Source organism: Cygnus olor, chromosome Z, assembly GCF_009769625.2.
Source record: "Cygnus olor isolate bCygOlo1 chromosome Z, bCygOlo1.pri.v2, whole genome shotgun sequence".
Taxonomy (NCBI): Eukaryota; Metazoa; Chordata; class Aves; order Anseriformes; family Anatidae; genus Cygnus; species Cygnus olor.
Window position 1 is genome coordinate 18,483,714 of NC_049198.1, and position 68,269 is coordinate 18,551,982.

At 41.7% G+C, this 68,269-nt stretch overlaps 1 protein-coding gene across 4 annotated transcripts; it reads left to right on the top strand.

Annotated features, from left to right (window-relative positions):
- Positions 1–13,678: 13,678 nt before the first annotated feature.
- On the top strand, positions 13,679–50,361 carry IL31RA (interleukin 31 receptor A). Of its 4 annotated transcripts, XM_040542291.1 has the most exons (17): positions 13,679–13,765; positions 13,982–14,264; positions 22,876–22,960; positions 24,927–25,223; positions 26,569–26,689; positions 29,640–29,824; positions 31,802–31,953; positions 35,320–35,485; positions 37,146–37,228; positions 37,757–37,973; positions 39,393–39,575; positions 40,789–40,890; positions 41,997–42,143; positions 44,635–44,775; positions 46,055–46,148; positions 47,651–47,729; positions 48,522–50,361. In XM_040542291.1, exons 3-17 carry the CDS (start codon positions 22,906–22,908, stop codon positions 49,149–49,151), a joined length of 2,652 nt encoding a protein of 883 aa, XP_040398225.1. In that variant the 5' UTR covers positions 13,679–13,765; positions 13,982–14,264; positions 22,876–22,905; the 3' UTR covers positions 49,152–50,361. The 4 variants fall into 4 exon arrangements, with proteins under 4 accessions (XP_040398225.1, XP_040398226.1, XP_040398227.1 ...); XM_040542292.1 differs by lacking the exon at positions 13,679–13,765 and having other exon boundaries at positions 13,849–14,264; XM_040542293.1 differs by lacking the exon at positions 13,679–13,765 and having other exon boundaries at positions 13,859–14,264; positions 48,540–50,361.
- Positions 50,362–68,269: the final 17,908 nt, after the last annotated feature.

Genomic DNA, 68,269 nt, shown 5'->3' on the forward strand with positions numbered 1-68,269 from the left:
AAGGCTAATAAATCACACAAAGGAGTGAGTTGCATAAAGATCTCTTAATGATTAAAAATGCAAGGAAGGTGAAAAACACTTTCATAGGTTTCAGGCTTACAGTGATTGAAAACAAATGACCAAACAAAAAAGAGCGTGGTGGGAATTCTGGCTGATCACAGGATGACTGCCAACTGCTGATTTTAAGCAGCAAGGAAAGAAGTATCCCAGCTTGCAGCAGGACCGGGAGGAGGTGGGCTAGTACTTGCTCCTCAGATCAGTAGGTGACACCAACCTGGGGGGGACCAGCAGATGCACTCCAGAGCAAGGTTGCTAACCAGGGAGATTTGAGCAGGCTAGAGGAAGGGGACTTGTGCAGTTTGGCTTCACCAAATGCAGAGCTGCAATAAAACAGTGTTTCCAATGTTAGCTTAGAGTTTGAGCACCTTTCTTACTGGGATTGTAACAGACCAGCTTCTGGTGTACAGCACAATCCTTGGAAGTTTTTGAGACCAGGCAGGATAGAGCCCTGAGCCACATGGCCCACTCTGCACTGATGCTTTGAGCAAGACATTGAACTGGGATGTCCTGACATGCTTTACAATGTAAATGGAGAGAGGAGGACCCCAGATAACGCATTCTTCTGCTCTGTAGCCTAAATAAACTTGGCAAAGAAAATGAGAGGAACATTGCCTCTGAATCTACAGAGGTTAGTAACCTATCTTCTGCCTGCTTGGACTATGTACCTGTTCAGCCCCACTGTGGATTTTCCATGCAGGACCTCCCTGTCCCATCTCTGAAAGTTGTAGGCCCCAGATGGAGCATTTTGCACAGCAACCTTTGGCTCTGCTGGTTGGGAAGCATCAGGACACTTCAGAACCTTCTGGGGTTGGGGTCCAGGAGCTCTGGGGAATGTCTAGCAGCCCTCTGAGGAACCTGAGCATGCCTGTTAGTGAGCCTGTCCCAGTGCCCGACCACCCTCTGGGTGTAGAACCTTTCCCTAACACCCAGCCTGACCGTCCCCTGTCCCAGCTCCATGCCGTTCCCTCGGGTCCTGTCGCTGTCCCCAGAGAGCAGAGCTCAGCGCCTGCCCCTCCGCTCCCCTCGTGAGGGAGCTGCAGGCTGCCATGAGGCCTCCCCTCAGCCTGCTCTGCTCTGGGCTGAACAAACCAAGGGACCTCAGCTGCTCCTCAGTCATCTTGCCCTCCAGACCCTTCACCATCTTTGTAGCCCTCCTTTGGACACTCCAACAGCTTTGTCTTCTACTGTGGCACCCAAAACTGCACACAGTATTAGAGGTGAGGCCGCACCAGCACAGAGCAAGACAACCCCTTCCCTTGACGGACTAGCCATGCCAAGCCTGAGGCACCCCAGGGCTCAGTTGGCCCTCCTGGCTTCCAGGGCACACTGCTGGCTCATGTTCAGTTTGCTGTTGATTAAATCCCTCAGATACCTTTCTGCAGGACTGATCTCCAGCATCTTGTCCCCGCAGTCTGTATGGATAGTCAGGGTTGCCCCTTCCCAGGTGCAGAATCTGGCACTTGCTTTTGCTAAATTTCATGTGGTTGGTGGTTGCCCACCTCTCCGATCTGTCAAGAGGGATGTAGAACTGCCCCCCAGTACAACAGGGGCGTAGAACTTCAAGAGAGGTTCAGCACAGAGCCATGGAGATGATTAAGGGATAGGAGCATCTGTGTTAACGTGGAAAGACTGAGCTGGGCCTGTTTAGCCTGGAGGAGAGGGAATCTTACCAACCTCTACAAATCCTTACAGAGCCCAGGATGTTTCAGCTCCTCGTGCTGCCCTGCCAGTGAGGAGGCTGGGGGTGCCCCAGGAGCGGGGAGGGGACACAGCGAGGACAGCTGGCCCAGGCTGGCCGAAGGGGTGTCCCACACCGTGTGGTGCTTTGATCAGCAATATGAGCGAGAGCTGGCCAGGGGCAGATGTGAAGAGACCTGCTGGGTGTTGGACAGTGGTTGGTGAGCAATTGCGTTGTGTATGACTTGTTTTTTTCCTTATTAAACTGTCTTTATCTCAATCCACAAGTTTTTGTACTTTGTTATTATTGGTGTTCTCCCCCATCCCACTTGGAGAGAGAACAGTTGTGTGGTGCTGATGGGCAGCTGAACTGCACCACACTGCTCTCACTCCCCCTCCTCAAAGGGATGGGGAGAAAATAAAGTGGGGGTGGGAAAAAAAAAGGCTCACAAGTTGAGATAAGGTCAATTTAAATAAAGGAAAAAGTAAAAAACCTAGACTGTGAAAAAACAAAGGGAAAACAATTATTGTCTACCTCCCATCAATGAGTGATGTTTTGCCGTGTCCTGGGAAGCAGGGCCTCAGTACACGTGGCAGTTGTTCAGGAGGACAGATGTCTTCACGACAAGGTTGAAAAAGACCTCCAAGATCATCTGGTCCAACTGTCCCCTTACCACCAGTATCGCCCACTAAACCATGTCCCTAAGCACCAGGTCCAGCCTCTCCTGGAACACCCCCAGGGACGATGACTCCACCACCTCCCTGGGCAACCGGTTCCAATGCCTGACTGCTCTTCCTGAGAAGAAGTTTCTCCTTATTACCAACCTAAACCTCCCCTAACTTTTTGGAACTACAAGTTCAGTAGTACTTGAAATAAAAATATTGTTTTCCATGCTCTTTATCTTCAAAGTAACCCTATAGCCTTTAGCACCTCTGAATGTAGTGAGTTTGGCTTTTCATTAAGCAGAAGTGAAAATGTTACGATGAGGAAGTAGTATTTACAGGAAATACTTTGTTTTCAAGGGATTCAGTTCTCTGTTTGGACAGTTGACTGGACAAGTCATTTAGGAGCCAGACATCAATTAAGATGTCTGTCTTCCTCTTAAGCTAAGTAGTTTTAGAAGTCTGAATCATCTGTCAGAGCTTGATTTCCATACATAAAATGAAGAATAGTGTTTTCTTTGGAACTTGGCTCTAGATGGACCAGTTGCCTGCTGATGTTTAACGAAACAACAGAGAGCTACTGTAGTTAAACAATTTGAGTACTAGCTTGTCATCTTCCTCTACTCTTCTAAGTGAAGCATGGACATATTTACAGAAGATGGGATGATTACTTAAACTGTTTTTTTTCTTTTTTTTTCTTTTTTTTTTTTTTTCCGGAAAGGTGAATGAGGTTTGAACTGAAAAAGTTAACTTGATTTTGGCCTCGATTCGGTTCTCATTTACCACTAGCTGGTGGAGAGGTGGTTTACCAAATAGTTCTTTGTCTAGATAAATCTTAAACTCAGCAACAAGAAGTATCAGAAACAAACAGCTGTCCCCTCCAGTTCAAAATGATGTTTTTTGTCCCTTAAGGCTGTTGCCATATACAAGCTAAAACTGTATAGAGGCAGATACTATCCTTGCAGCTCTGTTCCTTGGGCTTCTCAGTCTAAACCTGCTTGTCATATAATAAGCTGAATTATGCTAAAGGAAGGACACAGTTTTAATTTAAGGAATTTTGCCTTTCAAGGTCCCATTGACCATGAAAAGGTCTAAGTTATTCTAAGTTATTTTTCCCTGGAGTTTTCTGAGCTTGTACTATAAGCTTTTTCTGTAGTGGTTGGTTTAATAGTCTGTTCAGAGATCACTTCTAGAACTGAAATATACTTTTTATTCACGTGTACTGTCATTTAGGCCGATGAATATGTAATAGATCCTAGCAGAACCTCTTTTCTTTGGGAATTTTTCCTGTGTACAAAGACTGCAAGTACAATATATACAACTTAAGAATGTGAAACGTTTATTGGAAAGTGTGTGCACTAGATAACAAGTAGCATGTTAGTCAATGCTAAATGTTGGTATGCCCCTAGTGAGACATCAGTCTGTGCTCATTAGGCAGTTGTCGAGTAGGTGAAGAAGTCTCTTTGCTCCTAGGAACAGGCTGATCTGTTTTGGAGAATTACCTCCTGCTGATTCTTATTTCTTAGCATTTCATAGGTTCTTGTCCTGACGATATTCTCCCTCAGTAATCCTTGAGCTACTAACTACTGCTTTCTCAGCAACTGCATTTCAGTCTCCTTCAAACTTCCTTATCTTGCGTAACTTTCACGTACATTTAACAAGATTTCTCAGTAATAGTAAGCTGTGCATCAATTCAACTCCAGGCAGAGAATTAAACACTTCTGAATGCAAATGCTGCCTAAAGTTAGCTAAAGCAGACAGCAAAACCCAAAATGAGCATTAGCGTGATCTAGTGCAAAAAGCACTATACAAGCAGATACAAGTGCTTGTGTTTGAAAGCTTAAGGTGAAGATTCTCTGCAGCACTTAACGGTTCGGTGCTGTCCTTTCAGGTGGGCTATATTATAGCTCTGAAAAAACAAAAAGAAAGCTGTCTGCAGTCTGGACAATTACCCACCCAGGCTGAGCCATACAGATGTGCTAGGTAGCCACAGCATGAAACATTTGAGACAATTTTGGGTATTCTTGGTAGGTTTTTATTTAGTCCCTGTCCTGATACTGATAAGGCTGCATGTAGTTGCTCATCTTCCTGAGAGTACCCAGTGCTCCTGCACCTGCAGGTATGCTTCTGCTGCTGCTCTTTTAGATGTGAGGATAGCATCTGAGAGACCTATTTGCTACAGTCTTACCTGTCATCTCAACAGGAATAACATTAAACTGAGTAACTAGTTTGCGTAATACTAGGGATACTGTATGGTACCGTAATTTTACGGAGCTTGCTGGTTTTGAGGAGCTTGTTGCAACTCATTAAAATGCTGCTCTGACAGACCATGAAGACCACCATGAGGAAGAATGGCAACAAAAATGCCTGGTCTCACCAGAAAGATTTTGTCCTGACTCTGAATATCAGTATTCATACAGGGAGACATGAGCTCAGGTTTTTCCAAGAATCCTTTGAGAACTACAGACATATAAAAATAGGTCATTTGTATCAGACACTTCTGAAACTGGACTGTTCCAGAAATGTGATGTTAGAGAGTGCCTGTACAGTCTCAGACAATTTAGGTTGGTCATACTTGTTTCTGTAATTCCACCTCTAAGCTAGGGATGTTTATTTTTATGAAGACCAGTCGTACTTCCATTTCCTGTTCGTTGGTCACCAGGATGTACCCCAGACTTGCAGGATCAGAGATTGATTATTTAAGTGTCTTTACTTCTTAATGTTTTCCACTCTGAAGAGTTTCACAAAGTGCTTTGGAAAAGTGCCAGCATACAGCAGCGAAGGTCAGAACAAAGGGTTTTCTCTTCCCTACTCCTTCCTTCTCCCACTTTTCCTCTGCTCCAGCGCAGGTCGCCCGCAGGCTGTAGAGACCTGCTCTTGTATGGGTTCTCAGTGGGCTGCTGGGAAAATCTCTGCCACAGAGGAGTTCCTCCTTTGGGCCCTGATGTTTCTTATGCTGCTTCTCACTCTTTTTGTTCCCTCTTCTGCCTGCCTGCCTGATGTTTTTGTCCTTTCTTAACTGTGCTTACCCAGAGGTGCCACCAGCTTGGCTGATGGGCTCAGCTGTGTCCTGTGGTGTGCCCCTAATGTCATCTCGCCCGTGCAGCCCCCCACTACCAAAATCTTGGTGTTGCAGAATACATCCTGGCCTGAAATAGAATACAGTGAAACCAGGAGTCACATAATTTTAGGGGAAGGAAACTGCTGTCTTTTAGAGCCAGCTGAGCAAAGAGCTTTGCTTCACAGAGATTCAAGAGTTTGCAAATCTGATAAGTATCAGAATTTGCCTTTTAAGAATCTATTTTAGCACTTGGAAATTGTTTCTGTCTTGTCTGTGTGATACTGTGCTTTCTACCATTTAATCTGGAAAAGTGAAGTGCAGTAGTTCATATCACCTTTGAAAGATGCTAGCTCTGGAAATAACATACAGATCTTTTCTGAAGCCAAGCATGGTGTGCAGAAAGAGGAATATCTGCATAGCAAGCTGTTCTCGGCTATGAACCTTTTTCATTTTTTGGCCTTTGAAATGTGTGTTTTTGAGAAACTTGCTTTTAATGCTGGTGGCTGTTACTTGTAGTTGGGCGTAATTTTTCTTCATTGTGGTCCTCAGGAATCTGTGCTTGTTGTGGTCTCGCTAGGGGAAAATCAGAGGAAATGGAGTCTTGTAATCCTGCCATTAAAGTCACATGAGATTCTCAGTAATTCCCTTACCCTGCTTGTACAAATGGGTATAATTATATTTCTCTGCCTTTGTAGTAAAAGGTTTGGGAAACCTGAACTACTGTAGGATGAAAACATTTAAAACATTTCTGTAGTAAGCCTCCAAAGGCAGGACTCTGGAAATAAAATGTCCCTTCTTTGCCAGCATTTTAACAGAATGCAATTACAGCTGATGTTACGGTGTTGCAATACTGTAAAGGAAGATGTGACGGGAAGGAAGTATTGCAAAGTTCCTTATTCTGAAATGGATAACGGCTTTATGGCCTTCTTTGGAAAACACCTGATTCTTTTCTTGAGGAATGAATCTTCTCTAGAACAGAGATTAAGAACATTTGCAAACAATTAAATTAATCTAGAATTTTAAAGTCTTTCAGCATGAGTTCAATATGGGCAGTTGATAGCTGTCATAGCAATTATCATTTCCCATCCATCCTATTAGGTTTGGACAGCTTATATATCTCCTGCTAAATGTAAATCAAATAAAAATGTTACAGGTATGCATTACTGTTGCTTAATCAAAATGAAATCCAGGAAGGACATAGGTAACTTTTCACTCCTTTGATGTAGCCTTACATCAGAAATCAACTGTCATCAGTACTGTGTGATGACAGTAGATTTCTGATGACAAATCAGATAGTTACTGAAAAACAGTTTGTAATGAACTTAAATACACCAAATCTCGCTATTTTCAGTGAGTTTTCATCCTCCACACAAGTTAAATCAGCAGGGAATAGATGGGCATTCATGGTTTTCATGCCACTGCAGAACCACACACAAGTAAGACAATGAAAGTCAGTACCCAACCCTTCCTCTTTACATTTAGGGGAATGAAGCATCAGCCAAGGAAAAAATCACCCTAATGAGCGATTTAGCAGAGAGTTGGCTTGTACAGGATCTAGTACTGACATCAAAGGCAAGTCAGGAATGTCGGTGAGGCAGAGAAGGAACTGGGACAGTGCCATCTTCTGTGGGCTTGCAGTGCTGTAGAGGTGGATAAGCTTTTATAAAATGATAGTATAAGCTGTATAAGCTTTTATAAAATAATAGTAATGCATCTTTATATGCAGCAGAAAGTTTTATCCTCCTACTGGCAGGAATAAAAGTCTTAAAATGATCTGTTCCATCATACAATATAGCCATGCATCTATGTGTATTTGGTGATCTCATTGTAAAGTATCACAGAACCACAGAATGGTTTGGGTTGGAAGGGACCTTAAAGACCACCCAGTTCCAACCCCCTGCCATGGGCAGGGACACCTCCCACCAGACCAGGTTGCCCAAAGCCCCATCCAGTCTGGCCTTGAGCACCTCCAGGGATGGGGCATCCACAGCTTCTCTGGGCAGCCTGTGCCAGTGCCTCACCACCTCTGAGTGAAAAATTTCCTCTTAACCTCTAATCTAAATCTTCCCTCTTTTAGTTTAAAGCCATTCCCCCTTGTCCTGTCATTGTCTGCATGAGAAAAAAAGTTGCTCTCTGTCTTTTTTATAAGCCCTCTTTAAGTACTGAGAAGTTGTGGTAAGGTCTCCCTGGAGCCTTCTCTTTTCCAGGCTGAACATCCCCAGCTCTCTCAGCCTTTCTTCACAGGAGAGGTGCTCCAGCCCTCTGATCATCTCTGTGGCCCTCCTCTGGACCTGCTCTAACAGCCCCACGTCCTTCTTGTGCTGGGGGCCGCAGACCAGGACGCAGCAGAGGGGCACAATCCCCTCCCTCCACCTGCTGCCCACCCCTCTGTTGGTGCAGCCCAGGACGCAGTTGGCCTTCTGGGCTGCAAGCACACACTGCTGGCTCATGTCGAGCTTTTGTCCAGCAGAGCCCCCAATTCTTTCTCTGCACGGCTGCTATCAACAGGTTCTCCCAGTCTGTGCTCATGTCTGGGATTGCCCCGACCCAGGTGCAGCACCTTGCACTTGGACTCGTTGAACTTCACTAGTTCCACATGGGCCCACTTCTCCAGCTTGTCCAGGTCCCTCTGGATGTCATCCCTCCCTTCTGTTGTATTGACTGCACCACTCAGCTTGGTTTCCTGTGCAAACTTGCTGAGGATGCACTCGATCCCACTGCCTGCGTCATTGATGAAGATACTGAATGCAGCAGTCCCAGGACAGGCCGCTGAGGGACACCACTTGTTACTGGTCTCTACCTGGACATAAAGTCATTGACCACCACTTAAAGGCCACAAAGTGTGGCCTTCAGGCCAATTCCTTATCCACTGAATCGTCCACCCTTCAAATTCATCTTATTCCAATTTGGAGACGAGGATGCCGTGTGGGACCATGTCAAAGGCCTTGCAGAAATCAAGGTATGTGATGTTTGTCGGTCTTCCCTTGTCAAATGATGCAGTCACTTCACCACAGAAGTCCACCAGATTGGTCAGGCTCGATTTGCCCTTGGTGTAGTATTGATGGCTGTCTCAGATCTCCTCCTTGTCTTGCATGTGCCTTGACATTGCTTCCAGGAGGATCTTTTCCATGATCTTTCCAGGCACAGAGGTGAGGCTCACTGGTCTGTAGTTCCCCAGGTCCTCCTTTCTACTGTTTTAAAAATGGGAGTGATGTTTCCTTTTTCCAGTCACCAGGGACTTCACCTGACTGCCAAGACTTTTCAGATATGATGGAGAGAGGCTTGGCAGCTACATCAGCCAGTTCCCTCAGGACCCTGGGATGTATGGCGTCAGCCCCACAGACTTGTACCTGTTCAGTTTCACCAGGTGGTCTCAAACCTGCTCTTTGCTTACAGTGGGAGGCACTTTGCTCCCCCAGCCCCTGCCCAGAGGTTCAGGGACTCGAGAGACGGGGGAAGCTTGACTGGCAGTGAAGGCTGAGGCACGGAAGTTGCTGAGTACCCCAGCCTTCTCCACGTCTGGTGTTACCTGTCCTCCCTTCCCATTTATCAGAGGGGACACACTCTCCTTGGCCTTTCTTTTCTGGCCGATGCACCTACAGAACCCCTTCTTGTTACTCTTTGCATCCCTTGCCAAGCCCATGGAAACATGGGATGGAAACATGGGGTTTCCAAGATGGAAACATCTGTGCCTCAGCTTCCCTGGTCCCATCCCTGCACACCCGGACATCATCCCTGTGCTCTCCCCAGGCCATGTGTCCCTGCTTCCGCTGTCTGTGCATTTCCTTCTAGTGCCTCTGTCTGACCAGCAGGTCACCCTGGTTTTCTGCCCTTCCTGCCCGCTTGCTTACCCAGGGGGATGGAGCGTTCTTGTGCTCTAAGGAAAGTGTCCTTAAAGAGATGTCAGCTCTGTCCAGCTCCTTTGTCCCTAAGGACAGCACTCCAGGGGAGCTCATCCCCTAGGTCTTCAAATAGCTTGGAGTCACTCTTCGGAAGTTCAGGGTCCTGACTTCACTTTTTGCAAGTACTCAGAATGTGGCTCAGTCTTTACTGTAACTTTAAAACCATGCTACCTGACTCCTATTACATTAATCTGCTATATCTGAAATTATATTCATTGTAACATTACTGTGCAATGAAGCTGTAGATTCCAAAGCAGATAGAATTTCTCAGTGTCAGTACAGGCTATTAATTCTACTTGGTGCTGTGAAAGCCTTTTTTCAAATAAGTGCACTGCTGTCCTTCCAGTAGTTAGAAACACGAGATAGGTAGCACTTAAGAACTGTGCTTCTGTAGTAAATAAATAAAGCAAACAGTAAAATACAAAGTTAGACTGCTTTTATGTTTATTCATTATTTTTTTTCCAGCTACAAAACCTGTCCACAAAGAATGTGGCATTACTTCTATAAAAACAAATTCAAGTCTTGGTTAACTAGGTTTTATTAACATGCTGTAATTAAAGTTGGCTTAATGTAAACAAAGATTCCTTTATTAACCAAAGATGTTGTGTTTTTCTGCATCCTTCTGCAATGAAATTATAATTACATAATTACAATTTCATAGGGAAATAAAGTTATGACTTTGGTATTTGAATTAGCCAATACTTTGCCCCAAGTGTTGGGAAAGTGTGATTTTCAAGAGAATGGCTCATCGAGATTTTATGGATGCCTTCATAGCAGTATAAGAAGAAAGTATTGCTGGAAGGACTGGGCAGAGTGGGAGTATATGGAAAGGGCAGAATTAAGAGGAGAGTTAGGATTGATTTTGGTTTTGGTGGAGATTTGTGAGGCAGAGTAGCAACTTAGTGCTGTCTTCTCAAAATATTTTGCTGCCATGTGCACTTTGACTTTTCCCTTGCTAACAGCAGTGGGCAATGGCTTTTTCTCTGGATATTGGTGAAGAAGCTAACATGGCCATGACCATTCTGCTTTTCCTGGTCATTATTATCTGTTTTGCCCATTGATATAGTTCTTTCTGAAATTTTGAAATGTTTTGGTTCTCTTCTTAAGCAGCTCAGCACTGAGGTGTCTTTGATTTTACAAGTTTTGCATCCCAATTGGATGGATCAAACAAAGGTGTGCATGCAGCTAGGTGTGAGGTAGGTTGAGTGCTTCTCAGAATTACACTTCTGAATGCTTGAGGGTTTCCTGTATATTTGGGTTATTTTCAGAAAATGTTATGTTTCTGTTGTCACCCTGTCTCACACACTTCTCTTGAGATATCACCGAGTCTTCAACCATTTCACAGTTAAAAAAAAAAAAAAAAAAAAACAACTTTGCCAAAATTCTGTTTCTCATCAAGACTGCACAATTAAATTCTGCAAGGTCAAATTACAGACTGACCAGTGATAATGCATCTCATTTTCCACTTCATTACACAATTCTCTGTTCTCCTGCCAAAGTGTTAATTTATACCGATTCACTGTAATTGTACAGTGATTAGTAACTTTATAATGTGTGGTCATAGGTAATACAGAAGATAAATTATTCTCAGAAGAATTATCTTCTCAGATTTTAGCAATAGTTCTTCAGTGTCCTGCCTCATCCTACCCACAGGGAGAGCACAAGTTCCTTCCTTCAAGGAGTAGCACGTGAGATCCTTCAGGTCCCTGAGGCAGCCATCCATGAATCACCACCCACAAGATCATAGGTACAGAAGACAGGGCAATGAAAAGGGTCTTCCTTTTGAGGGTATTTTCTTCCCTGAAGTTCCAAGAACTGCTTCGCTCTTTGCCACTCGAAGTAGAAGTTTTGTCCTTTTAGAGCATTCTAGTGCAAAGTGGATATAAGCACCCATAAGTGTGGATGTGACGACGTATTTTTGGCATGATTTCTATTACACCCTAAGGGTTTCCAGTCTTGTATGGTAACTCATTTTTGGTAAATCACATAACCATTTATTGTAAGATGGTTTTTCCTTTCCTACTAATCACTACAGATGGTGGTAAGTGGAACAGTTATTTCTGCTTTCCTTAAGTGTCCTCTGCATCCTGGAGTGGTTTAAGTGCAACAAGCCTAGTCCACCAAAGCATGTACAACTATGGGAGCTTTAATTAGAGCTTGTACCTAGTCCTGAGGCAGTTAGAGGGATGACTCGAGATTTTAAAAAGTTAAGAAAGTGCTTAAGTTATATCAGACCTAACAAAAATAGTTTTCATCGCCTTGAAAGTTTGAGACATCTTTCATCAAGTTGATTAAAACAATGTTCTGTATTAATCTGTTGTTACAGGTAGCAATAGATCAAGTCCAGGATACAGCTGCCAACAACAACAAAGTCCTGACCATTTCTGTAATGTTTAAGAAGAAAGTCTAGTGTATCAAGGAAAGCTTAGTTTACAGTTTGGGTCCGTTCGTTTAATCACGTTTCTGTTTTGTGTTATCTAATAATAAAATAAATGGAAGTTATCTAATAATAAATGGAAGTTTTCAAAATACTGCTATACATACTAACATAATAAAATACCTCTAAATAGCAGAGAGAATTTAGAAACATCAGTGCAATGCAGCCTTATACTGACAGCATAGATCATGGGGAGGTTGCAACATTGTTTGAAAAATAAAAAGGGGATCAGCAGGCTACCTGGCTGAATTAGTTGGGGAAGGGAGGGGGGTTAGCTAAAGAGATGAGGACTCAAGAGTACTCTGAAAGTTGGAGTGAATGCTGAGGTGGTGGGTGTAAAGGGCTGCTCTGTGGGAAAGAGCCAAGCAGGCAGGAGCTGGACAAGTACAGACAGGAGAAACTAGTCAATGAAGTGGGTGTCTGAATTGATGGCTCCAAGTGCGAAGTGTACAAGTGCAGCGCCAGCTTGGCCTGAGGGGTAGGGTTTGTGCTTGGGGCATTCTGGTCTGTCAGCCAGCCTGCTCATTTACAAACTGGGATCAGCAGGGAGCAGTGGGATTGGGTAGTTGTAGGCAGAAAGCAGTTCAAATTGTGAGTGCTGTCAGGTAGCAAATTGTGGGTGCATGTGTAGGGTAAATGTCTGAAACTACTCTTTGGAACTCTTGAGCACGGGCCTGCTGCTTGTTCACGACAGCTGTTTGGGCTGGTTGTGGCTTCTCGAAACACAAACTAAACAAAAAGGGCATTTCTTGAATCCTCCCATAAGTGAACAGGTATGAGCCAATCAGTAGGCTGTTCCCACTTTGCACTTCTGCATGTAGGCGATTGGATTGGGAAAAACAGAGCTTGAGGAATGCAAAGAAGGTGAGCACTGTCATTGAAGACAGATTCTGGAGATGGGACAGATGCGATGGAGACACGCCGGAGGAGCCTGGGGACCTTGGCTGGTGACAGTGGGCAGTTGTGGAGCAGAGAGGCAGCATGACCTTCCCCACCAGCACCCATCTCTCCCCAGTGGAAGAGGTGATGGGCCTGAGTGAGAGGTGAGATAATTGATTGGGGGTGACAGCTCTAATCTCACTGGTTTTACCAGAGGTTTTTCACATTTATTACAGCTTGTTGTTGGTTATTCTTCCCTGTGATGATAGCATAGCATAAACACACTGAACCAGTGTGGATTTCCTGCTGGATCAGGGACAAGACACCTGGATGATGTCTGTATTAAGACACTGAAGTGCGTTATCTGTTCTCAGAGATTGTCTGCTTAGAAAGGTCTTGTTGGTGCTTAAGAGGCACATTGCTGGGGACTTTGGGTTTCCGTTTGCTGACTTCACAGTATCCCTCTTAATTGCAATATTCCTCCTAATACTTTTTCCTTTTATTCCGTTCTTTGTTGCTGATGGCTGTCATTAGTTGGAACACATGCGCTAGCTTTAAAAGGGATCATAACTTCAGCTGTTCGTAATGGTGCTGATGACCTGAATAATGAATGAAGCGTGTTGCTCTGAGCGTTCATCAGTGATGGCTATTAACGTAATCCACTTGTTCCATTGCAGAGGTCTGTGCCACTTAAAGGCACTGTTGAGTCACCTCAGCTGTACCAAAACGCTGTGGTACGCATCGTTATGGAGGGGATGGACCCAAACCCCTCGGGAAGCAGTGGGAGATGGGTGCCGGTATTCAGGACTCGTAGAACAACACCAGATAAGCCTCTGCGTGCCCCCAGCGGGCGAGGCCCCTCTCCCAAGCCGCTCTTTGGGCCCGGGGGCCGCAGCCATGCCCCTTCTGACTGACCCGCACCCCGCTACGCCCGCCCTGCTCAGGCCGCGGCCTGGCCCAGAAGATGGCCGGCGGGCGGCGTGGCGGGTGGCGGGCGGCGGGCCACGCTCCCCGGGCGGACCGTGACGGGCCGGGACGCGGACCCCCGCCACGGCTCCCCCCGTCCCAGCCCTGCCGGTCCCGCAGGTGGGGCGGCCGGGCCGGGCGGCGGAGAGGCGGCCCCGGGGCCGGAGCGGGGGCACGGGGCGGGCGGCGGGGCCGGGCCTCCGCGCTCGGGGCGTGCCGGGGCGGGCGGGCGCCGGGTACCGGGCGGGCTCCTCGCACCGGCCGGGGCTCGACGCCGCTCCCCGGCAGCCCTGCGGCCGGCGCCGGGACGCGGCTTTTTTCTTTCTTTTTTTACAGGAAAAAACAGCGTTGCTCGCGCCGCGCCCGGCGACTTCCTATTTTGCCGCATCGCTGCGGCCGTGCCCCTCTTCCTCGCGGGGCGGCTCGGGCCGGGGCAGCCCCGGCACTGACTGCGGCCGCGGTGGAACCGCTCACGACGAGGGCTTCGACGCGATCCTGGTTTCTCTGGAGCCCACGCGACAGCAAGGATTGAAATTTCCCGGCTTGGCAGCTCGCGCTGGTGTCTTTTGGGAAGAGTTCGCGTGCTTGGCGGTGGTTTTGTTTCTGCGAGTTGTCAAAGGTAGCGTAAGCTCTTTGCCAGCTGTTGGCTGCTTAAACTGTGTGTTTGCACTCAGTTGTTCTCCAGAGAGGCGTATCGGATTAAATACTGCGGCCCCATGCCTCTTCTGTACGTGCACAGCTTCTGCCTCGTGGGAAGTGAAGTGATAGTTGTGCGTTACGCATCTGTCACAGGTATCGCCAACACGCGCTTGTGCTTAAGCTGGGGAGGCTGCATGAGGCTTCGCGTCTTTACTGGGCTGTGTGAGCGCTGTCTTTTGAGGATGGGTGTCTAAAACAGTTGAAACCAAACTTTTGATCCCTGAGAACTGAGACGCCGGGCAAAAGGATGGTTTTGTGCTCGAAGAAAGCTTCGTGTGTCAGGCGAAAGAATGGAGTGGTTAGTTTAGGTCCCTCTGTCAGAGACTAACCAGTAACAACAGACTTCAAAAGGGGGAGGGGGGAAAGAGGAGGTTTGTATCATAATGTACTGAACATCACAGTGTTGATTTATGTACAGTGATGATGTGGATCTGGTATTTATTTATTTATTTGCATGATTTGGGACTTGTAGGGAACATTTTTAATTAAAAAATGTCATGCTGGCAGGTCTCAAAATCTGTTTTTTTAAGTAGGTCCCATTGCAATTAGTTTCACACCACAGTTCTGTTTCAGCCAGCAGTTTTGACTGATATATAAAAATATTACTAGTATGAGTTTACGCTATGGGCAGTAAATGGAAGACTGGACATGCATCCTCTATGAGATGATCAGTATTAACAGGGTGAAACGGTCACCATTCAGTTGTCTCATGCAGGCTTATAATGAGATAAATACATTTGGAATCAAAGAATACAGACCATGCTTAACAGGACAAAAAACTGTCTTGGATAGACTGCCTCCTCTGTCGGGGAAAAAGGGCTAATGCTGTGCTTAGACGTACAGTAGCAGGAATTAGCAGGTAGGAGTCCTGGTAGTGATCTTAAGTTCCTTTATCAACCTAAGTGAGGAAGGCATCTGTCTGGCATCTCGCAGTGAAAAATGAAGGAATTGGTGAAGGTGGGCTGTGTAGAGGCTTCCCTGTAATGTTACACATTAACTGCATTAATGCAATGGAGCGGTAGCCCACTCCTGTAAATCCAGTGCTAACTATTCGGATATTGTGTCCACACATTAGGAAGGGTATGAAGCAATGGCGAACCTTCAAAAGAGGGTATAGAAAAATAATCAAAGGAAATGGAAAACAAACCTGTTGAAGAGGACTTAGAGTATAATACTTCCGTTTGCATAAACTTGAGATGAGTACATCTAGGTGTTTGCATGTTTGCACGAGGATATTCAGGCCAGGCAGAGTAACCTTCTTAATTGCTGAGAAAGATACGAGACAAAATAATGCATAATAATTGCCAGTATTACCAATTAATGACTAAAACCAAGAATAGGTATTACAGTGGTTGTGTAAGTGCAAAACTCATTACCAACTGTGTCTGTAAGATGGCTTTTTAATGTGTTCTAGAATATACGATTAAGTCTCTTTTTCAGAATGGCTGTTGTATGTGGGCATGTAAACATGCATGGTCACAGCCATCTTTTCTGACTGATAGTGATATTTTGTGTTCATTTTGTTTTCTCTGATTCTTGTGTTTGGGAGACCAGGATTACTTGCATTGTTACCCCTATTCTTTTAACACCAGCAGCACTGTGGTAGGATCTGCAACTTGCGGCTGTAGCTGATCCTCTGCACATTCCAGGAAAATTTTGTCTTTTTTGTAAAATAGTTGCTAACATTACTTAAGTGGACGTGGGTTTTACTCTGGAGCATCTAGAACTGATCTTAGTTTATAAGGCGAAGCTGGACAGGTGAACAAGTGCTCTGAAGAAGTACAGGAAATCTTCCCTCTTATTTTCTGACCGGCGCATATTCCTTATGAACTTGAGGTTAAAACAATTGCCAGATTTGGGAGGTAAGGAAGGGTTTTGGTTCTGGAATAGGTGGGGAAAAAAAACACTATCTTCTCTTAAGGAGAGTTATACCTTCCTTTAAAGCACAGTGCATGCATCCTTCTGCAGGGACCATCCAGATTTCTTGTCTGGTTGCTTACTATGGCACAGGCATCTCAGTCTGTCTTGTTCTCTGTTTTTCTTTGGGTCATCCTTCTTTTCTCAAGGAACGGGCACAGAGGTAACCACCCTACCTAATAACGTCTTACCAAGGTGTGACACAAAATCATGTTTCAAAGTATACTCTAACATTTGTGGCTCCCAAAAAACTCATGCTAAGGAGAAAAGTCCAGGGTCAGACCCGTGTATGAATCCTATTTAAGCCCTTGCTCGACTGTTTCTTCCTTCTCACAGGTAAAACAAAAACAAGGGATGACTGTGCAGCTACTAGATCTGCAGTTGTCTCTAGTAGTGGCCAACATTCAGTTCTGGTAGCATTGATGTCTCGGCCTTTCTTTTAGTACGCATTATCAAATCAGATATGATTATGTACTTAAAATGAAAAAAAAAAGTGCCCTTATATGTAAAATACAGAAATTAAATCTTGTTTTGTGTTTGTAGCTTTAAGCTTTTCCACTAAAATTGAAGTCTTTATTATGAGGTTTCATATATTAATATATTGACAAACAGATATTTGTTCTGCATCTGTTTTATTTAGCTCGGCATCTGTACCTAAAGATATATTTAAAGGCCTATCTGTTATATTTGTATTTGTTTAGAGAACAGTGAATTGTGTTCTACTTACTAGACACATAAGTTTTTTTTATTAGTATCAAGCTGTATTTAGGCGAATTTTGGAATTTAAAGATAACGTATAGCATTGTATATCAGAATGTGTTAATATTTAATACGCTGCTAAATAATGTTCCATACAAAAGGAAAGGGTTTATCAAGACAAGTTTTGCATCTGTAACTTCAATGTGTAGTAAACAAAATATATGTTATCAGTAGTTTTTAGCTGAACTGACCTTTCCTTGTCACTATGTCCTTCAGGGTTTTAGAACAAAAGTATCTTATCCTGTTGTGCTTTTTTGTTCTTTATTATCATTATTTAGAGGCTGAAAGAGGAAAACGTCTTTCCTGCTTTTTCAGTTTCTAGTTAACTTGCAGTTTGTAAATTAAGAAGTCATTGAACTTAATGATTACAGCCTTTGTTTCTATTCTTTTTTTTTCCACTATGACATATGTAGAACAAGTTTCTGCAGTCAGAAGTTGGCGCTGAGCTTCAAGAGGCTCTTCTCCATGTTGCTTCTTCTCTGGAAACTTACTGGTTTCTATTTTGTCAATAAATCTGTGTTATTTGAATAATACTCTGCATTTATTTTAGTAATAAGTAGTAATTTTAATGGTGATGATAGCTTTGGGTTTTAAGGCAAGTTGCCATTATTTCAAATTTAAATATGTTTGTTTTTCATCAGAAAATGTGCTTAATTACTGTTCAAGTGAAAATTTATTTAAATGTCAAAGCTGTAAGTTTTATTTTTCCTGGACTAAGGTTCAACTAACTATTTTTAGCTCAGCTGAGTACTGCAGGTTACAAAACCAGTGTGCTCAGGATCATTTACTACAGTGTTTGACATTTTCCCCATGAACGGGCTTGCCAAGGTATGATTTGTAGGGATTAGAGAGTTCAGAGAGGAAATTAACTGTCCCTCAATTCTGTTGCTTCCTCCAGTATGCTTGCATGTCATTCTCTCCTCTGACCTGTGTAGAGAAATCTATGCTTTTCCTCTTCTGATACCCACTGGTACTCACCCTTGGAACTGGTCCTGGAAGCTGATGCTTCTGCAGCCTGTTTTCTAGGAACAAGGCTGAAGTTCACATTGGGTTTATTTGCCTCAAAATGCCCTCCTTCCCTCCAGGATTTTTTAAAAACTAATAGATTTGAATAGTAGTGTTCAGGACACTGATGCTTACACCTTTTCCAAATGAATCTATTTCTTTTTTCTGTATTAATTCCAAATGAATTCACTGGGGTAGCTCATGCTAGGGCTTGGGGCAATCAGTGTTGGCTGATAGAGCAAATTCTGTCTCTTTGCATGGTAGAGCTCCTGCAATTGCTGCTAAAGACTGAATAAAAGACTACACTCACTATTCAGTTTTTGTTGTCAGTTGCTAAGAGTGCTGTATATATACCTAGTGGGAAAGGACACTCTGTTAGGTTCCAACAAAAACATTAGAAATTCTTGAAGACTACTGGGCTTATGTTTTATGCAGGCTAAAGAAATACTGCTGGTTCCACTTACAAATGTACCATGTTCTTTATGCATGGCACAGCAGCTACATTGCATACAGAAGTATGTGTTTGTGTAGTTAAAAATAATCTCAGAATTAGGTTTGAGTGGAAGAAACTTTCCCATCCTGAAAAATGGGAAAGAGGAGGAGGAGAGGAAAGATGGTGAAGGGCCTAGAGGGGAAGACGTACGAGGAGCGGCTGAGGTCACTGGGCCTGTTCAGCCTGGAGAAGAGGAGGCTGAGGGGGGACCTCATCGCAGTCTACAACTTCCTCGCGAGGGGGAGTGGAAAGGCAGGTGACCTATTCTCCGTTATCACCAGTGACAGGACCCGTGGGAACGGCGTTAAGCTGAGGCAGGGGAAGTTTAGGCTGGACATCAGGAAGAGGTTCTTCACCGAGAGGGTGGTCGCACACTGGAACAGGCTCCCCAGGGAAGTAGTCACTGCACCAAGCCTGTCTGAATTTAAGAAGAGATTGGACTGTGCACTGAGTCACATGGTCTAAACTTTTGGGCAGACCTGTGCAGTGCCAGGAGTTGGACTCGATGATCCTTATGGGTCCCTTCCTACTCGGGATATTCTATGATTCTATGAAAGTTGATCGAGAAACAGCTCTACATAGAAAATGTAATGAGAAGTTGGTTAGGGTCATTTTTTCTTCTGACTTATTTATATTTTTAAACCATAATAATTCCAAATAACTTAAATTTCAAAATGAAAAATGGAAGAACAGTTGTTTTGGTGTTGAGGCAGCCTTTTTTCATCAATAATATTACCTTTTAAAAAAATACCTTCATTGTGATTTCCTCTTCCTGCAAGAAATCTTGATTTGATTAATAGAGTTTTTAAATAGCTCTTGTTGAAGAAAATGGTTCTGCTCATGCAGTTTGTTTACTCATCTGATTTTAGCTTCTCTAGGTATCTTTCACAGACTTACAGAATGGCTGAGGCTGGCAGGGATCTCTGGGCCCGTCTGGCCCAACCCCTGTCCAAGCAGAGACACCCAGAGCAGGCTCTTCCAGGGCCAAGTCCAAGTGGCTTTTGGAGATCTCCAAGGAGGAGACCCCACAGCCTGTCTGGGCAGCCTGTGCCAGGGCTCCTTCAACCGCACAGCGTGGGAGGAGGTGCTGCCTGATGTTTGGAAGGAACCTCTTGCATTGAAGTTTGTGCCCCTTGCCACTTGTCCTGGCACTGGGCACCACTGAAAAGAGCCTGGACCTGTTCTCTTTGCACCCTCTCTTCAAGTGTTTATGTATATTGATGAGATCCCTCTGAGCCTCCTCTTCTCCAAGCGAAGCAGTTCTAGCTGTAAAAGAGGTGCTCAGTCCCTTCATCGTCTTCATGGCCTTTTGTTACACCCCTTCCAGTATTTCTGTTTCCCTTGCACTGGGGAGCCCAGAACTGGACACAGTACTCCTCTGGGGTGGCTGCCCAGTGCTGAATGTAGTGGAGGGATCACCTCCCTTGACCTGCTGGCAATACTTTGCCTAGTGTGAGCCAAGTTACCGTCAGCCTTCTTTGTGGCACCTTGCTGGCTTACGTTCAGCTTGGTGTCCACCAGGACCCCCAGGTCCTTTCCTACAGAGCTGCTTCCCAGCTGGGAGGCCCCCAGCCCATGTGGGTGCCTGGGGATGCTACTCCCCAGGTGCAGGACTCTGCACTCCTCCTTGTTGAACTTCATGAGGTTTTTGTCAGCCTACCTGACCACCTGTCCAGCCTGTCAGGGTCTGTCTGGATGATGCGTGACTCTGCTCTATCAGCCCCTCCTCCCAGTTTTGTGTCACGTGCTTTCAGCACTTCTGAATTTATGGTGTGACTTCTCCATCACCAGACCATTCTTAGTACACTTTTACGTGTGCAATTTCTTAAACAAATAAACAGCTAAAGACCTATTTAGTCATGTATGATTGCCACATAAGATGGGAAGGGATGTAACCTGCTGAGTCACTTTCTGGTTTCTGGCATGCAGTAGTTAGCGACTTGCACGTCAAATAACTGGCTGCCAATGGTACTCGTAGAAGGTGGAAGGGTAGCATCAGGACTGAACCAAATTAACAGAAGAAGAAATGGGAAGAAATGCCTTGGAGATCTCTCTCCCTAGGCCCCGTGCAGTTCTCTATTTAGGCAAATCAGATGATCTTCAGGTCATATAGTAAGTCACATTTGCTACCTTAGCAAAAACATATGTGTATATATACATATATATATATTTTTTTTTCTCTTTTACCAAGCGGAAATGACTGCGTAGAAACCACTAGGAAAAAAGAGAAAAACTGGTGAGGGTAGAGGACAAGGAGATCACTGAGAATGGATGGGATATTTGATCTTTGTTTAAGCTTTTGGGTAGGCACATGGAACCAGAGTTTTTTGAAGGCTTGTAACTAGGCTTGTGGCTGGATTTGCCATGCCTGGGCTTCTTAGTGCTGCCCTCCATTGTAGTGGAGTATTTGGTGGTATGGGATGTTTTTGGAACAAGCATAACTCAGAAATGGTTTTGACTTTTCTATGCTTTTGCGTTCTGATTCCTTGCTAAAAAAGTATGGGATTGCTGGAGCAAGTCAAAAGACTGGTCAAAAAGTGTTTTCCCTATTATTGGAAATAGCTGAATTATTCTGGCTGAAAGGCCGCCTCTTCTATCTCGTCCCTTCAAAAATAGAGAACCAGCATGTAAGATTTCAGCAGAAACTGTTAGGTTTTTGTGAAATTTTAAGGAAAGAAAATAGGTTTTTAGAGTGGGAAGTGTGTGACAGACTTATGAAGCTTTTTCTTTTTTCCCCATTTTTTTTTAATATGTCAGATTGTTTGGCATCTCCTTGCAAGAGTTTTTGAACCCTTTGAATTGTTTTATGTTTTTACCAAGTTGGTCCTTTTGCTCATACTGTCTTTTCATTTTTATCACAAAACGTCTGGACATGGTCCAGTAATTTCCAGAAGAAGAGTCAGTTGGTGCTCCCAGATAAAGTCAAGTGTCCATGTCAACTTACCATTGCTTTTTTTGCACCATCTTCTGTTGAAATGGACTGTTAATTTTATTAAAAACTTCTTGTAAATTGTTCCTTTCCTAAATTGGAAGGGATTGTGTTCTGTAATGCTTTACTAATTGTTTTGTTTACTTGTTTATGTAAGTTAAACAATTAAAAATTACAACTAAACAATTAAAAATGTTTAATTTACTAATGCTAATTGTTTGCATGCCCCTTTTGGGGAGAACCAAGATATTGTTTTGGTCTTGGCATTAGCTGAAATATATTTTGAGTAGGCCACAGATAAGAAAACCTATGACCATTTCTTACATAGAGCAGTGAATTCACGTTCAGTCTAGACAGTTGCTTTGTGGTGACAATTGTATCCTCTCTTTTTTCTTGATTCTTTCATAGGAAAAAAATGTTTTGAACTGTTGGTTTTATTTCATGAAGTCTTTGCAACATAGAATACGTGTTGAGCTTTTGTTGCAGGTTGCTAGTAGTTAAGACTGCAAAAAAGAATAATAGAGCTTTATTATGTTAAATGCCATAAGCTCTTTCCTGTGAACAGTTATACATGCTTATCTTCGCATGCCACACACAGGATTTGGTGTTCTCATGAATGAGCATTTCCTCCAAGATTAAAGCCATATTCATGGAGCTGCTACAAAACATTTTATTTAACTACCTAATAAGATGATGTACTTCTTGAAGCAGAAAAAAGTACTTACGCCAGTGCAGCATCTGTAACCCATTATTGCGTGAAGTTGATTTCTCTTGGGCTTACCCTTCCTACTCTGCCATAGCTTTGATTAGGCACATCTTGTACGGCTCTTGATTATTTTGCTCAGTTTTGTTGATATCACTAATCATTTTTGAAGTGTTAGTTTCTCTGCAACCACTGGTCTAGCTCATAAAGTACCGACTGCATCACTGTTTACCACAAAGGTATGGTAGTCTTTGGTTCATGTTCCTATGAATTTGGTAAAGCCTTTTTTGCAGTCATCTGACCATTATGATTTTCCTTTATTTTTGAACGGAATGTAGTTTTCTTGTAGACGTTTTAAAAGAATTAGCCTTGCTAAATGTCTCTCCGCAGAAGATAGCTAGGCAGGCTGAATTTCAAACAGACACAAAGGCACTTCTCAACCATTCTTTACACTGCCATTGGAAGGCAGACTGGATCACCCCCAGAAGGATTTCAGGTGTGCTTACCTGTCTCTTCTTCATGGAAAAACTCAAGCACTTACCTTAGGAAAACTGCATCAAATTTCTCTCATTGTGCAGGAAACTAACACTTAGATAAAGCAAACTTGAATCCAAGTGAGTCGTCATTAACTCTGACACAAATGTTTGCAAAGTATTAAAGTTACAGGGACACCTTTACTTGAAGTATATTATTTTTATGTGTGTATTCCTTATTTTTTATGACAGTGTTTCCTGCCCGTAGTTTATGAAAAGGAAATGTTCAGCTGTTGGATTTGGATGTTCATCTTGCTCTGCGGAAGTTCTATAGCAGGTGTGTTTCTTTATTATTAGCACTTGTCTTGCCATAAGAAAATTTTCTGAAAGGTGTCTTTCACCAAGTAAAATTTCCAAGCATTATTAAAATGAAAAAAAAAAATAGAACCATACTGTACACATTAAGTAGCATACAATATAGTGTGAAAAATTAATTTATAGCATTCTTGATCTCTTTGTGGAATGTAAATTATGATTGTTGCAGCCTGGATTTGTTTTCTTTTGTGTTTTTAAAAAAGAATATTTTAAAGCTAACCCGGGTAACTGTTTCTCTGCTGCACAGGATATAGGAGGAGACTGCATTAGAAAGTCATACCATACATAGTTCAATTCTTGTTGGGTTGTCAAGACTGTTAACTTTGGAGATCTGTAAATGGAACAAATTAATATTTATGTAACACGTGAGCACTAAAAGAGCAGTGAATGTGTGCTGCTTCGGTACACGTTTAGGTCACGTATTATTTTTTCATAAAATTCATGCAACGACTACTAACATTCTTATATTATCCCTAATTTTACAAGTTACTTAACAGTATGTGAATGTCATTTTTAAAATAAATTTGGCAGCTCCACAGTCAGTTTAAGCTTGCATAACTGCTGAAGCTGGGGGAAACGCAGTAGTCCTGCTCACCTTCTACCTCTGGATCTACATCTCCTTCCATTGCAGTGCTTGTTTGTATGGCTGGTTTTGAAGTGGTTACAAAACTGATCTGCATGGAAAACTACATACGTTTTTGCCAAGCTCTTATTTTTCATTTGTTTCAGTTTCCCTATAGTTCTCTTACACAGTTATGCTTTCTGACGTGGGAAGGGAGTAACACCAGAGTGAATAGATGACATGGGGATTAAAAATGCTGCTTGTGACAACAGTGGCACTTTATACTGACTAAGTTGAATAGTATAGGTTAGAAAAGGAAATCACAGGGCCAGACTGAAATAACGACTGTTTGACGGTAATTGACAATTCAATGCAATTTGTCACATACAATTTAACACACAACAGTAGTGTATTACATAATGGCATCTCAAATTGTTTGGGGATTACATGGAAGAGGGGATTCATATGTTTGTAGAAGCTTGAACTATATGAAGCAGGGCAGCTGAATGCTTACATGTGATACACAGGAAACTGTGTAGCAGTATGCAAAATAAACAATATTATGTTTTACTTAATTTGAAATTAAAATAAATTACTTTGAAACAAAAAGACAGCAAAAAGACAGAAATCAAGTCACATAAGGGTTAAAATACACCAGGAGAGAATTAACAGAAAACAAGGAAGAAAGTTTAATATTTGGTTCCCTTTAATTTCTTAATTCCAGAAAAAAACAAAACAAAACAAACTATCTCTGAAAGATTTTTTTTATCTCTGAAAGATGTTTTTTTTTTGTTTTTATATAACAGATTTATTTATGAAATTTGGCTCCAAGAAATAAGTAGCAACAGTAAAATATATAAAATAGCTCCTTGCAGGATTCCTTTGGGTGATTCTTACATTCTTTGAGTTCTCTTTGAGAACTTTGAGTTCATTCATTCACCCTCCTTCTGTGTTTTCCTATTATGTATATTTTGCGTACAATTCCTGCACTGTGTTTGAGATTTTAAATTCTGTGAAGGGTAAAGTCCTAATGAAACATTGAAATATACTGCAGCCTGCTTATAGATTTTAAACTTAACAGTTTGATGTACTTTCTGACATACTCATTAGTAATGATATGAAATTGCAGGTGTACTTTTTATATATAGGAATGTTTTTAAAAAACATTTAAATGGCAACAGCCTCTTTTCTTCATTTACTTCTATTAAAGGACATATGAGTTGAAATTTCTCCACTCTATCTGGGAAGTTATGGAAATCTAATTAAATGATGTGTAGACATATGTTGATGGCAAAATAAGGTAGCATTTTTCCACAGGTATTTTGAAAGAGTCTAGGTAATGTGATGTCTTTAATTTTGCTTTTAGATGAAAACTCTATCAGAGATGCTGACATTTTTCCTTCATCTCCTGAAATTGAAAGAGGATCCACCCTGAAACTATTCTGTGTTCTTGGAAAACACTATACGCCTCAAAGAAATGCAAGCCACATAATCTGGAAATTGAATCGTGAATTGATTGCTCAGGAAAACTATAACATTGTGAATGAGACTGTATCTAGTGTAATCATCCATAATTTCACTTACAACAAAGCACATGTGAAATGTTTCATCAAGTACTTAGGCAAAGAACAACTTTTGGTTCACACTGAAGTTAAATCTGGCTGTAAGTAGAAATATGGGACAAAAATTTTTAATATTTTTGAGTAACTTACTGTCGGATCTTTTTTTTAGAACTAGTTTTGTTTGTTTGCTTGTTTTTTAGCTTGGGGCATTACAAGACCTGTATCCAAGTACCTTTTTTTTTTTCTTTTTTTCTTTTTTTTCTAAACTAAAGCATGAGATTTCTGGCAATCCTTATTGATGCTAGTCCATAACCTCTCTGAGCCTGACTTGACCAGCTAAAGCAGTGGGCGTTTTCTGTTGAATTCAGAGACTACTAGATCCTTCTCTTTGGTTACTTCTCATGTCTAGCCTAGCCAACTTAAGCTTTCTCAAGGGATGATTTCCTTTCTAATCCTGTGTTCCAGAAAAATTATAATCATAGTCTCATCTGGAGAAAGTTGCAGGATAAATATAAGTACTACTTTTCTATTTTATTGAGCAGGTTAAGTCCATGTTATACTAATGCCTGCATGGGGATCCCATTCTAGTAAGGAAGCAGTAAATGCAGAGAAATAAACCCCCAGAATAAAGAACAGCAGAAAATATTACCTGTTTACAAAGTGAAGTGTGCTGTAAGCTTGTCAGCAAAAGGAAGATCTTTTTAAGAAATGTGCTAGGTAGAACAGAAAAGTATTATTTTACAGAAATGGCTTCTTCAATCCGTTTATTTCAGTGGGAGTTCTCTTCCTTTCAACTCCCATTTCTTCTAGTGATTGAAGAAGTCTGTGTTTAAGGCAGGTATCTTTGAGGGTGTTACATTTTTATGGATTGTTTCCTTTGTGCCATCTTGCTTGTAAGTGAAATTAGTGGTTGCTTCAGTGTCACATAGATACATTTCCCAGGAAGTTGTCTTCTGCAGTCTGAGGCCATGCAGGCTTCTCAGTTTAGCAGTTTTAATAAGGTATGTGGCTAGGTATTCTAGGAAGGAACCAAGGGGATCTTTATCTTTCAGACAATGCTGGTACATTTTTGCTGTTTCTTTGTTTTCCTGCTACTGGCTGGGCTGGTGCTTAGCTACAGACACTTTACAGGGAGTGTGCTTAGATGTTCAGGACAAAACAAATTTTGGTTTGATATAAGATGTTTAATGAGTTACTATAAACTATACTATGAGTTACCAGGCCCATTCAGTTAAGTACTTCTGAGAATTAGTTGGAGCCAGTCTCCCTGCCTCCCTGGGGAAAGAAGGAATGGTTTTGGTTTTGTGAAGAGTTTTGAGGGCAATAAGAAAAAAAAATGGAGTTCTGTGGAAGCCACATAGTGAAGATTGGCCTTCTGACTAATATAGGAAGTTTTATATATTAAAGTTGTTTATATTTATAATTTTTTCTCCTTGGTCATTGTAGTTCCACCAGACACACCAGGAAATATTTCCTGCATTTATTACTTTAATGTTGAACTTACCTGCAACTGGACTTCAGGAAGAGAAACAAATCTTACAACAATCTATACTCTTTACAGAAAAATGTAAGTATTGGATGTATCAGGAACTGGGATGCTGGGGTAAGACTGCTAGCTCCCTCCCCATCATATCCTCACTTCTGTTTAAAGTAAACCTGGAAGCATCATCTAGTTCAGTGTCGTGGCATTCCTCAGTAAGCACAATTAATTTTGTAGTGATAATGGTTAAAAAAGTTACAACCTGATACTGTTCTAGTGCTCTGTATAAACATAATGAACATTTTTAACTCAATACTCAGTACAAAAATATTTGTTGGAATTGACGTTCCCTTGTTTCCTTGAAGTACCATTATTAATTAGGTCAAACTGGGTAAGCCTAGGTACAAATATAATCTTTTAGGATATTCTACTGCTGAGTCAGAATGGAGGCACATAGTTGGACTGTAACCGAGAAACTTATTAACAGTCCTTGCTTTGAATGGGGAAAGATGCCTTCTTCCCCTACTTTAAACAATTCCCACTTAAAACCATTAAAGCCCCTGTTGTTCTGTCTAGTAATAACATATACAACAGTTTGTACTAAGGTGTTGCACGTAGGGATATTTTAGAATTTATTTATTTTAGATTAAATAAGTTTTCAAGGTGCTTTTCTAATTTGAAGCATTTTGTGTGGTATAGTACTCTAAAATATAGTGATTGACAACCATACTTCTCATCTGAAGGCCATTTTAGGGTAGGGAAAAAAATCAGAACTGTGCAAGTATAATGACAAGCAACAGCAATAGTGTTTGATGGCATTAGGCTTTAACCTAGTAGTCTTTGGAGTCATACCGTCTCAGTGAAAGAATCAAGAGTTGTCCTTTTTGGTTTGCTCATATCTGGGGATTTGCATTTACAAATACAAGTTATGCAGTCTTGTGCTTTTTAGTATCTTCACAACCCCACTATGGGAGGAGTTATTTGATTCTTTCAATTTTTGTGAAATTTTAGATTTTGCTTAGTAGCTTACTTTTTCATAAGTTACTGTGAAAATAGTGAAATCACTGTTGTTTCAAGGCAAATCTCAGATACAGTTTTGAAGGTGACAGCACAGATTTTATCAAATATACTTGTCAATGTGTTTTTCATAATACTGCTGCTTGAGGCTGTAGATAATATGTTTGCATGAATAGTTTTCTAAAATGCTTAAGATGTCCTTGAGAAATGGAAGGAATGTAGGCTCCAAAGGAAATACTTTCTTATTGTAAGTTATTTTAGCATATTACATTATTTTTATGCAAATGGAAGGACAGGAAAATATCTTTAGTTTTGTCTCTACTTCAGGCTCGACATTTTAGTCCACCTTCGTTAGGTAGAACTTCCTACTGCTTCTCGTGTTTCTATGTTTTGTAACAGTTGAACGTGTGAAACCATAAACTGTGCCAGCTGTTAAAAAGAAGTATTGATACTGTTCCTTCCTGTACCGGCACAATTTTTTCTTCAACCGCACAGTGAATTGCAGGTCTATTTCCAGTAAAATCTAACCATTAATTTTAATCTAGATCTATTTCCCTGTTTGTTTTACTATATGACTACTGTGGTGGTTTTACCCAGCTGGGCAGCTAAACTCCACCACAACCACTCTCTCACTCCCCCTCCTCAAATGGAAAGGGGGTGAAAATATGATGACAAGTGGATCAAGGGTTGAGATAAGGACGGGGAGATCACTCAACAGTTATCATCGTGGGCAAAACAGACTCGGCACAGGGAGACTGACTTACTACCTATTACTAACAAGCAAGAGAAAGCAGTGAGAAACTAAAAGCAAACCATAAATGCCTTTCCCTATCCACCCTTTTCCACTTTCTCCCCCCAAGCAGTGCAGGGAACAGGGAATGGGGGCTGCGGTCAGTCCCTGAGGCTTCATCTCCGCCATTCCTTCTTGGTCCCTATGTGCCCCTGCTCCATGTGGGGTCCCTCCCACGGGATGCCGTCCTTCCCGAACTGAGCCTGCGGGGGCTGCCCACAGGCAGCAGCTCTTCAAGACCTGCTCCCACATGGCTCCGTACCACGGGGTCCGTCCCCCAGGAGCAAACTGCTCCAGCACCAGTCCAGCAGCTCCCCCCAGGCCCCCTGCTCCTGCGTGGGCTCCTCTCCACGGGCTGCAGCTCCGGCCCGGGGCCTGCTCCTGCGGGGGCTCTCCATGGGCCGCAGCCTCCTCCAGGCCACATCCACCTGCTCCAGCGGGGGCTCCTCCACGGGCTGCAGCGTGGAGATCTGCTCCGTGTGGGACCCATGGGCTGCAGGGGGACAGCCTGCTCCACCAGGGGCCTCTCCACAGGCCGCAGGGGAACTGCTGCTGCATGCCTGGAGCACCTCCTGCCCTCCTGCTGCACTCACCTGCGGGTCTGCAGGGCTGCTTCTCTGGTTCTCTCACATTTCTCATCCCTCTCTCCCAGATGCTGTTGCACAGCAGTTTTTGGTTTTGTTGATCACCCCCCCCCGCCCCGCTTTCTTCAGTCTTCCCTCCCAGAGGCCCAAGCAGTGTCACTCATGGCTCATCTCTGGCCAGCAGCAGGTCTGCATGCTGTCTCATAGCTGTATCATGAGGCATGTGTTCCTAGCTGTGTCTACATACATATTGTTAAAGGAGGTCTTGTGTGGAGTGACTTGATTATTTCACTGCTCTTTGATTTTAATCTAAAATAATAATAACCTATGAATCCCCCATTAAGTCATTTTTACTTTTCATTACTGCTTGCTGGAATTTGTCTTACTAATGACAATTAAAGCTGAGTCCTTGTGGGCTATACATATGCATTATTTATTGAGTTTAATTTTTATAGAGTGAATGCAAGAGCTGTGCAGTTAGGAAAGAGCATTTGTTTGCACACATGTATTACCTAGGGAGGTTTTTAGTATTAAAGTCCTGCAGCCTCAAAAACATATAATAATTAATTCCTAACCTAAAAATCAGATTTATTCTGAGAAAATCTTCTAACGGCTAACTCCTGCTATTTTTCTCTCTTAATTTTAGTAAGAATAAGCAAGGTCTGATTATGCCGGACTCAGAGCTCTCCAGCTGCCGAAGCAAAACCGAGTCATGCTCATTTCGTCACCCAAATACTCCGTTTAGTAATTCTTTTTGTTTTCAAGTGAAAGCTCAAAATGTTTTGGGTGAAGCTTCATCAGACTGTGTTCCTATAGCTATGGAAAACATAGGTAATTAAAAAAACGTTAAGTAAAGATAACAACACAGATTATGTTGAAATGGTGGCACCTTCACAATTCTTTTTCCGTTTCTGTAAAATATGGCCTAAAGGTCTCTGGGACAAATTCTGTATGTTAAGTTAGTTTTTGTAGAATGAAAATATGAAAATATATTTTTTTCAATTTAAGTTTTGAAACAATTATTCAGGTTTCATTTGTTTTTAAATCGGTTTGCTTTTAAAGTACCATCTCATTTTAATTGCTAGTTAAAATTCATAGAATCATAGAATATCTGAGGTTGGAAGAGACACACATGAATAATCAAGTCCAACTCCTGGCTCCACCCAGGACTACCTAAAAAATTAAACTATAAAATTACAAAGTTTCTGAAATTAAGTGCATTATTAAGTACATAAAATGTTTTATTCCTCCCAGTTTTTATTTTGTTAAAATCTGGGTGCTTCCAATTTAGTGAAGCAGATCTCCCATTATATTTTAACTGTTTGCATTTAATATGTAAGATTCTTTGAACTGCTTGGAACAGGCAGCAATTTTCAGCAGTTTCTTGGACTTACCAAGAGGTGATCAAAATGATACAGTTGTAGTCATAGCATGGAGTAGGTACCTCAACAATGTTTTAGCTAATGTCTGCAGTAGCCATTGTAAATTACAAAGTTTTTAAATTATTAACAAGTGAAGGCTTTATACTAAAATTCTGTGTCAAATAAGTGGTATTTGGACTGTGTGTATTTTTGAGTGGTACTAGATGTCAGCGCAGTATTTGGCTGTAAATGAATCATATCCTATTTGCAGATCTGTCCATCATTTATTCTGCTGTTCTACTTTCTGGTTAGGAAAAATAAATAAATCACCTATGATTCTATTCTGTAATTCCTGGAAGCAACGGTACTATTTTGTCTGTCTCTTCTCCCTCTGTGCTTTGCTGCATTTTCTTCTATTCATTTTGGTAGAGTTGATTGAGATTTTGATATCAGATGGGTAAGGTCAGCATCGTCACTCTTCCCTGCAACAATGCACATCCCTCTAAAGTCTTTCTTTTCCTGATGCATGTAGCAGGTTGTGGAGTTGCATTTGATTTGCTGGCTCATGTGAGACATTGGTATCGAGGGTGAAGCTAGACTGACTCCCAGCTAGAAGGCTTTTTCTGAGCTGTACTGTGTATAATATAAGCACAGTAACAATACTATGCTTCTGCTTGGACCCTGTATGTTACATTCAGCTCCTCAGTGCTTTACAGGTGTCCATGAAACAGCTGTGTGTACTGCACAAGAAGTTGAATGAGGCGCAAGTTTTAACTATATTAAAGTGTAAAGAACAGCCAGTTATCCTAGAATCAGTGCAAAGAGCTCAAAAGGCTTAATAGTGCGCTTTCAGAGGAAGCCAGTAAAACGCTTTTAATTGAGTGTTTTTGGTGCAGCACTCTGTCAGCTCTCCAGCCCTGTTCAAGCCTGCTGTGGCTTCTTGTCACTTTTCATATCCTCTGTACCAGCCATCTCTTTTCTCAGTGCTAATCCTTTTCCCATTGTCTCCTTCACATTACTGCACCTTCAAATCCTTTTCAGCTGAACTCTTCCCTCATCTGTAATTAGGGCATGACCTTAGCATTCCAGCCCCACTTCTTTTCTTCTCCCTGCTGTTGTCTTTGAGAAGAGACTCTGGTAGTGTTCTTCAGCACTGATACAGACAGAAGAAATCTGCGCATCTATTTGAGAGTGCGTTTGTCAGCATGAAATTAGTTGTGTGCAATCTCGCTTATAGATAACTTCCCATATGCAGAGTTAAGTCTGTAGAATCATATGTGAATATGTGAAATCAATATGTGAATATCATATGTGAATATCGTGTGAATTCTCTGCTGGAATGTACATTACTGGAAAAGTAGTTAAACTTCTTGGAATGCATGTAGACCAATTCTGAACTTGTATATAACCCTTTTCACCTGTTAATACTTTTCTTTCTTAATTCTAGAGAAATTTGAACCTCCTGAAATACTTTCCATAAAAAAAGTTGCTGGTATAAAGCAGTTGCTTACAGTAACCTGGAAAATACCTGAGGATATTATACCTGCACAATATTTAAATTGCCAGGTTCGATATAGAAACTTGTATTCAAACTCTTCGGTAAGCTGCTTACATTTTCTTCTGAATGTGGACTTTGTATTTGTCCACAAATAGCTTTGTGGACAAAGCTGTTTGTAAAAGAGGGAAGAAGTAATTGGATATAATGATAAAAGCTTGTCACTTCAATGGAGCATAATTAGATATACAAGATCTTAGGTTTATTGTTTTGTTATCTATTGTTTTGTTATCTATTGTTTATTGTTTTGTTATCTAGGATTAATTTTCTCTCCTTTTGGTCAACGTCTGTTTTGGTACATACCATACTTCTGAATATTTCTGTGAAAGGCTAAGGTGTGACCTGTTAAACACAATTGGTGAAATTATTTTATTTTCCTGTTTCATCCTGATGATGAAAACAGCGTTTACTCCCAGCTGTAATAGTTGAATCAGAGTAAGAGGGACTAATTATATATTAATTTTCAAGTAAATTCAAGTATAAGTTTTGCAAGATAGAAAATGAGGGAAGTTATTTTTCTGAATCTACCTTTCTGACACTTAAATGAAGGAGTGTTGTAAGAAAACATAATCTTATTTAGACTATGGCTTCTTTCAGATGGATTATTCCAATCCTTCTCAGCATGGAAGTGAATCCATTTGCAGTCATACTATTTCCTATTTCAAATTTAAGAATAAGTCAGGTTCTTTGACTTTTTTTTTAAGCTCGTTAAACTGAGGTGCCTTTCTTGGCCTTGTTTATTAATTTATTTTTAACATATTATACATTTAATTCTGGGAGAGGAGAAGAAATCACCACGGTAACTAATCGTAGTTGTCAGACCTAAAGTTCCTGATGCTAAAATGCTTTTTAATTAGCATCCTCCCCATGTTCTTATGGCAAACATTTTTACTGTAGATATGACACATTAGTTGCTGGACTGAGAATATAATGTCCTGAATGATCTGATGGGCAGAATGCCTTAGGTTTACAGTGGATGTTAGAAACTAAATTAAAATTTATTTAAAAGATCTATTCAAGACGTTCATCCCTTTAAAGCCAAGACACTCCTGTCCTTGTGATGCTTACATTCACGTGGGATTCTTCACACATGTTGAAAACGTTCATGTTTTTTGCTAAGTTACGTGCTTATTGTATGTTGTGTCTATTTGTCACCACTTCCATAAGAAATAACCTGTCTACTTTTCATTATCAAATACAGTCTACATATATTTTCTTCTTCAAAACTTGCATCTGCTTTTTTCCTTAGGTGAGTTAGAGAAAAAAAGATAGTAGCCATAATCACTAAAGCCAAAAATTTCAATGAATTTACTTTTGTAGATCTTAGGCAAGCACAATTCATAGTTTTGTCTGTAGTCAATCCAATGGCAATGGCCAATGAAGACAGCATCAAACAATCAGTTGGATATAGAAGCCATTTTTCCATCTGTTGGAACAAGTACGGAAAAGAAAGACTGAGCAAATGACAGCTGTTTTCTTAATCTTTTAAGCCTTCCTACCAAAAAAAAAAATACTTTGCTGTGGACTGTAATTATTGAGTGAAAAAATGATCACCAGTTTTTCTACTTGCATGCACTAAGTTTATAATGAAATATTGTTCACAGCCATTTGGCAAGTAACAAAAAGCTAGACTGGGATATTTGCAGTTTTACTTCAAGTTGTGCAGGAGATTAATAATAATTTTGAAGTTCTTTTTGCTATAGGTTGGCTAAGGAGTCTACCAGAGGGTTGTAGGTCCATGAATTCATTCTCACAGAAGTAGTTTTCCATTTCTGACAATGAGTTTCTTGTGATCAGGTTGGACTAAAAATTTCAGATGTTAGAGGTTGTTTTATTAAGCAGCGTGCTTCGTATTCTGGTGTTTAAAGGAGCGGTGCTTACATTTTGTTATAGTATGATTCACTTTTCATTCAACTGGTAGAAGGCAATATTTTTTTCACAAATTTTTGGCAGTATTGTACACTTACATGACATTACTGTTTAAAATTGGCTCCCAAGAAGTAATCTCCCTTATTCCAAAGCTTACTTACCTTTGCTGACATTGTAGAATTTAAGCCAGCTTGAAAATTAATTGTAGCATGTTTCTGTTTCAGTTTGAAATTGGAGAGCTTATTGATTATTTTTTTTGCAATTTGGAGGAGAAAACACTAATGTTACTGTAGTGATTCTATCCCTTGTTCTGTACACTTAAATCTTTCTGTAGTGCCTATTGTTTGCTTCTACTTTGTGTTCTCAGTCCAGATGGGTTGATACATCAGATCTAGTGTTTCCTTTTCATGTCTCCTTTCACTTTTTGTTTTGGAACAATGATCTAGTTTCCAACTGCCATTAGTTAGATTTTCTTCAGTGGGACCTTTTTAAGACGAGGAAGTTACTCACCTTATTCTTACTTTTCCAAGAAGACATTACATCAATTACTTCTCATGCTTTTGTCTTCCTTCACCATTTAAAGGCTCCATTTTCCATGCGGTTTTTTTTTTTTTTTTCTTGGTACCAGAATTTTCTGTTTTCTAATTCTTCTTTTTGTTTTAATCTCATGCTGATGGTGTTTGGGGTGTCCTACAGCCACATTGTTACAGGGCTAAGAGCTAGAAGACCCTGTAACTTGAAAGACAGAAGAAATAAATACCCCGCTGGCTCACAAGCTCAGGTGATCACTGCCTCCCCAGGGATGTATCTGCTGCAAGGTGCAAATTACCTGTGGTGATCATTGGCTTTAGCAGTACTCAGTTACTTCCCAGTTCATAGAATCACAGAACATCCCGAGTTGGAAGGGACCAATAAGGATCATCGAGTCCAACTCCTGGCTCCACACAGGTCTACCCAAAAATTCAGACCATGTGACTAAGTGCACAGTCCAATCGCTTTTTAAACTCCGACAGGCTTGGTGCAGTGACTACATCCCTGTTCCAGTGCGTGACAGCCCTCTCAGAGAAGAACCTTTTCCTGATGTCCAGCCTGAACCTTCCCTGTTGCAGCTTGACACCATTCCCTTGGGTCCTATCACTGGTCACTAAAGGGAATAGATCGGCGCCTGCCCCTCCACTGCCCCTCGTGAGGAAGCTGTAGGCCTGCTGCTGAGAACTACAGTTCCCTGTTGCTGGGAACTACAGTTAGCCAGGACCTCCTGTACCAGCACAGCTGCTCTGCTGTTGCTTGTGAGCTGCACATAGTTCAAGCCACAAGGTCAGTCAGCCCAGACCTTTGGCTGAAATTTCTTATTCTGAAGTTTTACAAGAAGAATGAAGATGTTATGAAGAAAAATGAAATAAGTAAATAAAAAAAGCGATTTTGAGTTTTACGGGAGTGAGATGCAAAATGTGAAAACTGCGGCCTTTTTTTTTAAACCAGATCACGTGTCTGTTTTCAATTTTGTAGCAAATCATTTTTGTTCATGCATCTGCTTTCAGGAAATTGACACTGTTGCAGTGACTTCTGAAGAGAAAGTAGTATCGCTTAATCTCACGGGTCTGTGGGACTCCACAGAGTATTCAGTTGCCGTTCGGTGTATTGGTGTTGAATCAAAATTCTGGAGCGAATGGTGTAGAGAGAAAACAGCAAGCACAGAGGAGAAAGGTAGGGTAACTATATAGTGTGCTTTTCTTTGGGTATTCTTTGAGGAATTAGGATTTAATAATAGCAAACTGTATTTTCACCATATTCAATCTATTGAATTTATAATTCTGTTTAAGAAAAACAAGTGTGTATTTTATTTAAATACAGAAGAAGGAAAACTGCAAGACAGATAGGGAGAGGAAGAGGTCTGAAAGGTAATTTAAATGCAAACAATACAGGGCTAAAGAAGAAAATGAGTAAATAGAAAGAGAGGAAGAATTAGGGTGTACATGGAGAACGAACATGTGCAAAGTAGGATAGTAGCAGAAAAGCAGTGTAGCAAGTATGTCCAGTAACACGAATCAGAGAAATTAAATTACCAGTTGTAAAACAAGATAATGTGTTTTAACCCTGGTAGGCAGCTAAGCACCACACAGCTGCTTGCTCACTTACCCTTCAGTGGGATGCAGGGGAGAATCAGGAAGGTAAAAGCAGGAAAGCTTGTGGCATGAGACAAAGGCTAGGTAAAGCAAAAGCTCTGCATGCAGGCAGGCAAAACAAGGAAGTCATTCATGACTTTCCATCGACAGGCAGGTGTTCATCAGCTTCCAGAACTGCAGGGCTCATAACATGTAACAGCTTTTTGGGAAGCCATCACTCCAAATGTTCCCCCTTTCCTTCTTTTCTCCCTAGCCTTTATTGCTGAGCACAATGTCATATGGCATGGAATATTTCTTTGATCCATTTGGGTCAGCTCTCCTGGCTGTGTTCCCTCCCAGCTTCTTGTGCACCCCCAGTCTGCTCGCTGGCAGGGCAGCATGAGAGAAGTAAAAAAAGTCCCTGGCTCTGTGTAAGCACTACACAGCAACAGCTAAAATGTTGGTGTGTTAGCAACATTATTTTAATCATAAATGCGAAATACAGCATCATCTGAGCCTTTGTGAAGAAAATTAACTCTATTCCAGTCAAAACCAGGACATAAGACTAGAAAATCGTCTCTAGAACTTAACAAAACAAACCAGAAGGAAACATATGGAAAGAACAAGAAAAAATTCTGAGAGATTGTACATAGGTTTAGAGAAAACTTTTTAATGTCAAAAATCTTAAGAAAAAAATAGAGAACTAAGCGACTAGACCATTGATAAATTTGAAATTATTTTATAAATCAAGTATTTATACACCCACAAGGAACCTTTCTCGGCTCCTCTTTCTAGCACTGTTTACTTCAAAGTGAACTGAGCTATTAGAGTCTATCATGTATTCTAAGAACAACAAAAAAATTTAATTGCTATTTTATATAATGTTGTCAGTGTATGTACCATAGTCATCTAAGAAGATAGTACTTGCTCTTTTTTTTTCCTTAATCTCAGTAAAATGTCTTTGGTAAAATACAGCAATTAACAACAACAACAAAAAGATGAAATAAATATTCTTTGAGTGTTAAGTGGTGTCAGAAATCTGAAAAAAATAGATGTATTTTGAAGAGGGAAGTTGCTAGCTGCATAAAAAGAGAAAAGCTGTACTAGTTAGAGAAAAAAGGCACAACATTAGAAATAGGAGAAATTCTTTTCAGTAAGTTGCTCCCAGACTATTTTTGAAATTCTTTGTTTGTTTTTTACCACATTATGCTATCTTTGTAATAATAACAACAAATTTCAAGATTTCGTTTGTTTTTGAATAGCTCCCTCAGAAAAAGTGGATTTGTGGAGGATAATTGAATCTTCACACCCAGCTGGAAATAGATCTGTACATCTTATATGGAAGGTATATATAGTTTTTATGAATTGATAATTATACTAGTATCCTGCAGCTGGTGGTTAACTGGAGTATCTTAGTGTTGTAGGCCATATAACCACCAGGGGGGTTTGTTGTCAGGAAAAAAACACCTCACTGAACTAAATCAGAACTGAAAAGCCTTTTAAGAGTTACTCTCTTCTATGATCTCATAACATATCTTCTTAGAATAAAATATAGCATTGTGAAATGTTTTTAAAAATAACATTAATAACAATCTGGAAATAAAACATGCTATCTAATTGTTTCCCAGACTGCTATTCTGAAGTAGTGAGATGTTCTGAGGAATCCGTATTGAGAAACAAAATAATGGACTTTCTTGTAGGCTAGAATATGTCTTCATTCAAACAACTCAGACATTCCCCTTGTCCCTCCCACCATATCTTTGTAGCATATGTATTTTTAATTTATAGAGATTCAGTGGTCTTTAATACAATATATAGTTTTGATAATACAAATAATGCTGTGAAACTCTTACTAATACATTTTTTTTAATAGCTACTAAGCAAGATTCCACCCCCTGGGAGAATTCTAGGCTACAAAATACAGTATTTTCCAGAAAACAATGCTGTACTTCAAATGACAAACATCACCACCAATCAGAAAATTGTATTACCTTTAAATGAAGAGGCATATATAATATCTGTTACTGCCTATAATTCTGCTGGAAATTCTCCTGCAGCTATTTTGAGGATTCCATCCATTGACGAAAAACGTAAGATTTCTAAGTATCGTGATAGATTTTTCTCTTTATAAAGAAATTATCTTCTTGATGTCTGCTTAAGTTCTTTTATAGTGGAAGCAAAATGGTTTTAAGGACTTTTGTCTTAGAACCATATAGAGAGTCATATGATGTATAAAGATGTGTATAGTCCATTACTCTTTACTAGAACAATATTATCTCACTGGTTGTCATATTTTGCTATCAGATATTGTTTCCTTATAGAAGATTATTGTTGTGGCTTTTGTTTTAACTTATCACTGTTAAAATACCAGCATTTGCTGATGTGTTATTAAAATTTCTGTTACATTACTTTCTGTTTTGTTGGTATGTTTTAATCCTGAACCTCCCACTCAACAAACTATACCTCACCTGTCTACACCACCATAAAATTGGTTACTGCACTACCTCTAATAATGTCATTTAAACAAAGATGTGTTTGACAGAAGTCCATAAGATGCCTTAACAGAAGCAGAGAGAAACATTGTAATTTGTACATATTCCCAAAGCAACCCATTCTGCCCACTGACATGGAAAGAAAGCTGCACTGCTCTAGCACAGCAGCTTTGTTCTTTGGCTTTTATGCTTAATTCTGTTATCTTCTGTTAGCCTTGTGTTGCCACATCCTGCTGCCTACCCATGATCTGTGAGAAAAGTTGCATTTGACACACTGTTGAATCGTTTCTACATCAGTTGCTTGTGAAAAAAAGTACAAGTTCCCCTCTGGAGTTGCTCAATTAAATTCCAGTCTAATCAGAAAATTGGATATGTAGATGTGATGTCATCTTGTCCTGGAGGTTGCTGACTACCTCTCTATCCACTTTTGTATTCCTTAATAAATGTATCTTTTTTTTTTTTCCCCATGCTGTGACGTTTTTTTTTTTTTAACTACATAATTTTTTTTTTTTACCTTGATGTTGCTAGGTCTTTTTTCTCTCTGCTTTGCTAGAATTGCAGTCAGGTTTCTGTTACCTCTGTTTTACAGGCTGATAGTTCACTTTTGCTTCACTGTCACTCATGATGCTGCTTGCTTGTTTTTATTGTTTTCCTCTTCCCTTTTGATGCCCCAATCAAAGCTTGCTTATCTGCACTAGCTGCAGCCAACAAACTGAAATTTGCATCCAAAAAGAGGGACTTGTCATTGATTCTGTATGTGTAAATCTCTATAGGTATCATCACCTCAATTTTTTTTGTCCCCCTCACCCTCTTTTAATTGTTAAAATTCTTACATGCTTCATTTTAAGGCATTTTGAGTACATTTATGTGAATGTATCTATAAAGTCACTTTTTGTTTAACCTTAGCTAAACATCATACTTTCTAAAGAAGCAACCTCAGCTTGCTTTAACTGAATTGTTTTCTTGCTGCAGTTTTTACAAAGATAGAATTACTGACATTTTCTGTTAAATTTTTAGCTCCCGAGATTATTGAAACAGTGAGGACCTATACAACAAATGAAGAAATGATTGTGGAATGGATAGCCTCTGAACCAGAAGTAACTGAATATGTAGTTGAGTGGTATGAGGAGCTGGAGACAGATCCTTTTATTAGATCATGGCAGTATATATCAAATTCTACAAAGTGGAAAGCTAACAAAAGTATGTTCATTTACAAGTTATGGTTGTAACAACGTACAGATACATAGGTATTTATGTATATTTATTTATAAGTAGACCAGAAAGAACAAAGGAGGATGAACTTGCAAGCAACTGTTTAAAAAATAACATTTGCATTATTGTTCTGCTTTATGTCAAATAGATCACTTTCATACCTGATTTAACATATGTGCTTAAAGGAGCAAAAGGAACAAGATACCTAACGTTAACAGGAATTGAGCATCTGCATTCATATCACCCACCTCTGAAAGTCTCCCCCTTGATCCTGATCTGGAACACCATACTGTAAATTGTATCACATTATGCACAAAATGTAAAATTATTGATATTTGAAAGATTGTATGCAATTTAATATTAAAGGATTTGAACTCATGCAGCTTTCCTCAGACCATTAAAAAAATAACAGCCTTATTTCATGCTTTATTGAAATTCCACGAGTAATTTAATAGCATTTTTAACTCTCAGATTTTCACAAAACATGTAAGATGGTGTTTGTTTCCATATAAGATTAGGCTACAGATTTCATATTTAAGCAATTTGGTAGCTTGGTGGTCTTGCATGAAATTTGCAGTATCTGTTCTAATAGAAAAATCTAGATCCAAAAAACTGAATTCAAGGGAGAAGATTGTATCTTCACATGTTTTAGAGAACAAGAATCCTACAAGAGGATTTCAGAGAGAATTTTTCATTAAAATAAGTAAATGGAGTGATTTACCAACTTGGCATGTTATATATAATCATATAATCTTTCCTGTCCCTGGAGATGTTCAAGGCCAGACTGGATGGGGCTTTGAGCAACCTGATCTAGTGGGAGATGTCGCTGCCTGTGGCAGGGGGAGTTGGAACTGAGTGATCTTTAAGGTCCCCTCCAAACCAAGCCATTCTATAATTCTGTGATATATAATTACATTTGTGTTATAACCTAAAGCATTGCTCAGAGGTTTCGGTGGCCTTATAATGCACTGATAAATAGGTGAGGAACTGCTCACCATTTTCTAGTAGGGACTGACTTTTTTTTTTTTAATTGATAAACTCTAAATGGTAATGATTTGGCTGTGTGTATGTAGTTTCCGTGAAAAATCAGTGTGCAGAGTCCACGTGATATGTACAAAGGCAAAACTGTAAGCCATATTCTATCTATATGTTTTATGTGGAGAGCAGTGAAATTATTTTTATTTTATTTTTATTTTTTCAGAAATCTTTAAACCATTTGTATGCTATAACATGTCAGTGTATCCTCTTTATGGCAATAAAGTAGCAGCTCCATATTCCATACAAACTTATGTTCAAGAAAAAGGTATGTATTTCATGATGTTGTGAAAGGTGTGCTGTAGTCTGTCTCTTAGATTGTATTTTCTTTGAGAAATTAGGTACTGGCATTACTGAAGGACAGACGCAGATGCTGAAGGAGGTTCAGGTACAGCTCTGCTTGAAAGTCATCCGTTGGTTTTAATGCTTACGTACGGTATACAACGCACTTGGAAAGAGTATAGCTACAAAGACTTTTTTTCAACTGGCTTCTCTTAAATGTTGCAGCTGCATTTAGATATATAATTACACTTGATTTCAATGATGCAGTTGATTGAGCTAGTTGTGCTCCTAATAAAAGAGAGATTCTACTCACAGAATAAAATTAATAGTTTGAAATGCTTGCTTTTTGTCACATTGTATAATATTAGAGAATATGTGCTGTCCTGCATATGAAAAATGGTAAGGAGCCATGAAGTTTATGGTTGAACAGAAACTGTAGATGAAATAGTGTTTCAGAGGCAGGGAGGGAATATTTCTTTGTAGAAGTTTAATGTGGATGCAGTGATTTGTACAGGCAGCTGCAATAATCTAATTTACTGACAATTTTAAGATTTTAGGTGAAAATTTTAATGTCTGTGCCTTTAGATCTGTGTAAATGTGCACATGCATATCACAATATATTATAAAGTGTTAGTTACTTGAAAGAGGTAATGGACTGTTGTTTGATAGAGTAATACTAGCACAACTTGGTTTTGAATGCTTTCCTGGTCATAGTGAGCTGTGACAGTATTAAAAGTTGACAGAGAATGGGAAAGAGGATGCTTGTTTCAAAACTGAAGCACAGCAAGCTTCTGCTTCAGAGTTATGAGTTACCTCTCTATGATGTTGTGAGGATTGAGACATTTAATAATCTTGAGATACGTGGATTCTCGTAACACCGAACTATGCAAATACCAAAATAGATGAGGGGAAGTATTATCAGAAGAAATCACACATTAGAGAGGATGATAAAAGTTTGGGTTTATGTCAGAGCACTAATAAGACATTTACTTGTACATTTGCTTTCTTAATGTTGCTGGTATGTGTGAAGTAACATATGGATAGTGTTGCAACATGTAGACAGTTTTTCTAATTTATGATGCTTCTGTGCAGAGCCATCAGAAGGTCCTGTGGCTGATACAGATGTTCCAGGCAAAAATGAAGTTGTAATAAAATGGGAGGAGATTTCAAAAGATAAAAGAAATGGCTTTATCACTAACTATACAATATTTTATAAACCTGAAGGTGGAAAAGAATTGAGTAAGTATACATTAAACATCAAAGATTACAACAGGGCTATGACAATCTGCTGTCTGATTATAATTATTATTTTTGTAGCTATTAGCATACTTTGTTATTGTATACCATAAATACGTCTGAAAATACTGAAATGTGGCTTACATAAAGATTAAGGACCTTTTTTAGATTTATCTGAGATGTTGGAGAATTCTAGTGAACAGTCCTTGCTTTAATGTTGCATGTTTATTCTTGCTCGGTTTCTTTATCTGTTTTGAATTTATTTTGTACAGCACAGCTTTCTGTTAGTGAATCTTAATAGTGAATCACTTCTGCTTCTTTGATGGGATCCAGATCTGTTGGATCTCCAAGTGTTAAACTTAGTGTGTGACAGCATTACCATTCCTCTTCTTTTTCCTAGACTAGGATGGCAGCTCATATATGAGAGAATTTTTACAACCTGTTCTCCATAATGTTAAAAAATAAAATAAAATTGCAAGTGTATGCCGAATTAGAAAGTATTATTTGTCAGATATTTGTAGTTTTCCACTTTTACATAAGTATTAGTCTCTCTCCATCTTCAGATCTCTCTGTCAAGACACACATTTGAAGCCAGTTGAAAAAAATCATAGTAGAGACAGAGGAGTTAAATTGTGCCTAGAATAAATTGGTGAAGCATAGATTTTATACCAATTCAAGAATTTGAAGCACTTGAGGGTTCAGTAAGTTTATAAGTTCTGTGTTTGTCCTTGGAAGGATGCCTGTCCCAAGTCCTGAACTTATAGAACAGTATGGTAGAAATTTACTGGTAGAACTATTTTTACAGTCAATTAATAATAAAAACAAAGTAGCAAACAATAGCCAAGAAGCAAAAACAGCCTGCCAGGAAATAATTTCTGTGGACATAGTTTTTTAGATTAATTTCTTCAGATGAGCTTAATGTTTTGTTTGATATTGCTTTCCTGCTCTGTAGGCTGGTAGCATACCTTTTTGAGTATATTAATAATCCCCTATATCAAAAATAGTATCCATGCAAAGTGTCCATAGTCAGTATAATCCTATCTATTCAGAACATCTAGCATAAATCTCAGCAGAATCTTTTATGAGAAGTGCTTCAGTGATCTAAATTTCTTCTTCCTGAATCAAGAGTACTGTTGGATCATTCAATGCCTTATAAACTGTTCCTTTTCCTTCTTTGTTTTGGACATCACTGTTAGCAGAAACCTAACATCTTTCTTTAAACAATCTCAAATTTACGAATCTTGATGTCTTCAGTTGCTTCTGGATAGTCAGTTCAGAGCCAGGGCAAGAATATTTTTGGTAATTTGTAAGTTAGAAAGATGAAGCTATGACAATTTGTGTCAGATTTAGTCTCCTACATATAATCTTTCTTGCCATATTAGTTTCTGGATGTGTTAATGCTGAATGTTTTGTGCAGGGTCATCCTTAAGACGCACAGTCTCAAACAAAGCAAAATTTGTAAAGCATTGCAAAGCTTCTCATGTGAAACACCGTGCCCATTTTAGGACATCAGATTAGTTTCTTAAGGAAAATATTACTAAATAGCAACTCATGGGAGTTAGTCTTAAATGGCTAAACTCAACTGTACTGTCATATTTTGGGGTTTCCTTGATATCACATCTTTTTGTCACATCTAAGATAGGGCTTTGAGTTTGTGCAAAGGTGATTTCATTGGTGGCCTTTTAACTCCAGAACTGTACTTTTCAAACCTTGATTTAAGAGAAATTTTGCTTAATCTCAGGGTATGTTGCAGTGTATCTATTTCCTGAGCATTTCTTGGCTGAGCTGAATGGTGATGTGTTAGCTTTGACTTGATTTATCAGAAAATGCATTAATTTCATAATACACAAACATGTTATTAATTCTGTTGGCAGACATAGAATGTTACTATATATGTACTGCTTAAAAAAAAACGAAAGTAAAACATATCATACCAATTCCAGTAATGGACAAGGTATTCAAAACATTGAGTTCTATTCAGAAAAGCATTTGGAAACTGGAAAAATTGTGTTGGTTTTGGCTAACCTCCTCTGATTTTATTGGAGTGATATTGCAGTGCTGGTAGGTTGCATCCTTTTGGATGATCAATGTACTAAAAATATAGTTAAATTTTACGAGCTGCAGAAACACAAATTTCATCAACTGTTTTAAGTTCTGAGCTTAGATTCCACGGGTTGTAGAAATAAATTTCAGAAGCCACTTTTTTTTTTTTTTGGTGATAAAATACTTTAAAATATTTTAAATTTAGCAAACAATTTGTGTGTTTATTTTTAAAATTAACTACACAATGGTTTATTTTTTGCCCCAAACAGTTAAATAGCATCGCCAAACATTGTTTTATAAAACTGATAGGGTCACTTTGTCAAGTTGTCCAGTCATCTTTAAAAACACTCTGTGATTTATCTTTGTAAAAGATGATAAATACTTGTACAGTTCTGATATAACACTATTGTTTTTTGTTTGTTTGTTTTTACATAAATCTTTTCCTAAAAAGATGAAACGGTGAACTCTGATGTTCTGCACCACAGATTGAAGTCCTTACAGGCTAATACACAATATACTGTCCATATCATGGCAAGCAATAGAGCTGGTGGAACCAGTGGAGAGCCAAAAACCTTCAAGACTTTGAAATTCAGTAAGTAACATTCCAGGTTAGTTACTGTTATTTTGAAAAGGAGTTTTGAGGTAAGAAATACAAAAATACAAGATTTCTCTGTTTAGGCATCTGTAAGAGTTATTTTTATTTATTTATTTATTTTTAATGGGTGTTAAGACAAGGAAGATTGACCAACACGTACTGAATTTAACTCAATCTCACTGAACATCTTTACAGACTAAAACCTCAGGATAAGAGATCAAAATGCCAAATCTTCTTGCTGTCAGTAAAACCATGGAACACTGGATCTTTGTGGGATCAACGTATTCTTCGTGTGCCATCAATTATGGGATAGAGCGCCTTAGAGTTTTTCAAAAAGCAGATGTTTTGAGTTACTAGATTTAGAATGGCCATGCATTGAGTCAGATTTTTAGTGTGGAGATTGGTATAATGATTGCGTGCTGGTAGTTCACACACTTCCTCTTTCCTGCCTCTGAAAGAATGTTTTTCATATTTATTAATATTCACAGTGTTGGCTGAACTGAAATATGTAAAAGTACATGAGCTGAACAGGTCCTTGAACAGGCCTTGAGACATGAAGCTAATTCTTTTTTTTTTTCAGCCTGTAAATTCGTCTTCTAGTTTGCCATTCAGATGCAAGATGGGTTAGGCTGTGCTGAGTTTTGGTCTTTATTGTTATTAGGACCTACACTGGGTGGTACTTCGGAAATCGGAACAGTATGTTTCAGTCATGAGAGTTAACTGTATTTTATTTATATTTAAAGCCTACCTCTGGCATTGAATTTAAAATCTATTTTGTACTAACAGATAGAAGTGGCACTATACAGCAGTTTTAGGTGACTCTAAAACAACAACTGCCCAGAGAGGTATTAGACTTTTCAACCTGGTTGATATTCAAAGATTGGTTTGGTACTAACACGGACACTAAACAACCTGATTCTAATTTCTAAGTTGGATATGGTGTACTGCATATGTCCCCTCCCATCTGAGTTATTGTGTGATTCTATTAAATAAAGTAAATTTTAAAATGTGATACATCTGTTCCTGAGATATTTTGAGAAGTTCCAGCATAGGCTGCTTTTCTGGCTTAGTAACTGTGACTTGTTGGATGCAAAATACTCATCTTTTGACACATTGTATAATGTATGGCAGTATTCTGAGTAATTTTAACTAGTTTTGGCAAAGCTTTTGAAATGGTGCTAATTAGGTGACTGATGTTGAAAATCAGCTGTCTTAATGGAATACATAAAGAAATGATAAACATCTGTTTTTTTTTCCTTTTTTCTTTTCTCTAAAGATAAAGAAGACATTATTTTCATTGCTATACCCGTTGGATTAAGCATGTTCTTTCTGTTAGGCCTTTGGATAACATGCATTTTGAAAAAACACACGTGAGTACATTTTTTCATCTTCTAAAACTGTGTTTAGTCTTTAAGTGTAAAAAGCCCGTTTTAAAATTTATTTTCAAAATGCTTCTGGGCTGGGTTTCAAACCAATGTCAAATTAAGAAAATAGAGCTAACGGAGTAACAAATAAAAAAGCCTACATATCTTGTAATTGTAGTTAATGTGCTATAGTCCGAAAATAAATATTAATTTTAGAAAGTGCAGTAGATGGGGAAAATAAAGGAGAAATCTATTTACTTATTATCTGTATCAGTTTATGGAAAAAGTTACATGCGAGTTGCAATTCTGTGTTCAATCAGGTGAGGGGAGTGCAGTTTAAGTCAGATACTGAAATAATAATGCCAAATAAAGCTGACGGAAAGCTTCCTATACTTTCTTAATATATCTGGAAGTACACCACTGGAACACGTTTCATGTAACCTGTATTGCTTAGTTACATTAATATTACTTTCATTAGTTTGTGACTGTAAAGGAGTAATTAAGAAACTAAAAATTTCATCATGTGAAGCATTTGGATGATAGATCCATGAGTTTGAATCCATATCTCTGTATGAAATGTAATTCTTTCATCTACTGTCACAGATGTCCCCTGCCAGATTTTAAATTGCTTTCTTGGAGCCTGGGGACACTGCAAGATCCCAAAGATAACTCTGATGATTTGTTAAAGTTAAAAATGTGCTTTTCTTTAGCATGAAGAATGACTGGGTTGTTGGGCTGAAGCTTAATCATAAGCTTAATAATTTTATATATTTGGGGAGGTTCTTAGCTACGAAAACTGATAAGTTGATATATAAGTATAGCTGATGTGATGTGTCATTTCCAACAGTTGTACATCTTCATCTGTATTGTATATTCTGATTTTTCATAAAAGTAAGAAACGATGCTTTGATCCTGGAGAACACTTTGAGATGTACTTTAGTGTTAATATTCTTGTGTGGATTGAATTGCAATGTAAAAAGTCAAACTATGGCCAGGTTTTCATTCACTTATTAAACCTAATATGAATGAATGATTCATTTTGTTTCCTGTTTACTACTCCTTCAGAGAGATACAAGCTACAGCTTCATCTATTGTGTTTTATCTACTGATGAAATAAGAACTAAGTGTAAATTTAGTGTGGTGTAATGTTAGGGACATTTTCACTAGAGCAAAGGTGGCTTTTCACTGAAGAACTACCAGAAACATGATCACAGCAGTTTTTATATACAGCCTTTTTTTGGCATACAATTATTTAAACTACCACATAATCAGAAAGTTGACTATGCATTAATTTTTCTGCAATGTCTCTGTAGAATGAGATTTTTACTTGAGATCTTTTCTAATAAAAACTGCTGTGACGGAAAATGATTTTAATGAAAAATACTGTGTTAGCGTAAGAAAAATTTCCTTTGTGAAAGTTTGGTATTTTGACCTCTTTGATTTTTATTCCTTTAGTTTTTAATAATCTATTTTTCATCAGTTGACTAAACATTCTTTCTCAATACTAGGTTTAAAAAGGTTTGCTGGCCTGATGTACCCAATCCTGCAGAGAGCGTTGCTGTGGAATGGCCTCTTGACGCACCCATGGTAATAGCTGCCATTTTATTTATTAACGAAGGGATCAAAGGGACAGAAGACAACTCCTTCTCTAACATTAATTTTATGACTAACTGAAAGAAAAAGAGTATTTGATTTCATTCTTTTAAGTATTATAAAATGCTCTTAGTTATATTTCAAACAAGTAGAAAGTATGCATCTTTATAAAGTATATTAATTTAATTCTTACTTACATGATAATAAGAAATAAAGTTTTTGAATTATAAAGTTATTGGTGTACATGGCTCATTAAATACAGTCAATTTTTCACAGGTTATTGAGTCTATTGACTCAAATCACCACATCTGGATATTTCCTCCCTTCTCCACAAAAAAAAATCTAGTGCATCAAATAATCAGATTTGGTAATCCTGAGGTATACTGTTGTACTAACATTTACATGTTTTTAATTTATTGATATTTATGCTTATTGAAGTTCTTATGATTATTTGAATGAACAGGACTCTGTAGAAAGCATAATCTGTGGAGAATGGGATTTAAAATTTTGTCTGTAAAAGGGTTATTTAGAGTGGAAAAAATGGAAATAGTCCAGGTTCCATGGTATGAAAGTGATTAACAAATGGATAGAATAACAATGTCATTTTTAAATACTCATTTAAATGTAAATGCATCACAGCTGAAATGCACATTAAAATTAAAAGTATATTAATAAAGAGTTAAAAGTCAAAGTAAGTTCAAGTGGCAATATCTTATATATTAAAAGATCTTCTGATACATTATCTATCTTTATGTAACTTTCAAATTCATCTCTTTGTACTGACAGAATAATTCGTTTTTGAAGGGAGTGACGTATGAGGATAAAACCGTAGGCCTGGAGGATGTAAGTGTTTTGGAAGATTGCTTTCCTGAAGAAGATCATGAAGGATTATTGCTAATGAACTGTGAAAAACATGTTTCTGAATGTACTGATAGTAATGTAAAAGGTGTACAAAATATCTCCGAACACAAAATAACTCTGTTAAATGGAAACAAAAAGATACTGTATAATGAAGAACATGAAGTAGCTAAATGCCTTTCACCATCCATGCCTTATGTAATTACTGGTGAAGATTTCAGAAGTCAAATGCATTCAGCTTTGATACCAGCCAAGAAAATCCAACCCATAGAAATGCTGGAAGACGATTTACGTGAAACCCAACAGATTTCAGTTAAAAATGAAGAAAGTGATGATGAAGAAGCTTTAAAGCTGGAAGATTTCAGTGAAAAAACATTGTTCAACCCATACCTTAGAAATTCTGTTAAAACAAGGGAATTTCTCATTTCTGAGAACTTGCTAGAACATAGTAAGAATGAACCCAAGAAACAGCCAACTGTTTTACCTGCTTTTCAACAAAATGCTGTAGGACAATCCTATGTAACACTGGACATTGTTGGGCTGGCCACAGCTCATTAGCAGCAGAAAACTTCCCTTGTACAGTCCCATCTTGGTAGTGCTGCTTTTATATATTCGTATGTTCTAACCTGGACGATCATGGTTACTTTGGACGAAATTACCCCATTTCTTTGAACAGCTGTGAAGTAATCAGTACACTGTGTTTATACCTGCTGAGGTTTTAGTGTTGTGGTGTTTTTTTTTTAATTTTTATTTTTTAACCATGTATATGTGTCAGTAGTGAGGCAAAGGAGGTAAGGTAACTTGTTTTCTTAGTTCTTAATTTTCATTTCCACTGTGACAACATCCAACAGTGCAAATTGCTCATTGATTTCCCTCCAGGCAACCAGTTGCAATGACTGAGCACTGTTAGGGCAATGTGCACAAACTTGAGGAGAGCCAGCATTTACCAAGTACTTCCTTAAGTTACATGAAGTAGAACTACTTTACTATTTTTATTTCCCCCCCTTGTTTTTTATCTGGTTTTATGTGTAGTGTTCCTCCTGTTTTGTAAGTAGTTGGCAGTCTTCAGTAGTCATCTTTTTGCATCCTGACTCTTGAATCAGCAGTTTGGGTCATAGTTTCCCTGTCTTTAATGAGGGGATGTGTTGTGTATGTGCTATTGATTTATCAGCATTTTGGAAAAGATGGGGTTATGTTGGCTTGCTGCCTTCCCTTTCTCTTGTTTTCAGTCACACTCCGTAGTTTGTGCTACTTCTGTGTTTCCTGCTTATTCTCTGACTTTTTTTTTTTTTTTTTTTACTGTTTACTGCAAGATATCTTCTTATCTTCTTGTTACTGTGCCCTTAATTTCTCCTGTTTTAAAACTGTTTTTCCCATCTGAAGTTTTGGAATTTCAATCTGGAAAAAAAAAATCAGCTAAATATTACATCTTCTGTTAGAATAAGCACTGAATTTATATTTAGGAAAGTGTTTTTCTGAGAGGTATTGGAAAAATCACCAAATCTACAAGATATACATAAATATCCTCTGACAACTGATTTAGGTTTAGAGATTTCTACAAGCAGGCTGTAACTTCTGTCTTTTGTTTTATGATTCTGATAAGTCAAAACCACTTACAGTTTTGATCTTATATAAGCAGCAAAAGTATTAGGCAGGAAACTCCAAGTTATTTGTTTTCAGCAGGAAAGAGACTATCACTGTAAAGTTCTTACTAAAATATTCTGTGAAATGATAGGTAAAAAAGAAAAGATAAATAAAGTGTTTAAAATGTATTTGGTGTGACATTTGTGGCAAATGTAGTCACTTGAAGACTTTAAACTATTTTGGAAGCATTTAAAGGCTTGGCATTATCACTCTTGTGCATAACTATGGACTTCTTTAGGGGAGAAAAAAAACAGGAGTAGCGGGGATGGAAAAAGGAGTCAAATGAGAGTAGGCATAGAAAGCCTTCCCTGTGTAGGAAGAGGAGTGGGAGGCTTATGCGTTGCAAATTATTAATAGGTGTATCTTCTTCACTTACCGGATTTTTAGCTAAATTAAACATTCTGTGTTTTGTTAGTAGAGTTAACCTTTACCTCCCCAGTCTTTAAAATTCTTTGAATAGAAATCCCACAAACTTAAATAGATTAATAGATAAAATTATCACATTCCATAACCAATGATATTTCTGTGTTCATCATGTTTAAAATCCCCTAAATAGGGAAAAAAAAAAGTGCACCGGTAGTTAATGCAGGGGAGAGACGGAATCTTTCTTCCTCCAGTTAGCACTGCTGTTTGGTGCCTGCTCCTCCACAGATGATGTGATTGCTGCTGAACAGCTGCTGTAGGTAATCAGCAAGTGGTCTGTCCCAGATAATGCTGTTAAGATTGTGTTTTTCTTGCCACAATGTATATTTCATTACAAATAACATAATATCTTTTACTATTCCTGAAAAATGAATTTATTATGAATAGATTTCTCTTTCTGAGATAGCTGATGACCTCTTGAGGTAGATGTTTCAACTTGTGTTCACAAGTGAGGACATGAGTTCACAAGTTGTTCAGAAGCATTTTATTGCTAGTCCAAGTTTGATATCTCCTGCAGCAGAGGTAAATGCTTGCATGCGACAGAGCCCTAATACGAGCACAGTGTATCTGGGGGGCTCACAGCTTCTGTTCCTGGCTCAGCAAATGAGTTCATGTCACCCTTGCACAGTCATTTCAACAATTTCCCGCTTTCTTTCTTTTCCCCATTTATTGCACAGGGATGCCATTAGGCTTCATGCTTGTATGTAGCTGTAAGGTTTAACACTGTAAGATGCACTCTACTTATAATCTACCCTACTGATGTTAGTACAGGTGGTGTTTTCGTCCATCCCCACAGTAGCAGGGAGGGGTACAGAGTGGACACGGAAAGCCCACCTGATTAACACGTGGCTCAGAGGCTGGTGCCAACACAGAAATTTTGTTTTTTTGACCATGGGGCGCTTTACTCGGCACCTGACCTGATGGCTGCAGACGGGTCCCTATCTCTAAGGGGAAAACGGATCCTAGCCCAGGAGCTGGCAGGGCTCGTTGAGAGGGCTTTAAACTAGGAAAGAAGGGGGACGGGGCTGAAATAAGGCTTGTTGGAGCTGTACCAGGGGGAACAATGGCAGGGCCGGGGGAGAAGGCAATGGCCCGACTGAAGTGCATCTACACTAATGCACGCAGCATGGGTAACAAACAAGAGGAGCTGGAAGCCATCGTGCAGCAGGCAGGCTATGACTTGGTTGCCATCACGGAAACGTGGTGGGACCACTCTCATGACTGAAGTGCTCCAATGCCTGGCTATAGGCTCTTCAGAAGGGACAGGCAGCACAGAAGGGGTGGTGGTGTGGCTCTCTATATTAGAGTGTTTTGATGTTGTGGAACTTGAGGCTGGGACTGATAAGGTTGAGTCTCTGTGGGTTAGGATCAGCGGGAAGGCCAACAAGGCAAGCATCCTGGTGGGGGTCTGTTACAGACCGCTGAACCAGGATGAGGAGATGGATGAGGAGTTCTACAGGCAGCTGGCAGAAGTTGCAAAATCATCAGCGCTTGTTCTCGTGGGGGACTTCAACTTCCCAGACATATCCTGGAAGCACAACACAGCCCAGAGAAAGCAGTCTAGGAGGTTTCTGGAGAGCGTGGAAGATAGCTTCCTGACGCAGCTGGTTAGAGAGCCTACCAGGGGAGGTGCCCCGCTAGACCTTCTGTTCACAAACAGTGACGGACAGGTGGGACGTGGTAGTCGGGAGCTGTCTTGGGCAGGGTGACCACAAAATGGTAGAATTCTCTATTCTTGGCGAAGTCAGGAAGGCGACCAGTAAAACCGCTGTCTTGGACTTCCGGAGGGCTGACTTTGAGCTGTTCAGGACACTGGTTGGCAGAGTCCCTTGGGAGGAGGTTCTGAAGGGCAGAGGAGTCCAGGAAGGCTGGGCACTCTTCAAGAAGGAAATCTTAATGGCTCAGGAGCGGTCTGTCCCCATGTGCCCAAAGACGAGCTGACGTGGAAGAAGACCGGCCTGACCGAACAGAGAGTTGTGGCTAGAGCTTAGGAGAAAAAAGAGGGTTTATAATCTTTGGAAAAGAGGGCAGGCCACTCAGGAGGACTATAAGGATGTTGCAAGGCTGTGCAGGGACAAAATTAGAAGGGCCAAAGCTCATCTGGAGCTCAATCTGTCTACTGCTGTTAATGACAACAAAAAATGTTTTTACAAATACATCAACACCAAAAGGAGGACTAAGGAGAATCTCCATCCTTTACTGGATGTGGGGGGAAACTTAGTTACAAGGGATGAGGAAAAAGCTGAGGTGCTTAATGCCTTCTTTGCCTCAGTCTTTAGCGGCAAGACCAGTTGTTCTCCGGATACCCGGTACCCTGAGCTGGTGGAAGGGGATGGGGAGCAGAATGTGGCCCTCACTATCCACAAGGAAATGGTTGGCGACCTGCTACAGCACTTGGATGTACGCAAGTCGATGGGGCCGGATGGGATCCACCCGAGGGTACTGAGAGAACTGGCAGAGGAGCTGGCCAAGCCGCTTTCCATCATTTATCGGCAGTCCTGGCTATCAGGGGAGGTCCCAGTCGACTGGCGGCTACCAAAAGTGACACTCATCTACAAGAAGGGCCGGAGGGTAGACCCGGGGAACTATAGGCCTGTTAGTTTGACATCAGTGCCAGGGAAGCTCTTGGAGCAGATTATCTTGAGCGTCATCATGCGGCACTTACAGGGCAGCCAGGCGATCAGGCCCAGTCAGCATGGGTTTATGAAAGGCAGGTCCTGCTTGACGAACCTGATCTCCTCCTATGACAAAGTGACACGCTTGGGGGATGAGGCAAAGGCTGTGGATGTGGTCTACCTTGACTTTAGTAAGGATTTTGATACCGTTTCACACAACATTCTCCTCAAGAAACTGGCTGCTCGCGGCTTGGACTGGCGTACGCTTCGTTGGGTTAGAAACTGGCTGGATAGCCAGGCCCAAAGAGTTGTGGTGAATGGAGTCAAATCCAGTTGGAGGCCGGTCACTAGTGGAGTCCCTCAGGGCTCAGTGCTGGGGCCGGTCCTCTTTAATATCTTTATCGATGACCTGGACGAGGGGATCGAGTGCACCCTCAGCAAGTTTGCAGACGACACCAAGTTGGGTGCGTGTGTCGATCTGCTTGAGGGTAGGAAGGCTCTGCAGGAGGATCTGGATAGGCTGGACCGATGGGCTGAGGTCAACTGTATGAAGTTCAACAAGGCCACGTGCCGGGTCCTGCACCTGGGGCGCAACAACCCCAAGCAGCGCTACAGGCTGGGAGATGAGTGGTTGGAAAGCTGCCTGGCAGAGAAGGACCTGGGAGTGCTGGTTGATAGTCGGCTGAATATGAGCCAGCAGTGTGCTCAGGTGGCCAAGAAGGCCAACAGCATCCTGGCTTGCATAAGAAGCAGAGTGGCCAGCAGGTCTAGGGAGGTGATTGTCCCCCTGTACTCGGCTCTGGTGAGGCCGCACCTCGAGTACTGTGTTCAGTTTTGGGCCCCTCGCTACAAGAAGGACATCGAGGTGCTCGAGTGAGTCCAGAGAAGGGCGACGAGGCTGGTGAGGGGTCTGGAGAACAAGTCTTACGAGGAGCGGCTGAGGGAGCTGGGATTGTTCAGCCTGGAGAAGAGGAGGCTCAGGGGTGACCTTATCGCTCTCTGTAGATTCCTTAAAGGAGGCTGTAGCGAGGTGGGGGTTGGTCTATTCTCCCACGTGCCTGGTGACAGGACGAGGGGGAATGGGCTCAAGTTGTGCCAGGGGAGGTTTAGGTTGGATATTAGGAAGAACTTCTGTACTGAAAGGGTTGTTAGGCATTGGAATGGGCTGCCCAGGGAAGTGGTTGAGTCGCCATCCCTGGAGGTCTTTAAGAGACGTTTAGATGTAGCCCTTAGTGATATGGTTTAGTGGAGGACTTGTTAGTGTTAGGTCAGAGGTTGGACTGGGTGATCTTGGAGGTTTCTTCCAACCTAGACGATTCTGTGATTCTGTAGCTATTCCTCAGGGCAGACAGGACCTGAGAATTTAATACCATTTCAAATTTGATCTTGTTACAGGCTTCTTACAGGTACAGCTCACCTTAAATTACTTGCGTGGAGATTTTTATTCCTCCCTGCTTTTTATCTCCCTTGCGGTTATTTGAGTTTCAGACCAAGAAGATACATAGAGAGATCCTGCTTTATGCATATATACCTGTCTTCACCAAATAGGCTTGTATAAAAAAAAGGAAAAAGAAACATTTTGTTATCAGAACAACAAAATCTAATCTAAATCTACCCTCTTTTAGTTTAAAGACATTCCCCTTTGTCCTATCACTCCACTCCCTGACAAAGAGTCCCTCCCCAGCTTTCCTGTAAGCCTCCTTTAGGTACTGGAAGGCCGCTGTAAGGTCTCCCTGGAGACTTCTCTTCTCCAGGCTGAACAACCCCAACTCCCTCAGCCTGTCTTCATAGGAGAGGTGCTCCAGCCCCTTGGAGCATCATCCTCATGGCCCTCCTCTGGACTTGTTCTAGTGGGTCTATGTCCATCTAGTGTCTATGTATTTACCGTACTTGTTGCTCTGCTGTTAGATTGACACTGGTATGTGCCTTGGCTTGAGCCCCCGATGCTGGAGGGAGGAGGAGGAAGACTCTGCCTAGTTCAAGGCTGTCTCCCCCTTCTCTGTCAGCACATCTGCATTCCCCGTGTGGGAAGGTGGCTGGCTCATTCCCTTCTCATCTGAGTGCAAACCAACACTTAGCAGTACAGATGATCAAGAAGCTTGAGGCACGGGCAGGCTCAAGTCCTGAGCTACAGTGACAATATAGATGTTATCGTCCAGTGCCTCCATCGCGCAGATTGTTACTGTGGTCAGTAACAAGATAATGACTTTCAATGCTTGGTGACTGCAGCTGTGTTAGGCAACTGTCATGGTTAAGCTGAGCAGATCTTTGCAAACCAAGACCTTAGGGCAGTAGTGTTTAGCTGTATTTCGTATGTTTCGAAATGATGGGGAGGAACATGTGCGAGAGGTCATGCTGTCTGCAGCCTCAGGCATGAGCCATGGTGCATGCAATGTGCTGTGCTCATGAGACCGAGGTTTCAGCTGGTAGTTTTTGCAGTTACCAAACGTGGTCAGAAATTACAAATATCAACAAGAAAAGATAATGAGCCAACTCTGAAGCTCTATTTCAAAGAAATCTCAGATTTTCATTTTGAAATCTCCCTCAATGGATTTGGGTAAGAGGGCTTTGTTTTGACAGCCATGGGGTTTCAGGTATTAGATGGTAGCATTTTAACTTTGCCAGCCAAAATGTCAAAATAGAAAACAGCGAAGATTCAGCAGCTCAATGCGTGGGAGGTTTTTTATGTAACAAGCAATGCAATTCTGAATCTCAGTGATCACACACACAATACAGTGTTTTAAAAACAAATGCCACGCTCCTTATTACAAGAGGTAAGCTGAGAATTTTTATTCAATGGCTTTATGCTTTGGTAGGATCTATTCTGAAATATTCAGACAAGATACTCTGCCAAATGTTACTTGGAAATAACACAGAGTTTATATAACATGTACATGATTTGTGTCTATGTTAAATTGATCTTTAACATGCTGAATCCACTGCAAAGAGAGTCAAAGACTCATTTTGCTTCTCTGTGTCAATGTCTGTGGTGTTCATAGCAGGAGGCAGGGCACATCCTCAGTGTAGGCAAGTCTTAAGCCCACAGCTATATGGACTTATTCTAAATTCAAGTAGTTGCTAATAGCAATGTCTTTTGCCTCCTGGCACGGGAGAAATAAAGAAGTAAAGGAAGAAATAAGTTCTTGTGTTGTGCCTGTCTTATGGCTATTCATCATTTATCAGAAAATGTGCTACCCTCGTCTTAAAAATAGAGCATGTCTAAAGCAATTGTTTGTCTAAAATATTTTGTCCTGTATACAGAGGATGACATTTGTAAATGGAGCAAACAGATAAACACTAAGCATACTTTTTGTAATACTAGCTGTTCTTAATCATAATGTTTATTGAGTGTATTTATTACAAAATGCAAACTCTGCCCTTTTTGAGTATGTGTTGTGCATCCCAGTCTGATAACTTAGGAGTGAGGCTCTGAACAAAATATTTTGTAATCCTTTCATTCAAATTTCTTCACAGTTTCGCTACTTAAGAGAAATTCTTTTTTTTAGTGTTTGACAAAATACTAAATTATTCTAGTGAACTTTTGTCCCTTGGATTACTTTGTCTGGTCTTTTTATGGGCTTTCTTACGATTATTTACCTTGCTGTCCTTTCCAAGATAAAATAATCATTCTTACTGCCACCTAACTATTTAATTAAAATTATATTTTTGTCTAGTTCTTTTAGAAATCAGAACAGGAAAATGAAGAATCACAATCCAGAAGTTGTCACAAATGTGTGACCAAAATGTTCTTCCATGGAATTAATTTTTTTTTAGTGGAATATCAGAACGTGAACTGAAACAGATGTGTGTATGTACAGCATGGATTTGTTCTCTAAATTTGTTTAAAGCAGGACTTACTTGAAAAGTAAGTACAGAGGGATTATTTCATGCTGCCCATCCCCTAGTGCTGTTCACTTTCTTCAGCTCTTAAAAAGACAGCACATTTCTAGAAAAGGAGAAGGGGAATCCAGTCTCTAAAGTAGTTTGTGTAAGCTTGCCTGACACACTGGCACTCCAGGGCCCAGGCTGTGCTGAGCCCAGCAGCAGCAGCAGATGATGATGATGATGATCCCCCTGGGTGGGCAGTGGGGTGGGCGTTGGGTTCCACGCCTCTCACCTGCTGCGGGACAGGACAGGGTGTGTAGGGCGAAGCACAGGGACCGAGCTTCCTGTAACCCCCCTGAGCTTGTGGCGAGCTCGTGTGTCCCACCCCAAGCAGGCAAAGGAACTGCTGCAATCCGGCGTTTCATATTTCCAAAGTGCTCTTTCAAAGCTGGTGAGTCACGCAGAGCCATGAGGACAATGCTTCCAAGTTTGAATTTATGCCAGCAGTGTTTTATGTACTGTCTTGTTTCTCGTGCATTGCTTAGCCACAAGCTGATGAGCTTCAAATACTTTATCACTGCATTTATATAAAAGTCAACTTTTATATTTATCTAGATTGCAGTGTCTGACTCAACAGAACTGCAGTTTTGAAGCGAGTATGCATTTCTCAGAAAAGCAGCCTTATTTAGATTTCCTGGGTCTGTCACTGCTGTCCTCAGAGTGCCGTGCTCCCCTAGCCAAGGATAAGATCTGCAGAATTTTCTCCATTATGTTAGAAACAGTATGTCCAGTGGAGTTTGGTGAAGAAACATGACATATAGAATCACAGAATATCCCGAGCTTGAAGGGACCCAGAAGAATCACAAATTCCAGCTCATGGCTCCACACATGATTACCTAAAAATTAAACCATATGTCTGAGACTGTTTTACAAACACTTCTTGATATCCCTGTCTCTGGGGACACTGAGTGCCTGTGGGACACGGGGACCCCTGACATCCCCCATGTCTCTGTCCCTGGGGACACTGGGATCCCCACAGCCTCAAGACCTCAGCCCCTGGGAAATGTGGGACCTCCACCCTCCCACCGCCTCATTTTTGGGCAGATATATTGTCTCCTGTATGGGGAGCCATGTTGTCCCCATCCCTGGGGGTTCTGGGGCCCCCAATATCCCTGTCCCCAGGTCCCTGCAGGATGGGGGACCCTGCTCACCCCACTCCCTGGAGAACCAGGGACCCCGATTGCTCTGAGCCTTCCCCATCCCCAGTGCCCCCACACGGCACCAGCCTTTTCATAACCACGGACGGATTATGCAGAAGCATTCAGGGATGTCAGAAACAATGAGCATAAGATTAAAATCAGGGTAAGTGCCCACTTAGGACATAACTGAACCAAACTCAGCACTTCAGCCCAAAGAAAGCTTGAAAGGCTTCCCAAAATGATGCTGTAGTTGATTCCATCATAATGCAACAAAATCCAAGACGTTTCTTTTTGCCCTTATTTCTACCAAGTGAGCCCAGCACAGCTCTGGAATGAATCCTTTCATTAGTGTGTGCTAAGTCTGGACATGGTCTCCAGGTTGTATTTCTGTTGCTCCCTTTAATTCAAGCAGCTGATGTATGGGTGGGGGTGGGGGTGCGGGGCGGGAACGGGACAGGAGAGGTTTTAGTTTTGCTTTCCTTTTGGATTTTAATTTATTTTTTCTTTATTTTTTTTTCTTCCGCTTTAGGAGCAGGAATTTATTCTAATTAAAAAGTATATTTAAAAAAAAATCTTTGGACACAGGAAGAATTAAACAGCAGGGGACAGTGTCTTTGTTTTTAATGTAAAGCTAATTATGTACCTGGCATGCTCCCCAGAAACTCATCCGTCCAGCTGCTTTTGTGGCTTGCTGCCTTTGCTGGCTGCTGCGTTCTCCCATGGGCTTACAGTTCCTCCAAACACAGCCCTTGCTTTTGCTTTGATCTCCACTGAATTCTTTGCAGCTACATAGCTTGGTTCATGAATAAGCCCCAAATTTTACTTGTCCTTTGGGAGTACATCCCTTCTCTGCTTTTGCTTTTCTTCTCAGAAGGGCTTAATTGCTTTTACACGTCTGATGGAGGGTGTTGGCTCTTCATGAGCCTAACGAGATTTCACACTGCCTGAGCTGTGAGAGGCAAGAAGTAGGAGAGCAGTGAATCATTTCTGGTGCAAATTGACTCATACAGGTTTAGTTGTTGCTCATTTTCACCTCCAGCACAGGCAGCTAGTTCTTGTCTGTAAGTACAGGCCTTATTAAAGGGAAGGGTGATCATGGATACAAACTGAGTGCTGTTTGCTCTGACCTGCTGGGGTGTGGAGGAAGGGAGATGCTTGGTCTTTAATGGAGGTGGCCCTGTCCATTCTCTCCCAGCCATTTTCACCCTCTCCTTGCACATTCCCATTTCTGTGCCCGTGGCAGGGCTCTGTCCCCCTCGCTCCTGCATGGCCCCCTCTCCCTGCTGCTGGGAAGTGAGTGAAAGCTTTGTCCTCTGTGTGCCAGCAGCTGATGTGCAACACGTTTTGTCGGGGGGGGGGGGGAGGGCGGCGGGCAGCAAAGTCCAGGCACGAATATAAAAAATAGAACCACCAAACATCCTGAGCTGGGAGGGACCCACAAGGATCACCAAGCCCAACTCCTGGCTCCACACAGGACCACCCAAAAATCAGACCTTGTGTCTGAGACCGTTGCCCAAACGCACCTTGAACTCCAGCAGCTCAGTGCTGTGACCACTGCCCTGGGGAGCCTGTCCCAGTGCCCGACCACCCTCTGGGTGCAGAACCTCTCCCTAACCCCCAGCCCGACCCTCCCCTGTCCCAGCTCCATGCCGTTCCCTCGGGTCCTGTCGCTGTCCCCAGAGAGCAGAGCTCAGCGCCTGCCCCTCCGCTCCCCTCGTGAGGGAGCTGCAGGCCGCCATGAGGCCTCCCCTCAGATATGCAATGAAATACATTCTAGGGTGCTTTTCCCAAAATGGCTACTTTGCTTTACAGTCCCTGAGAGCTTTTTTCTTTTTTATAAAGAAAAGGTATGGTTGTAGGTAGCAAGAATACAATTTACAGGAAAGACAGCTTCACCTGTCTCTTGTCAGCCCATTTTTCCAAGAAACCTCTGCCTGCATTCCTCCCTCAGCACAGAAAAGCTGCCCATCCTTCCCTGGGCCGTGCACCATTGCTGCTGTGTTGATCTAGGTGCCACCACGGTGCTCTACTTCACCCTCCCAGCACCGCATCCTGCCACTGCCCTGTGCCTGCTTGGCCACAGTTGCCTCAGAATACCATCCCCAACCAGCAAGAGCTGGAAAATGCTTCCACTGCCTCTTTGCTGTGAATAATAAAGTCCCCTAGCTCTCCGTCACTGACTTTAAGGTCGCTTGCTCCCTGTGAAGGTGGGCGGGCTGTGCTGGTCCCGCAGGGACAGGAGCACAGGCATGGGATGGGAGCAGCTGTGCTTGCTGTGGGCAGACATTTCGTGCTGCAGGTAGGCTGCTGGTTGCCTCGGCTCTCGCCTGTCTTCATTCTGCCCCCACCGCCGAGGTTTGCTCTCGTGGTGATGGATTTCTTCTTTAGTGACGTGGCCGAGTGCAGCTCTGTGGGCAGAGACGCTAGTGCCATGAGGTACTTCTGCCTGCTCCAGCCCTTGCGGATGGGTCTTGATTTCTTGCCTTTAAAGGAGTTTGTGCTGTGGCAGTGTTGGTTTATTTGTGGTGTTTCTATTTAAATTACTCCACGTGTTGCATGTTGACAGAGTCTGATCTTTTTCCTACAATGTCTACAGGCTAGTTTTAAAGAGTGATTTCAAGTATTTTTCATGCTAATGTAATGAATCAATTTGCTTTCGTGTACAGACATCTACCTACTCCAGTAACAAGGGATTATTCTGTTTTCTCAAAAGAGTAATAGCCTAATTTCAAACTCGTGTTCTGAAATGACATTAATTTATATAAATGCATAGAAAGAAAAAGCTCTCTGACAGACAGAAATATTACAACCTATGAGTGCTAACCTATGCTTACAACCTATGTTACTGTTTATAAAAGAAGACATCCAGCAAAAAGATGAGCAAAAGATCACCTTGAATTAGGAAACCAAAACTCCATATATCAGGTCTTGCAGAAATTAGACCAGCACTCAATAAACCTCTGCTAACACCTGGCCTACTTGCAAGTGACTTTGCACACCTGCGTCTTAGGGTCGGGACTCTTGCTGCAGCAGCTGGTGCTGTCTCGCAGCGTGGCACAAAACCTCCTGAAGATTTTTCAGGGCAGGAAACGCCATGGTGGGCCCTGTGCATCACTGAATGTGCAGGAACAGAGGACAGAGCCAGCGTTTCCCCCTGGGCTGAAGCCAGGAGGAGGAAGAGGAAGCCGGACAGGGCGGCAGGGGTGTGGGCCTGGTGCAGGGAAGGAGGCAGCGGGCTCACGGCCAGCCCTGCCCGGCACCAGCCTGGGAACAGGGCCCAGGTCACGGCACTTGGCCCTGCAACTTTCGCCCGCCTGGCTTTGTGGTTCTCTCTCTTTTTTTTTTTTTTTTTTTTTTTTTTTTTTTTTTTTTTGTCTTTTTCTTGGAAAAGACCTTGCCCGGGGGAGGAGGTGGGGGACTCCCGAGGTGACAAAGCCAGGTGAGGCGCTGCGGAGGTCCCAAGGGAAAAGTGCTGCTGGCTCGGAGTGCACAGCAGGATGTCCTGGGCTTGTGGGGCCTGCCAGGTGAGGAGCGGGGAGGGGGACGGAGGCAGCCCCATCCCCTGAGGTGGCCCCCAGATGCCAATGGAGTTTGCGGGTGGTGGGGGCAGAGCTCTGATGGAGCCAGGCCCTGTCGCAGGGCAGCCTGTGGCTGCTCAGCCTCTCTGAAGGTCAAATCCTTCTGGCAGCCACTGCCAGCCCCTGCTCTGTCCTCCCTGCCACTGCTTCCTCAGGTGGCAGCCTGGTGCCCTCACAGGGGGCTTTTGGGGCTCTGTGAGCCACATGTGATCCAGGATAAACAGCAGCTGGAGTATGTTTTGGAGCTTGTCATGGTACCCCCCTCCAGGAAAGAATCTGCCTTGGTACCAAAACAGCACCCCTGTCTCACCCATAAACCGGTCCTGTGGTGGTGAAGGAGAGACGATGCACGCACAGGGAGGCAGTCCCTGTGGCTCTTGGGTGCATGCTCATTCTGCTGTGATAAATTTCCTTAAAACGGGAAAAAGCTGCATCCGTTCAAGCAGGAAGAGTCTTGCTGCCCAAGTCTGGATCAGAACCAGTCACTGAGAGCTGTTTGTTCCCAAAGTGCTTGCGTGGGAATGCTTATTGGTAACAAACAAGGGTCAGCAGTCATTCCAATCCTGGATGCTGCAGTGCCGTGATTCAGGCTGGAGCAATGCATGAGAACAGCTTCCTATTAGCAACCCCCTGTGTTCGTCAGCACGCAGGGACAGGGAGGCAGGGCCTGTTGCGTGTGGATGAGCTGTGCCATGGCCCGGCCAGAAGGCACTGAGACATTGACCTGCCCCGGAGCATGTGGGCACTGAGCCCGCCTGTGGGTCTGGATTTAATGTCTGCTCTGTATCGCGATGGGACTGCACAGCCAGGCTCAGCTCTTTTGCTGACAACGGGGGAGGGAGGAGAAGAGCCAAGGGGTGTTGCTAAACCCTCAGAAAAGAATTATCCAAAACCAAAAAAAAAAAAAAAAAAAAAAAAAAAAAGAAGGCACAAGTAAGGCGAGCTGTGGGTAGGGCTGGAGCAGCCGCATGCAATGTTCTGCTGCCGCCTCCCGGCGTGGCCGAATGCTCCTGTGGGTGCTGAAGCTGGGCTGGGGCCAGGCAGAGCTGCTTGGCCCAAGGCTGAGAGCAGCAGCTTGGCCGGCTCCGCTCTTTGCTCCCTGCCTCCCCTTGGGCTGTTCCTGCTGCCTCCCTTCCTCCCTCCCTCCATGGCCACAGCAGGGCAGATCGGGCTGGTCCTTCACATGTAGCTTCTTGTGTTGCAGGAGAGGCAGAGCAGCACGGCCTGCAGGGCTTCAGATGGATATTCCCTTCCGAGATGAGGAGGCGGGTGGGTGGATGGGGCTCCAGCCACAGCGGCATGGCTGTGAACCCCCTCGCTCATCCCCGCCAGGTTTTCCAGCCCTGCTGGTACCTCCTGTCCAGCTGCAGGGTGTGGGGGTGTCAGGCTGAATGAAAGCAGAGCCTCCCCGCCCGAGCCGGGCTTTTCCCCATTTGCGCAGCCTCGCGGTTTGCAGGAGCCCGAGGGAGATTTTTGGCTATGCTTGTTGTTTCACGATAGCTGGAGACCAATGGGGAGGCAGGAATCTGAGGCTGTACCAGGAACAGCACAAACCCCTGGGAAAACCGACATGAGGTGCTTTTGCAGAGTGGTTCAGCTTTACTCTCCTTACCAGCAGTCAAACCGAGGCGGCAGTCACCCCAGCAGCCCTCCGGCCATGCCGCCGCGAGGGGCACAGGGCGCCCGTGGGTGCCTCCTGCCCGCTGGCTGCTGTGAGGCTGCGCAGCGCCCGGCCTCGCCTGCGTCCCCAGGAACCTGGCGGCTTCTGGCGTGCCGATGTGTAAGCCGCACAAGTATGTGCTTCCTGTGGGAAGCACGGCGTTCCCGTCATTCACTGTCCCCGCTCCTCTCCTTTGTTTACTTGCACAGTTACAGGAAGCCGCCTGGCTCGGACAGCAGAAAGGTGAAGCCGCTGACGCCTCTCATGCACCGCTTCGCCCTGCGGCCCCAAAGCCGGCACTGCTGCCCTGCAGCTTCGTGCCCAGGCAGGGAAGGTGAACTGAAAGCCCGTGGAAACCCGAGGGGCCTTGTGTGAAACTGGCGAGTAAAACTGTGGAGCGAGCTAACAGCTCAGTGTGCTGGCACTCACTGATGAAAAAGGTTTAGCTCTGCGTGTTTTTACAGCAAAGCGGCACCCGGCTTGGCAAGCCTGGATTGCTCCCCTGTGGCAACAAAAGCAGTAATTTTTGCTGCCATAGGTTGCGCACAACGCAACCCCTGTATGTATATGTCAGACTGAGTCTGCCCCCATTAAAGGGGGGGCTGTGCAGCCTACAGAACCAGCAGGTTTCCCTCTCCAGGCAGGAAGGGGAAGCCAGGTTTTGTTAGGTGCTGCCCTGAGGCCTTGCTGACCAGTCTCTGAAGATCCCCCTGTGATTTCTTCAGTACAGAGATCCGGCTCCCCAAAGGGCTGTGAGGGTCCTCCACCCTTAAGAAACAAACAAATCCAGGTGAGACTAAGGGCAATGCTGGAGATAGCCAGATCTTTTCTGGAAACAAGGCTGTGCAAATAGATGGCGTTACACGCCGCTCCTCCAGAAAGGTTACTTGGAATGGGATTTTTTTTTGGACACCTCTTCCTAGTTTCATCGCAGCTGCCTGGAGCACCACTAGCACATCTGCAGAGCGCAGAGCCACCACCAGACACAGCCACCGCTTCCAAGCAGCACAGGGCAGTGCAAGGCCCAGGAACAAAGAAAATTGGCACAGGCTTGGTCGGTGCGACCCGCCTGGCCACTGCAGCTTCAGCCAGTTGCAACCACAAGCGTGATTAAAAGGGGAGAATGAGCCATCGCTCACCTGCCACATGAAATCCCCATAATACCCGGACAGGTAAGCTGCAGTCACCTCTCTGGGAATTTCTCCGTTCCTTGCCTATGAGGTAGTGCCCCAGCTCTGTGGTCACTGAAGTTATGGTAACAAAAATATCCACTCTGACACGCAAAGTAAGTATGGAATTTTTTTCTTCTCTTTTTGTATATTGTGAAGTAGACAAATGCAACATTCAGGCTCAGCTGGGTAACAAAGAGGAAGACATTCAAAATTTACAGTAAAAAGTAAACTGTATAAAGCAGATTTTATATGACAATAAACATGCAGCTTGCAAAAGAATGAAGATCATGTACTGGTATTAAAACACATTTCCATATAGAGACAGCTTATGCAGCAATTTGCAGATTTAACCTCTGGCTGAAGTATGCAAGCCCTTCAAAGCAGGCATACAAATCACCAGTAGCTTAGTCAGCCATAGTTACTTTAAGTACATAATAAAACTTGATTTTATGTTTACATTCACTAGGCATTCAATTCAGCATCAAGGCACTTTCCTTGTTATATGTCCCCATGTCCCATGACTACACTTACCTAGGTGCATATATTGGCACAGTAACGCTTGCTGACGAGTAGCCTTGATAATGAGCTCCGTAGCCCCTCTCCCCAAATAAAAAGCAGTTGGCTACCAGACAACCCATCGCCGCATCAAAACGCCAGGCTGTACGTGATGCTCCGAACAGGTCTGCTTTATTAAAAAGCCACACGCAGCAAGGTGAGCGGATCCGTCGGCGCATGTGCTTTGCTACGAGGAGCAGTGATGGGTGTTACTGCAGCGAGGGCGCGTCCACCACCACGGCCGCGGCAGACCACCACCCAGGAGGAAGCTGAGCTTCCCAGCAGCCCGCAGACGGCGTGCCACACACTTGGTTTTCATCTGTTGTTACAGAAATGTGCTTCTGCGGGAGTAGCAGCGACTTTATTGCCTGTCTCCACTGCTAAGGTTGTCTTCGCAAATAAACGCAATGCTTGACTAAGGTCTGCGTGCTGTGAGGTATTTATTGCCTATTCTTGCTCTGCATTAAAGGCAAGGTGGGGGGAGAGGATGACCATCGAGATCTGCCCCTTAGTCACTAATCTGTAACAAATCCTGTGGCCTTAAAATGCATCCTTGTGCATTTGAGTCAGCGCTGCTTTCACTTCTAGGAATGGCTCAGATTGCACAACTAGTACAAAGGGAACAACAGAGAAAGCAAACACATGCATCCTAGTTTCATCTTTTCCTAACCGGTACTTTCATTTTTAACAAAGAGAGAGAGGAAGGGGAATTGGTGAATCAGCTGCAGGATATTTAATTCTACATTTCTCCAGACTTCTGCACTTGAATTCCCTACCTTACTGCCGTCTTCTGGACCACGAGCTGAAGCTGGCTGAAATTACAAACTGGCTATTTCATAACAAGATGCTCAACATTTTTGTTATTAAACTGCATCTGAATAACATTAAAAACAACTATTGGAATTTAAAATGGCTATATGTATCCACCCTAGCAAAGAGATGGGCATTTATTAGAGGAGCAATGACATTTTACAATCCAGCCATCACGTGAACTTTTTAAGGTACTTAAAAGAACGCATCAAAATGACAGAAAGTAAACTGCTATATTTAGTCCAATTTAATGCATATAAATTACAATCTAAAGCATGTGTGTCCTGGAGCAAGGCTGACTGTAAGAGTTCTGTGTCTCTGGAGTTTCAGATCCTACTATGAAGTCAATACTATAGCAGCATATATTGATATGGGTCCTAGTTATTCAAGACCTGGCATTAATTAAATAAGTTGAATTACTGAAGTTAAACCAGAACAATGACTCCTACATCCTTGGCACGCTAATGTAAGTTTTAACTGTCTGGTGGTGCTCACAATTTGCAGTCAAAGCTGAAACTGCAAAACCCATGGCAGGCAATGGGGCTTTTCTAGCCACCGAGAAGTGGCACAAACCCTCGTGTTCAAACTCTCCCTCCTTCCTGGGGAGGCAGGAGGGGAACGGAACCAGGGGAGCACCTGGATCCACACAGCCCCAGAACCAACCCCCTCTTCTAACAGCACTACAGAAATAAATATATATGCTTTTCTTGTGAACGGAGGAGAAATTAGTTAGCCTTGCACTTAAAAACATCTTCAAGGGTGAAGAAAAATACTTTTACTAGCCACCCCTCTCTGCTAGAGAGCCAACAAGCTTTTCACAACTAACCTCCCCCACCCTGCTGTAAAATTCCAGTCCAGGTAATCAAAATGGGCATGAAAGCATCAATTGTAGAGTGTAATTTTATTTTGCTAATGCCTTTATTTTGTAAAGTGCACCATAGTTATTGGGGGTGAGGGTAACTATGATGTTAAGGCCAAGTTCAGAAAATTTCAGTGGATTGCTAAAACATACTACATTACATACACTCTAAAACCTTTGTGCAACTTTTTGATGTAACTAGATTGTGATGCAAATGACAAAATCAAGTTAAATGCTGAGCGCTGTACAACGTAGCATTTTGGCACAGAGGTTTATGAACAAGTTGTAAGCCTGTTACTTAGATTTACCGTGGCTTCCATAAGCTGCTCACCCACAAGCATCCCCTGCTTAGTCTTTACTATTTTAGCCCTGGCTACAAGCACAATACAGAAAGACAGAACAAATATATATGCTAGACAGAAGTCTTCCCAGTATATACTCTTGCACAATTCTGTGACTTTACTACCACTGATCCATAAACGATGAAGAAAGTAAAAGTCCAGAAGTGACAGGACAAAGCTCTTGTTAGCACAGATCCCCTAAACAGGTGAAATCTCTTCAAAGTTGAACTTTGGAAATGGTTCATGATTAACAGCAACTGAGAACAAAATGCCTTCCCTTTACACAACAGAAAGGAGAATAGTAACTTTAAGAATAACTGAAGTTGTCCCTCAAACATGACATATGCTACCAAAAGTTAGTATTACTGGATCAGAAATAAAAGATTATCAGCTTTTCTTTTTTTTTTTTTATTAAACATCCAGGACTTTGAAGCAACGTTCAAGCTCAGCAGCCAGATCGTGGCCAGAAACTTGTGACCCATACTATTTCATCAATTAGCAGAGGTTGGATTAGATAGCATGTGGCTGGCAGGGCAGTTTTAACTGGCATGCACACTGCTCACCAGAAACTTTCCCTTTTACTTGTGGTTTCCACAGTCACTATGAAGTTTGCATAGAGAAGACATACCCATCCCCCAGTAAACTCACTGCTGTTATTTTCTAAGAGGAATGTGTTCTGACAACAGAAAGCTCCTTTGACCTCTGAAAAAACAGACACGTCCTCTATCATCTGGTGACAGTGTAGTCTTCATTATGCCCTTGCTCTCTGGGGGGGAGGTTGAAGGTGCTGAGAGAAGATAGGAGGAGGTCTGGTTTGAAAAAAGGTATAGTTACAGTAACCTGCAACATAGCATTTTAGTCTTAAAAAGCACACAGATATGAAAAATACTGTTAGGAGAAAGGAACTGCAGAACACTGAATAAGACAGTAAAGATTCAGCATTTTTCTTTCTTTCTTGTTTTTGTTTTGAACAGTCCAGACTTCAAATGGTAATC

Bases quoted from the DNA above. Each gene is read 5' to 3' on its own strand.
- IL31RA (XM_040542291.1), top strand. From the start codon at position 22,906: ATGTTCAGCTGTTGGATTTGGATGTTCATCTTGCTCTGCGGAAGTTCT. The intron at 25,224-26,568 runs GTAAGTAGAAAT...TGGTCATTGTAG, and splicing joins CACTGAAGTTAAATCTGGCT to TTCCACCAGACACACCAGGA. The intron at 37,229-37,756 runs GTATATATAGTT...TTTTTTTAATAG, and splicing joins CTGTACATCTTATATGGAAG to CTACTAAGCAAGATTCCACC.